A 72,089-nucleotide genomic window follows, 5' to 3' on the forward strand; every position below is an offset into this window, starting at 1 on the left:
CACAGGTGCATCATCTTCCCTTCTCAACACATGACCCACCCATCTTAACCTATTTCCCTTACCACTTCCACCACAGTTTCTTCCCGACCCAACCTTCCCATAAGCTCATTTGTGTTCTTTCTACGATACGGCAGATCTGGGGGGCGTTTCATGAAACAATTAGTCGGGGGTTTTCACCGACTAATATATCATGTTCACCGACGATTCTTTTGTCACCGACTATTTTCCAGGCCTGTGATTGGTCAAATTTAGTCAGCGCTGACTAAATTGTCAGTGAACATGATATTAGTCTGTGAAAACCACAGTCTAATTGTTTCATGAAACGCCCCCCCCCCCTGTTCTTCTCAAAATACCTTTTCCTATTGAGTTCACATTCCAAGTCTCTGAACCATATACCACCATAAAATATCAGTTTTTATTCTTTTCAGAATTGTTCTTCTTCTCCTATTGGCTATGTCAATCCAAAAAAAGGGGGTACGCCCCTTCTGTGCCCCCGTCAACGCCACTTGGAATGATATAGAAACCATACGTTTCATTCACATAAGCCTAACTACCAATTCATCAATCACTATATTTTATAACTCCCGTATACTTATATAAGTTTTCTGTGTCAGACATATTTACATCAGAATATTTTCATTTTCACCATCATCAACATCACCAGTTTTTTTAATCATCAACCCTGCCCCCCTCCCCACTCACTCCCTTTTCCTTGGGCTATCACGCTTTCAAGCAATAGCCCTTCTTCTTCTGCAATTTTCTTAATTGGTAAAGGCATATTGTGTTATCGGTTAATCATGTAATCATTTTTTGTATTATATTGCGTACACATTAAATACAAAATTGTTATATTTTGTTTATGTTATATTGCTCAAATGTAATTTTATTGTGTGTTACAGAAGAATATAAATTCAATTCAATTCAAAACTTGTCGTTAACTTTAGCAGTAATTATTCATCTTGCCGTGTAGTCCTAAGTAATCTCCATTGCGTGACAATTAGGTCTATATATGGGACTATAATACAAGCGACTTCTTACAATAATTCTGATTAATTTCCTTTCTCCGTTTTCCTCTTAATGAATAAAACATTTCCCGATCTAAACCTCTCTGCGTTTCATTCTAAATCATCTCAGGCCTATAAGCGTGCGGTTATCGGCTCTACTTTGTACTTATTCTTCTTGAGTTCTTGGATAGTGGTATGTATAGAGCAAGGCAATTCATAATGAATAGGTGATCATCACTACAATTAAGTGCCGCTTTAGACTGTAAAAGCATATTACCCTCTCAATAGAGCGAAATTACAGGAATCATGGTGTTAAATCATCCAAATAAGACGTTGCTTATACATTAATTGCTATGTTATTCAGTCGTAAGTAGAATGAAAAGTGAAACCCTATATTAAGTGGGTTACCTACTAACAAGGTTTCTTCGGTGATTTCTTTGAAGAAGGGATCAGAATGGAGTATTTCTGCAATTTGGGTCTATTTACAATGACAGCTACTGTCCATGTTGAATCTGTATTACCCTATAATTATTTTCATTTGTCGCATTTACTCACTAACATTTTTCCTCCATATAGAGCTGGAGGGGGGGGGGGGGGGCGGGGCATTTTGAAAGATTATAATCGGAATTATATTTGGTCCCTCGCTTCTGAAAATCTGTCCCTGAAAGTTGTGAAAATGAACGAGATCGTCCAGTTATGTCAAATTTCCTAAAACGCCTCGCAATTAAATCTTCCAATTTTCACACTCTTTATAACATTCTACTCCCCTCCCAAAGTTGTTCAGTCTCTTTCTATCCTTGTAAAGTGCCTTGATATGTAGCACACAGAAGCAAGACGGATCAGGATTAGCAATTATATAAAATTAAGGAATTACTCTTAAGTTGAGATCTATATAATCATTCGTAATTATTAATTGGACATATCTCCTTTCGGCTTATCCAATTAAATGAACCTTATAAACTTTTGTCCCTTTTCGTCATGTGACATGTTAAACCTATTCTTAATTATGTTCCCTATTCTGTATAGATCAATGTAGAGAAGGTTCATCCATCCATCCATCCAACCACCATAATATATATCTACCTATCAACTCATTTATTCATTGACTATCATTTTCTCTCACTGAGTATCTATCGGTCAATCAATCTATCTCTTAATCTATATAGATTATCAATCACTCAATCTATCAATGAACCTACCTATCCCATCAGTCTATTTATCTATATATCTTTCTATTTATTATCTATCTAAGTATATGCATGTATAACAGTTTGCATACATGGTCTTTACATATATCTATCTATCTATCTATCTATCTACCTATCTATCTATCTATCTTTCATTCTATCTATTCATTTACCGATATGTTTATGTAGCTATCTATCCGCAATTTCCTATCTGTTAGTAGAATTACACGTAATTATATTGAATTTTTATCTACAGCATTTCTATCAATAAAGAATTAAAAAATGTGCATACACTGATGCCCACTTTCCCCTTTTGTTTTGTTTTATGTATAGTTCGCACTTTTAAACTTCTTTTCATTAAATGATTGTGAAATTATTTCTTGAGAGATGAAGTTTATATCTCCTCACTGAAGTATATAAATCAATAGATTGCTCAATAAAGTTCTATGGAGATCAAATTGTATGTTATATCTATCTTCCAACAATAAGTTCATGAATAGAGGTTACACAAAATATTTGAACTTGATAGGCAACATTAATTGTCTAATTATTTGTCATGTATGTTTGTCTTCATTTCCATTCTGCTTCGCTGTAGAGCTTTTTTTTAAATTCCTTGGTCATGTTGGTGGCACTCGTCAGAATAGCCACTGCCCCTCTTTCAGTCTCTCATATTTTTTTCGCAATTATTCAACATCAGTCTCAGCCATCGTTTTCTGGACGAAATATCTTCGATGAATACTTTTATTCAAACACATAATCACAGATTGGACCAGGTCGATTTGATATAAATAGACGCTTAAAAACGGACTTATCTTACCTTATAATTGAGTTTGTCACTGCATCCTTACTTTTTTTTTGCTTCAAAGCCCCTTGAGTAGTCAGAAGCATTAATTGAAATTTTCTTATCACAGAAGATCACAGTTAATTCGAACCTCTATTCAAATTTATTGATGTCTACCCATTCGTAATGATTGCCAATTTGATCAACATTGTGTAGTCTTCTAAATTTTAAAGGTAGCAATTTGTCGACGGTAAGCTGTGATCATTAAAGAATGTCATTGTATATGTCACAGACCATTATGGTGGTCATTCATTTTCACCTCTTTAATCGCCTTCTCCTCTCACCCTCTTTCTCCTTCTCCATCTCACTGCATCTCTCTTCTCTTCTTTTCTACCTCGTCTCCTCCGTCTTCTTCTATTTTACTTTTCTTCTTCAACTTCTTCTTCTTCCCCTTCTTTTCCTTATTTTGACTTCTTCCTTGTCCTTCTTTTCCTTCTTCTTCTTTTTCTCCTTCTTCTTCATCTTCTTTTTTCTTTTTTCGTCTTATTCTTTGTGATTTATATCGCCTAACATTCACCCCTTCTTCCTTCTCTCTACATTCGTTTTATTTCCCTCAACCCCTCTCTCTCTCTCTCTCGATCTCTTCCTTCCTCTCTCTATTTATTCCTCTCTTTCTCCTCCCTTCTACAAATCCCTCTCTTTCCCCATCACCTTTCGTTCAATAACGTCTTTCTCTGTATCCTTACAAAATTAAAACAATAACAACATCGGCAACACAAAAAAATCAACAAAACAGAAAACAAAATATTTGTAATTGTCTTTACTTTTATTGGTTGCTTGTCAATATTTGTATCTCATATTAACTTCTTCTTCACATCAATATATCCATGCCCGATTCCGCGTCTCAAAAACTGGGACAACTCTGTCATCCCCCACCCCCGCAACTTCTCCAAAAAGTAAATTAAAATATGGAAAATATTTCAGAGAATACCCAAAAGTAGAAAATAGATAAAAGATGAACTTCTCTCGGCGTCAAGGGAGGAAAATGGGGATTGCAGATGTTGCTAAATACCAACCTCACCCCCAATAATGTCCGTCGATCCTGTCGGGTATGACATAATGCTACTGATATATCAACAAAGGAAACAACTACAGCAGAATAGACCAGTTAGACCAAAAACATAAAGAGGTCCCACTTTGTACATTTTGAAATAGTCACTCCTACAGCGATGGACGTGCTACATTAATAGCCTTTGTCCCCCCCCCCCCCCCCTCGCAAAGAATACTTCCACCTGTGCATAAATGTGCATAACTGTACATAAGTGAATAATGATTACACAACTTTCATGAGCACGTATCCAGTATTTTGTCTCCGTGTATTTCACAATTTGGTTTGCAATGAACTTTTTCTGCTCATGCTCAGACTGCAAATATGAACTGGCTTATTATAACAAAATCATAATATATCTGGAAATCATTTTAATCAATTGGAACAGGCAACCTCGAGAACCTTTTCTTGTTCATCATTAATTTCATCGAATAATAGCTCACTTAAAAGTTGAGATGATGCAAGTCCATTGCCGACTGTTGATTAAGAGAGATCAAAGGATTACTGACACACCCAAGGTTGAAAAGAGCAGGAAATAAAGCATTCTCCATTAACATTAATACAGGAAAGTTCTAATTAATATAGTAATTCAAACAACATTTTTCTGGAGAGAGAGAGAGAGAGAGAGAGAGAGAGAGAGAGAGGGGGGGGGGGTATAGTAGGATCGATACAAATTCTAGATTCAATTCAATGACATATTTTTGGTTATGAATGGTGCTATGTTTGTCTAAGTGTATTATTATTGTTGATTTCGACAGTATACGTAATGGCTCACTGAGTCAGTGGTAGAACAGTGGTCTCGTAACTGGAATGTCCCGGATTCGAAACCTAGTCGATGCACTATTGCCCTATGGTAAGGTACTGATCCTCGTTTCCAAGTCCTTCGGAGAGGACTGGTTGCAATTATAGGCATACCTACAAGCACACATTTGCTTTCTTTAGCAGTCAGGTAAAACAAACAAACAAACAAATAGACGGATTGTATTCCTTAAAAGAATGTATTATTCATCTAATTCTTTAACAACAGGTTTTTATAACTATACCTTTATCATCAAACTAAGGCTGCAAATTAAAGATTTGTTCTTCTTTTTCTTTTAAAATATATTGAGACTCTAGAAGGACTTGAATCGGAATCCTTACATTGACAAATTGAAAATAAAATGACAAAAAGTAGATAAGCATTCATTCATTTTGTCCTAATTTCCGCGACTGTTTTCTTAGACTTTTATTAAAATGAACAGCCCTTTGAAATCGCGGTCTAATCATTATTTCATCGAAACAAATATCATTGACTTTGGGTGCAAATACGTGACAAAAATAATCGAACGGACGTAAACGAACGAAGGGGATCGTGACGCACTCTGTATAGCATGTTAGACTCCTCTCTGGCTAACGTTTAGATCACATCATCGGAAACAAAAGGAGTCTTGTGTACTCCTAAACAATGGATTCTTAATACAAATAGTAAACCAGAAGCAAAGATAAACAACAATAACAAGAAAGTGATCTGAAGTAGTTTGTAATAGAAAGGAATAATCGTTTCCTAAAACACTCCAGTAGCAGACACCATACTACAAAGAGAAACGATAAAAACCGCAATTTGTGCTTTTGTTCATGAACAAAGCGATAAACACACAATGAAGAGTTTGCACACAAAGGAGAGAGCGACTAGTTGCTCTGACATTTGGGCTCGTTACACGCCCAAAGTTGACTCACCTGCGGTTTCGCATTTTTAATTGTTCCGTTTATTGATGATTTCTCCACGGGTGGAAGGGAGTATTGGCTTTAAAGGAGTCGAAAGTGGTTTGGGGTTTTTAAAGATAAAGTCGAGCACTGGTCATGCAATAAGATTATAAAATGAACTTGTCTGGAAGCTTTTTGTCATGGATTGTTAGGTATTGTGATGTATCGGATTCCCCAAATTTGTAAGAAATTTGAATCACTCTAATTGATAACCCCCCCCCCCCAAAAAAAAAACAACAACAACAAAACAACAACATGCATTTCTCACAAAACGGGTATATAGGACCTGTATAGGACTACACATGCATTTGATCACTGTTTGGGCCCATCACTTCCACTATTTCATGTCATAATATTTTGAATATCAGAGGATTTGAAGAGAAATTCTTTTTCAAGTGGATACTCCAATCACAACTTTCTTCTAAATTGACATAAATAGAATGAGAAAACCATAGAATCATTAATTTTGTTCGTCTTTACCAGCACCCGATTTTCTCTTTAAAAGCCAAGAATAGAATGGGACCCTTTCTGCCACCGTTGACTGAACAATGAATTGGTGCTAGAAAGTCGTTTCGCTAATGATCCCCCTATTGTTGCGGTACGTTAATGGTTACCGAGGGAAAACTCTGGAACGGAGATTCAAGAGAAAAAAAGGGGAATGCTAATCTTGTTTCTTTTATTTAAATGGAATCGGATTTGTTGAAAAGGAGCCCTAATGGTTTGTCAAAACAGCAGGGGTAAAGTTTTTGTTTGCTTCCTACCAGTTTTCTGTTAACGCCCACTGATTTGTTGTTTTGTTATTGTTCTCTATGTTGGCAAACAGTAAAGCAATGACTCGTTATATTATTGATTATATTGGAGGGGTTTTTTTTGGGGGGGGGTTGGGCTAGTTGGGGGTGGATGAACCTTTGCATTATAAATCCACCTAGATATAAAACGATTCTTATACATTCGATTCATTTTAATGAAAAAGAAATCCACAATTACTGAATTAAAAATTCATCATTTATTAGTGCTAATAATCGTTATACCATTTCAAAATGAGAAGAAATATACATGAATTATTGAAAAGATCGGTCTTTGAAATGTTATTGGTCTCTACTATTGGTCCATAAACATATCAATGAAAAATAAGATATATCATACGACGCTATAAATTTATTTTATATTTGCATCACCACTGCTGCTATTATTAAAAGTAATCAATATTTAGAGACTGTTGAATCGAGGCAATTACGGGGGGAGGGGGGGGGGGGGCAGTCTTTGGTGAAATTGGACCCATATGCGAGAGCATCAATCTAAATATATGCCAGAATTTTCGTGTACACTACACTAATTGAGGGAATTCAAATGATGAATATTACTATGGCATATAGATTTAAGGGATTTTGGATGAATTGATCGGAACATCAATTTAGGGGAAATACCGGAAATGTCTGATATTGATTTTTATACATATGGGAAACGATTCATTTAAAAATCACGACTCATGTAACTTCATGATAACAAAGATATTCTTGTCTTAATTGAGTCGTGATTTTTAAATCAACTGTTGGTTAAGAAACGCCGTTTAATAATGGCTATAACATTTGCGATTAATCGCAGTATTAGATTTCGATCACAGCACAGGAAATAAAAATAGATGAAGACTATTAGAAGGCAAAGAGCTCTCAAAAACCATGTAAACTTCGATATACGGACTTGGCCCGTAAACAGATGGAAAGACATCAAGGCAAAATCATTTTTTTATTAAATTTATCTTCCCTCTCCTTCATTTCTTCTGTCCGCCGCGTTATTCAAATATGATATTTTAATTCCGAGATTAAATAAATTAGAATCTGAGAAAATAATTATGGACGATGGGGTCGACAAAACTCATTAATATAATGTGATTGCACATTGCTTTTAGCCTGAGTAAAACATGTACGAATGAAATTTAAATAAACGAAACTTGTGTTGAAATTGAGCACATAACATTTCTAAATACAGAAAATACATATCAAATTACGTGGAACCCCCCCCCTTCCTCATTTTCGAAAAACCAGACGCGAAACTAGGTATCTGCTTTACTTGGTCTAATGTGGTATTATAAAAACAGTAACTGAAGTCTAGATCAAATAGAATCTGAATGTGAAATCGAATGGTCAAATGCACTTGTGCAAACAAAGAATTTTTTTATATTTTTTTATACTGTATACTCCCAATGACATTTGGAAATTGCCCCCCCCCCTAAAGAGACTCTATCAGCGTAACATACATTAGTTAAAGGCCTCAAATGTCAACGATTCACAGCTTTATAATTATCCTTCAGCCGATCCATGTCAAACTTTGTTATGGTTTGTTTGCTGATTTACCTTAATCGCAAATTTAAAATAGAATAAAAAATAAAAGAACGAGAAAGAAACAATTTTTTTTGGAAGAGTGTTCATTGATGCACTTGAGAATATCGTCTCGGTCATGGAGTGCATGGATATACATGGCTAGTGGGAACGTGTCACGTCACTGTTCTTACTTTTGTGGGGTTCACACTATTTTGGTCCGAAATATATTCGTTGGTCTAAACTCAAATGGATTGATATTAATGGGCTAAGTCTTGCTCTGTCATCAAAAGAATTCACTAAGTACCGACATGGTACCAACCGGAAAAGATTTACCGATTTTTGTTTCCTTCCCCATGACTTCATTCTTTCTCCTTCTTTCTCTCTCTCTCTCTCTCTCTCTCTCTCTCTCTCTCTTTACTCTTCCAACGTCTTTCTTTTTTGTTTGACTTCCCCCTCCACTCGAGAAAAAAAAAACTCTTGAAGTGTGTTTAAGAGAAAAGTGGGGGCCATTGTTCCCGAATTTCATTCTACTCGGGTTGTTTCCGATCCCCAGAATAATTTTCTCGTGATTACGAAATTTTCCACTCTATTTCACTTAGCCTTTGAGTGGGCTCCAAGCCGACGGCGGCAAGACCCTTTTCTGCGTTAAACACGGGTATCTGAGCGAGGAATAAAGAGGAGGAGTGGTAGGGTGTAAGGAGTGTGGATGGTGGGCGGGGTTTAGAAGTTTTTCTTGTTCAAAACTTAAAATATCCGAGTTGTATACCATTTCTTTATTTACAATGATTTATTCTGTGATCTTTAGACAGGGTAGTCTCTTCAGTACATGAAAACTGCTTTGCAAGAGAGCACTGTATTACATAATACATTAAAAAACAGTAAACAAATTAAAGGTAAAGACCAGTTATGGTCATGCGATTGCATTGTGAAAGAAACGTTGTGGAATCGATCAGAAAAGGTTGATCATCTAGCATTTAGCATCTGCAAGGATCTGGAATCATCAAAATGATAGGAAATTTGGCCCATTCTTCGTAAAGTTACAAGCACTATACACAGAAAGATGTATATGGGACTACCCTATATCTCTCACAGTCCATGAGAGAAACAAATTTACCAAATATATGAATTAGTAGGCGGTTTCCCAGCAATTTTTTTATCATCATGTATTAGTCAAAACATATTCTTTCACATGATTGGTAATGAGAGCTTCCATTTCATTTTTTGAAATTGGGGCGTTTCCAATACTGGTCTTTACCTTTAATAGATGGTAAAATATTACGATATATGATAAAACAAAACAAGAGCAAACATGTAGACTGATAATGGAAACGTGTCTTAGACTTTTGAACTACAAAATTCGGCTAAAAATATACTCTTATTAATATAGATAAAATACCTCAACACGTCAATATTTCATCAACAGTTTTCATTCCCCTTCCCTCCTCCATTGGTATTTCAGCATATCATGCATGGACCCCTAGACCCCACCCTCCCCCAGCCATGAAATTATGTCATACGCTGATGAACTGTAGTGGTATGATATAGAATTTTAAAAAGAAAAGGGGGAAAAAAGAAAGAGGCATTCAACCATTTATAGGGCATTGCAACGGGTGCCCCCCACTCTTCTTCTTATTCTCCTTCAGGATAATCTGCCTCCTTCACTGCTGAAGATTATTGCAGATATATAAGTGAATTTGTGTGACGACATAGGGATGCACAGGTGTGCACTCCCCCGCCGATTAAACCAACAGTCACCCCTCCCCCCCCCCCCCCAAAAAAAAAATCATTGACAAAGACGGTGAATTCTCGCTACCCTAAATAGGTACGAAAATCTCGAAATTCGCGAGACGAGGTAATTTTCACTCTCTCGGGTCGTCACTACAACTTCCGGTATAGAGTCCCATCCCGCTGGCGCTAGCGCCTGTGTTCGCTGTGCAGAGTTTTCACGCACGCTAAAATCGATGCCAATCAGTGTAATTTGTACAGATTATAATATGCAATGGAAAGCTTCGGGCAGAATTAGTGACTTTAGCACAAAAGGCCGTTAAACTCTACCGTGAAAGAGAGGGTTGTGATCACGAACGCCTGCACAGGAAGCTGTAATGTCGAAAAGCTATCCCATAATGCAATGCGCGTTTTCAGGATTTTCCCCGGATGCGTTATTTTTTTATGCGGCACAGATTGGGGCATGGCGCGTGTTGAGCCTATGGGAAGTACGTTCTTTCCCTTCTGAATAATGTCTGCACATACGTGAGACTAGTCATGTTCGCTAGCGCATTAGCGCTGCGAAGAAGTTTGAATATCCATCGCGAACTATGTGTTTAGATAACATTCCTCTTCGTTTAAGTTAGTTAAGTTTTATTGACTAATTATTGTGATATTCTCCTTATTGACGTGCTTCCTCCTCTTCAGATTTCCAATTTCATTTTAATTGTTGATGTAATGATTTTCTATACGGTAGTGGATTACACGTAACACTATTAAAAACAGACCTCTACTACTTATACTGTCTAGTACGCACACGACCACTATTAGTCTGTAAATCAAGACCCCTTTTTTAAAAAAGCCCCAATCTGTGCCGCATAAAAAAATAACGCTCCCCGGATCTCGGCAGAATCGCTATTTGGGGTAGCGAGAATTAACTTGGCACGGCCCGGTACTCGATAGATGGCGCTAGACCCAAACATTTGAATATAAAATTGCACAACTTTGTTGTGAGTGCAGAAAGTGAAGATAGGTTTAGTGTAGTCGTCCTGTCTTGAGAGCAAATTTGGCGAAGTTGGTAAGAAATATGTTGTTTATTAATTCTCTCTATTCAGCTTCATTAACATTATCTTATCATCCCAACTTTCTTTTTGTTTTGAATAGGAGAATACCTGAAAGTTGTGTTATTTTTGTGTTTATGTTTTCATCCTCAGTCCCACATGTCAACATATTTGTACAGTATCGTTTCCTATACAATCTTGATCTTGCAGTTGCATGATGAGCGATGATCGACTGAAGGACTTGGTGATAATATTGAAATAGATTTAATTGTCATCCATTCCATAGGCATACCCGCAATTGCACTACTACTACACTAGTAAAGTCTTGTAAAGCATAGCCATAGTGGTCAATAACTCCAGGAAGCTCCGACGCCAATGCCGAAGGCCACTTCGGCATCGGCGTCGCTTCCTGGAGTTAAGTGGTCAACACACATAGCTGCATTACTATCCTGGCTGTTTATTAAAAGCTGTGCTATTCATTCTCAACATTTCAAACACCCAAATCTGTACTTTAGTGACAATTGATGACACCTAAATAGCAGTAAAATACAATTTTTTAAACTTACTGATGTACGTTGGAAAGAATAATTAAAAAATTCAAATTGTAAGTCTAGATCTACTGTCAAACTTGCCGATCAGCCACACCGTCATGATTGTGTGCATTTGAGTATTTAGTGATTAGAGTAAAAATGCATGCACAGGGAGTGTCTGTAAATTCAGAAAGCTCCCTGCACGCACCAAAGTACACTAAACTAATCGGCTAATCGCTATTGTCGTAAAGGCAGCATCAAATTCGCATAAACGATATTTCAGTAATTTTGTGCATTGGAACAAATCAGAGAGTTGACTGCCACTGCATCACAGTGACATTACCTATTTGGCCAATTAGAGATTCCCTTCTGTATAGTGATAACAACTTTTAAAAATTCAAACTTTCTTATTATTTGTCCGATTTCAATCAAACCACACCGATCTGGTCCTCTAATTTTCTCTGAAAGTTTAAGGTAGGATTTTCCTTTCAAGTGTCCAGATACTCAACCCTCCTATCTCATCATCTTAACTGCTGCTGTTGATGTTGAATAGGAATCCTAATGAGCTGAATATTTGAATCTATATATCAGTTAATATCCACTTATCGGGGTCTATGAAAAAATATGCAAAAGTCAATTGGGTAATTGTAATTTTGCCAATTAATAAGAAAATGCTATTGTCCAAATCTTTTAAACGAAACCCGTTCCTTTGTATCGTCAGGAATGTTTAGTTTATAAGTCTGCAGAAATGCATTACCTCATTGTCCTTATGAATCTATTGCAGATCTATATACTTTTTAAAGAGTAAAGCATAACTTCTGCTTTAAGTTTAAAAATATTGATTGTAGATGCCCCTGTTTTGAAGAGCTTGGATCGTTATTGTGTGAAGTAAAGACATGCATGATTTTGAAGACTTAAATGATATCACTGCCGAGTCTCCTGAACACTAGAGTGGGGAGATTTAATCGTTCAGGTCTGACTGAAAAAGATGTCATCTTTATGTTGATAAACAATGTTGATTAAATGCTGCTTGTAAGTGTCGGCTTGCATGGTGATGTAGATATACAGTAGGTTTGTTTTTAATCTCTCACATGGTGCACCCGCAAACCTACTGTAAATGTTGATTAAGTCCAAAAAAATAAATAAATAGGACAAGCCATTGGTTAATGTCTGCGGAAAGCTTGCTGCATTCACGAAAGTTAAAAGAGACATCTTCTCAAACACCAACGATAAGTGTTAATTCTGCTTAATTTCAGTTTGCTCTGACTTCATTTTCCCTAACATAAAGATAATACAGTCGTCAGAATACAGGCCCCCTAGACACTTTGGAGAAGGCTGTCTAGATTACATTTCAAACTGTCAATTATTAATTGTACACAGATTAAAGGCTTGAACAAATGCAGTCTAAAGACAACAGTAGCGATCAAAGGTCAATGATACAATGTCATTTGTTAAGGTTGATTTAGTTTTGCCATCAAGTACCAATTAAACCTAAATCAGTTCATAAAGTTGCATGCAATTAGATAATAGGAGTTGGAAGAGCATCATTGAACTTTGCCTTGTATCTGATCTAAGATCTACTGCTATGAAGCAAAAATAACCTCACTTTTCAAAGATCTGGACAAGAAACTGGGAATAAATTTTACTTGGTCAAACTGAAGCCTCAGTAAAGCAAGGTATTATTGGAGCACTTTGAGCTTTTAGCTTTGAGAGAGAGAGAGAGAAGGGGGCCGTTGGGGGGGGGGGGGGGGCAGAGAGTATCAAAGCTCTACACAGAGCTTGTAAAAGATTGCACCTGTTCTTCAATTTGAAGCACTATATCTTCACTAATACCTGCTCAGCAAAGTCATGTGCATCTTTCAAATGAAAGCTTAGAATGTTGAGGAAAGGAATCTTATGAAATGAAAAAAATTGATTGTTGGTGGGTTTTTTTTTAATACTGTCCACAGGTGATACCCAAGGCACTTGGGAACTTAAATGCAAACTTGCAAAGCACTACTATTCATTCACCTGACTGTAGACAAGTTTCCATGAAGCACTTACTTCCTACCAGGTACCCTTGTACCACACCCGGGTCGAGAGTGGCAAACATCCATGTACATTAATGATTGATTATGTATTACCCGTATATTCTTGCAGAACTCCACTAATAGCAGACAGCCATGGTGGTCAGCATCGGAGTCGTATCGGTCATCGTCACCCTCTCGGCCATCCTGACATACTTCCTGGCCAAGATCCTGCGTGTCTTCCATCTCATCAGCAAGTTTGACGGACCACCTGCCCTCCCGATTGTCGGCAACGCCCATTTATTCCATCAAGATGCAAGAGGTGGGTGTGAGATTTAAAAAAAATTAGATTATTCGCCCCCTATTTCTAAAAATCTTTTTACCAATGGCTTTATGCTTGTCATACCATGACAAAGCAGGAAAACAAATTAAAAAATGTATTTTTGAACAAACATTGAATACAAAGAAATACATTAGAAATTAATAAATCAATAGAAAATATAAGGAATAACCTGGCTCTTCCAATTTTTTTGGAGGATTATTATCCCAAATGGTCTAAAGAATATATGAAGTGAAAACTAATGATTAGATATGAAGAATATATGATTTATGGGTAAAAATGTGAATTTTATTACCTTATTTGCATAATTTACCATAAATATGCAAATAAGTGATCGGCCGTTCAATGGCTGAGATCATTGGGGGGGGGGGGGTCCCTTAGAAGCCCCCCCCCCGGGCGATGCAGTTTCAAAATAGCCCGGGCTAGATAGGGTTAAACTTATCTAGAATATTTCTACTTTCTACACATTAGACTGTCCATGAGCTCATTGCAGTTTGATGGGACAAGTTAGCTTTATAGGTTGTATGTGTACCCATATGTGTACTAGCATTTGACCACTTACAGTATAGCAATAAGGGAGTTTACAGATAGCACATGGTACAAATGACCCCAAATATCCACAGATCTTTTTCACATGGAGAAGTTCCACTTTGAGCATCTTAGAATAATAACTGCCAAAGTCCTAGATGTGCTTCATGAATACCTTTTGTTTGCCCTCTTGAAAAGAATACATGCACTTGCATTTCTTAGAATGTACCGCTGGTGCATAAAGTAATAATGTTACATAACTTCCATGAGCGCATATCCAGTATTCATCTCTGTGGGTTTTACCTTTTTGGTACAAACGACCTTTATCTGCTCATGCTCAGACTGAAACCGTAAACTGGTTTATTGGCAAAAAAGGGCTGTGGTTCTTTTCTTTGTCCTTTTCCTGAGACAGAGTTCTTCAAGCAACTGGTAGGATGGACTCAAGAGTTCCAGTCCCAGGGCATGTTCCGTATCTGGCTGGGGCCTGTACCTATCGTTATTTTATGCAAGGCAGAGTTTGTAGAGGTACAACTATCATGCTCGCACATCAAGAAGTTGCCAAGCTTGCGCGTCATTTTTCAAGCATATCAACCATTCATTAGAGCCTCACTGCCAGGAGTCACTGCACTAGTTTGGCCAGGAGGGATTAGACTTCCATGCAAGGTCACTGACAGGTGGTTATCTCATCCTCAATTAACATAAGAAAAAGAGGATCATGGGGGACCACTGGTCACAGATTAGGCATTTTTTGCTAAATAGAGGGCGCAAGTAGCTACAAGTAATGCAGTGGGGCTTAAACCTCATCTAGTGAAAGAAGTGACATTTAATTAAAAATTCATCTAGCAAAAAAAAAAGAAATAATTTTTTTATTCTGTGTATTTGTGAGCTTGTTAATCCTGCTAGCCTTCAAACGCCAGGCGTGTAAATATATAATCACTGCTAGCATTCAGTTTTTTTAAACTTGCCAATTTGTTTGAAAAAAACAGAGTTCTTCAAGCAGCAGGAGGAATGGATGAAGAAATATGAATCCAAAGGCATAATGCGATTGTGGCTCGGACCCATGCCATTGCTTGGAGTATACAAGGCCCAGCACATGGAGGTAGTACTATGTTACTCACACCACATGAAATCATCAACCTCGTGTTCCTCGTGTTCAGACTACCAAAATTCATTGTATAGCAATACGATAAGAATGAGCAGAAACATTTAACGAAACGCAGGTTTGAGCATCGTTTCGAACAAAACCCTGTTAGAGATTCAGGGTCCCGCTCTAATCTTTGCGTTGTTATTATATGAAAAACGTAAAACTTGGCGTGGCTTATCATGAACTTGCCCTAATAACTGGCCAGCTGTTGTGTCAATCGACCTCTCCAAATTTAACTTATACAACGTTTCTTTCTACGATGTTGTTTTGTAGTCCGTACGCTATTCTTTCTATATGATGATTCGTTATACAACGTTTTATTTAAATTTCATGTAGTCTGAACATGATATTAAACCCCTGCAGCACGCAGTAACCCATTTTGTCTTTGAATTGTTGCATGAAGATCATTTCTTTCAATTTTTTAGCTGGTATCGAGAGTGTATTTGGTAACTTTTGGCAAAGTACATAAAGTAGCAATAGCCAAAGTTTTGTCTTTTTGTATATGTGTTTTTTGTTTGTGTGTTTTGTTTTCGTTGATTATTTTTCTTCCCAGTTTTGTTTGCATTTTCCCCCTGTTTTGTTTGCATAAAGTTGCTTAAAGATGTTATTTTTTGAAGATCCACAATTCGTGAAAATTTCATGCCGCGAAAGAAGCCATCAGCTCCATTTTGCGAAAGTTTGCGGTTTGACAGTACGCTTTTGTGCATTTCTCTGTTCATGTTTCAGAATTTTTCATGCAGATAGAGGACTGGGTGAATGAGTACAGAGCAAAGTCCAACGGTAGAATGAGATTATGGCTTGGCCCGGTTCCTGTCTTTTTTACCTTTAACTGTCGAGATTTTGAGGTGAGGGGGTTTCTCTAAAAAAATTAACCAGCAAAAATAGCCAACTATTAAAAATTATTAACACTTAAACTCATTATAATACTTGTAGTACTTGGCGAGGATGATGATGGTTATAATGCTAATACTACTTCTAATGATGATAATAGTAATAATGATGATGATGATGATGCTTCTACTACCACTACCCTTACCACCACCTCCACCACCCACCACCACCACCACCACCACCACCACCACCACCACCACCACCACCACCACTACTACAGTACTACCACTACTACCACCACCACCACTACCACTATCACTACCACCACTACTACTACTACCACTACTACCACTACTACTACCACTACCACTACCACTATCACTATTCACTACCACCACTACTTCTACTACTACTACTACTACTACTACTACTACTACTACCACCGCCACCACTAATACTACTACTACTACTACTTCTATTAATAATAATAATAATAATAGTAGTAGTAGTACTAATGACGATGATGTTGGTGCTGCTAGCTTTGTATAGTGCTCATATCCATCATACTGTGAAGCTCATGGCGCTTGGACATTATTATTCCAGTTATAGCCAAGCTATGCTATTAAATATTCAACTGACTGTCAAATGTAACATACATAATTGGTGTACATACTACGTATGTGCATATTTATCTGTTTGTATGAATGTATGTATGTCACTATATATATTTATTCATTTATTCACTAAGCTTATCCACAACTTTACATACCGTATGATGGGGTAAACTGCAACGGTTTCTTGTAATGGCATTGGTATATAGTAGGCCTACTTCACATTGCTGTATCATATTTTATATGAGTCTGCAAACCATGCATGACAATGCTTTTTGCACACTGCCACACAAGTAGAAACAATTATGTTATATCTGGTGCGTACGCACCAGATATCCCCCCCCCCCCCCAACTGAGCGAAGTATCGGTCACGATTTTCACATTTGCGGGGGCCCAAAAAAAATTAGTTCTCTCCTTACCCCCCCACTGAACGAATTATCGGTTGGTGCGATTTTCAAATATTTGGAGGGCAAAAAGAATAATAAATTGTTGCTCACTACCCCCCCCCCCCCCACCCCCCCCCCCCTCCACTGAGCAAAATATAGGTCAGCACAATTTCCAAATTTTCAAACACCTTCCTTGAAAAAAATCCTGCGTACGCCACTAGTTTTATGTATATTGTAATGTATCATGTTTAAAAACAGTTGAATGCAATATCTGATAATTCTATATCAAAGAGAAACAACAACAAAATTAATGAATCAAAGAGAGCCAACAAAGAATTAAAAATAATTACAATTTAGAATAAAAAAGATCTTAAGTTATTACGGATGTAAAGCTTACATATATTGAAGTGTAGTTAAATATAAAAAGCTTGCTTCATGGTCAAGAAAATAAAAGCCTGTGACAAAATGTTCCCCCTTATATCTGGTAGGTTGTTATGAGTAGCAGCAGGCATATCAAGAAAGGTTATGTCTATACCTTTTTACATCCCTGGCTTGGCCGTGGTTTACTGACAAGGTAGGTTGATTTTTATGCTTTAATCATAGTCATAATAAACTCCTGACTTCAACCCTTGGCTTAACACTTTACATAACCCTAACCCTAAACCAAACTTAAAACCCTATTGCAGCCCTAACTACTATCCTATATTTTTGATTAAGTAAAGCCAAGAGATATGTGACATTGTTTTTGCAGACACATGTATGCATTAAAAGGGTTTATAAGAACAGTAAATTATACAGAAAAAATAAAAATGTCCACAAATTGAGTTACAAGGTTTTGTCACCCCATCAATGATAAGAATGTCATTGCAAAATGTAATCAGTATCATTAGTTTGTCATTCACATCTTAAAGCCATTGAGTCTTTAAAAGGTAGAGAAATTAGGAGGTACAGTGAACGATAATGAGGCTGCAGGCACAGAGGAGCATTACTATGTCCCTTTGCAAGCATAGACTGACATCTTGTTGAGGATGGGGGGGGGGGGGGGGGGGGGGTGTTGTGTTTAGGGGAACAGGTGCAAAAAGTATACAGGGTAGTTCTTTTAAAAGCCTTTTTTAGGTGGACATAGACACTTTATGATATCAACATTTTTCTTTTAATTTGTTTTTTCTTGTCAGTACGGGACAAAAATGGTTTCACCGCCGGAAGCTGCTCACCCCAACCTTCCATTTCTCCATCCTCCAAAACTTCATGGACGTCTTCAACGAGCAGAGCTTCATCATGGCAAAGAAGATGGAGAAGTTTGCCGACCAATCAGAGCCTTTCAACATCTTCCCACAAATCACCTACTGCGTTCTTGATATCATTTGTGGTAAGGTCTTTTTGTTACGGCACATTCACACTTGACACAGTAAAAGATATAGATTTAAGCCTCATTTAAAAAAAATTGATTACATAAAATTAAACTGTGATAAGTTTCACATTTTTGCATCTTCTAACACAGAGCTCAGTGAATACGTGTAGGACAAGGACCTTTGTAACATTTAAGAAAAAACTGTCATTAAAAAAAATGTGCTATTGAATTGCAAGTGGCTATGAAAAAAGGGAAGCTTTGCACAACAAAGGTCTTATATATGCTCACCTACTTGTATCTCTTATTAGTGTATGTTATGAGATACAGTAATGTTCAGGATACTTCACTTCTTCTGTCCCAGCGATTTACTGTGGAAGTTTACCTTGGCGGTTTATGACCACAGCTTATGTGTACAACGTTTTGAAGAGAATGCTTTTCATGTGAGCAGAATCTTTTTCTCTGTGAAATTTACACAGGAGAATTTATGCTAAATCTAACATTTGGAAGTTATACATGTTGTAATAACAGATTGAGTGCCTCTAAAAAGACATTGCATACCCATATTAATTGCTATGTAAATCCAGAATATGACTATTAGTAGTAATAACAATGTGTTTTTTGGTAAAGTGCATATGTCCTTCTCATTATTATCATCCCGTTATGGCAGCTATACTAGTATGTAGTTTTTGATTTTCATTAGTGTTTGTAGATATCATTTTCAAAGATGCTATGGATAAAGATTAGTTTGTATATTCTCAGCTGCTAGGGTTTGATAAGAAAAACAAGTAAAAGATAATTTTGTTTTGTTTTGTTTAAACCTTAAAGTTAATATTAATCCAGAAGTGTAGACTTTGAAATCTCTTGAATTAGATCACATCCAAACTTTTATACCGGTAGTATGTACTATCTACTTATCAATTATTGATTTAGGCCGTATGCACCAAGTAACCAACTGATACAAAAAAGACAGAGGTACAAGCTTGTTGAATTTGTCTAGGATTCATTCAAGTCTGTTTACATCTATCAGAAGTAGATGATATAATCGGCGGAAAAACTAGCTAAACATTCGTAAATGTTGACTGTTCCCTAGACTGTTTATAGAATTTAAATCAGCTCTACAAATTTAGTTGGACATGTTTAATTAAAAGGATATGCTGCTGAAAGTTGCATTCACTTTAACATCAAACCTATTCTTTTTTATCTGATAAAATAGACCTTTATTTCATTGAATTTGATAAAAACATGTATGATACAATTGGATATAAACTCACATTTAGATTTTGTGCTATTTTGTATATTTATTTCATAAAGTCACATTGAAATTGTGTGTATGTATGTGTGTGTGTGTGTGTATGTGTCTATTTCCATATTAACAAAGTTGCCATGGATAGTGAAAATGATTCCCATGGATAATAAACCAATATCCAGAAAGTTTGGCAAACTTTTGTCCTAAGTTCTTATATCTGATTAATTTTTGTCTTTCAGATACTGCGATGGGGAAGTCTATAAACGCTCAGGGAGAGGGGGATAATGAATATGTTACAGCTGTAATAAGGTATGAAAATTAAAGCTGATGTGACCAAGATTTGTTCCTAAAATTGTATTTCTATCTCTGTATGACTGTTTGTCACTGTCTGTTTTCTTCTGTTTTCCTCTTTATTCTCTGTCAAAACATTTTCTCACGGATTGGGCCCATCGTTACCATCTTGTTTTAAACCTATTTTGGGGGCCCCCAGGATCCGCCCCTGTTTTGTCCAGGGCTTGACACTAATGGCTCCCATATTCACTGTTGAACCCCTCCCCTCCCCCCATATTAAACATTTGGCATCGAGTTGCTGTACATAGCACATCTATGTTGTGGATGATAAGAATGTCTTTCAGTTGCTACTTTGTAATTTCCATTTTCTTTTGTCTCTTTTGCTTCACCATCAAAGCATGACCAACTTGGTGCAGGAGAGAATGAAGAAGCCCTGGTTCTGGCCTGACCTGCTCTATGATAACATCCAATCGGGTAAAAAGCATGCCAACAACCTTAGAGTACTGCATGATATGACAACTAAGGTGAGAATACGGATGATAAACCTTCAAAGAATTGTCTGGGTTTCAGGAGTTGTTCGTTGTTAGACTATGGGACCAGGTTATTATGCTTTTTAGTTAATATTGTTTAGAATTACCTTGAATTTTGTTGTTGGTGGTAAACATGTTGGAAATATTAAGGAATTTATTGAACCTGTGTGTACAATTATATAATCGATGGAACCTTTACCAGTTAGGTTGCTTTTCTTTCGATTGCGACATATAAATGACAATGTACCAATTAGAGAATAGCCCAAGTCCTTTCGATACAGAAAAAATAATTTTATATAGAGCAGATTAGGGAGATATTCATCAATCTTTGACGAGTGTTGAAAAAGCTGACTTTTATGTTTTGGACTTATGTATATTCCAAAATATTAACAAAAATAAAATCTTTTTGTACCCCTCTCCTGTGTTTTCCTGATTTACATGTAAGTTTTTAAAAGAATAAAAACATCTGGCACTACTATCCTTCTCTTCTCCTGTATTTCTTGTAAATTTGTAAGTGAATTAAAATTATCTTGCTCTTTCTTGCCCCGTTTCTGTCTAGATCATCAAACAAAGATTACAGGAGCCTCCCAGAGCCCTGGATGGGAGCGAAAAAGATGAGGTTGCCGGTAAACGGAGGAGGATCGCATTCCTTGATCTCCTTCTCCAGATGCACAGGGAAGACCCAAGCTTTACACTAGAGGACATCAGAGAGGAGGTGGATACTTTCATGTTTGAGGTAATGGCTAGCAGTAGTTTGGCCAGGAGGGATTAGACCTCCCTGCGTGGTCACTGGCAGGTGGTAATTTCATCAAATCAGCTCTCAAGAAAAAGGGGATCATGGGGGATCAACGGGTATTGCTTAGGCATTGTTGGCTATATAGAGGGCGCAAGTAGCTACAAGTAGTGCAGTCCTGCTTTAATGAAATATTGATGATGATGAGGAGAATTATAGACATGTGAATGTAGAGAATCTCCTTTGAAGAAAAGGATGGTTGCTCCTGCTTTTTTTCTAATTGTTGGCTGGCGATGATTCTGGTTTTGATGATGATGTTCATGATCATGCTACGGCTGATGGTACGGATGACGGAAATGATGATGACGACATGAACAATGGTGGGGATTTTTGTGGTGACGATGGTTGTGAACATGTTACTGTAACGGATTCTTATTAGTTAAAGGGGAAGTCCACCCTGAAATTATGTTAGTTTTAATAGGAGTAGAAAAATGAGAGAAACAAGTCAGTGAAAGTTTGAGCAAATTCCGATTAAAAATAAGGAAGTTAGGATTTTTGAAGTTGTGATCAATCAAACACAAATTGGCAACTCTATGACGTATCATGCGAGCTCAACTTCCATTTGCTCAGTACTAAAAAAATCTAAAATTTTCATTTTCCCTCAAGAAAAATTTCAACCATACATGCACCCTAAATATAATAATTGCAAATATGTTTCTATACTCCCCCTGCAAGGAACAAATATATATTCCGTCATCAATAACGAAGAAAACATGATTTTATGGAATATTATGCACAAAGCAAATGAAGGAGAGCTCGTATAATAAGTCACAGAGTTGCCAATTTGTATTTGATTGATCACAACTTCAATAATTCATAACTTTCTTATTTTCATTCAGAATTTGCTCAAACTTTCACTCACCTGATTTTCTTATTATTCTGCCTCTATCGAAACAAACTTATTTTGGGGGTGGACTTTCCCTTTAAGAAGTTTAGAACTCTTGCTGTTGCTCTCTTTGTGTTGATAGTGGGAAGATGTTGCTCTGATAAGGATGATAAGTAGGGGGATGATGATGACGATGTTGGTGCTGGTGATGATGGTAATGGTAATACAGTCAAACCTGCTTTAGTGACCACCTGTCTACAAAGACCACCTGTCTAAAAAGGCCACATTTTTTGTTTCCCTTGAAAATGGTTCCTCATTGAAACATGTACTAAAGGAAACTGTACATAAAGACCACCTGCCTATAAGACCACTTTTCCTGTCTCCCTCGGGTGGTCTTTATATACAGGTTTGACTGTACATGTGATAAGTACCATCATCTGTGAACCTCTAGGTAACAGAAAAAACAACAAATTTCTGAATGATTTTCTGCTAGGGCCATGATACGACAGCTGCAGCGGCATCATGGACGATCCTGATGATTGGCCGCCATCCTGAGGTCCAGACCCGCCTCCATGAAGAGCTGGATGAAGTCTTTGGTAAGTCCTACCCAGGATCTAATGGCTCCCTCTGTAGGTTCTGCTATAGTATATGTTAACAAGGTTTGATGTCTTTGATGATGATTCTCATATATTACTTCTGTTATTTATAATTTCTTTTAGGGATAATAATAATAATAATAATATTTAATTTTTATATAGCAATAAGTACAATTTATATGCATATATTCAATAACAGACGTTAAAATGAAACCTCTTCAATTTAAATCATAATGTGGTGGGAAAAAAAATTAACAGAGGCCAATGGCCTATCAAGGTTGATGAATTACTAGAATCAAATCACCCAACCTTCTGATTGTATATGTACAACGATTTACTCATAGCTGAAACTAAAAAAAACACAATTTTATTTAAAGAGTGGGTGATGTTTTAAAATTTATCATTGTGGTATATCATGATGCTTTTTGTGCCACATTTGCAAAACCGATCAGCTTATATCAAATCTTTTCTTATTTTTCCCCCTGCAGGTGACAGCGATAGACCCATTACTGCTGATGATCTTCAGAAACTCCAGTACCTGAACTGTGTCTTCAAGGAAACCCTGAGGCTCTGTCCCTCGGTGCCCATGATAGGCAGGGATCTCGAGGAAGACTGTGTCATAGGTAGGTTCATTCACTCCAGTACCTGAACTGTGTCTTCAAGGAAACCCTGAGGCTCTGTCCCTCGGTGCCCATGATAGGCAGGGATCTCGAGGAAGACTGTGTCATAGGTAGGTTCTTTCACTCCAGTACCTGAACTGTGTCTTCAAGGAAACCCTGAGGCTCTGTCCCTCGGTGCCCATGATAGGCTGGGATCTAGAAGAGGACTGTGTCATAGGTAGGTTCTTTCACTCCAGTACCTGAACTGTGTCTTCAAGGAAACCCTGAGGCTCTGTCCCTCGGTGCCAATGATAGACAGGGATCTAGAAGAGGACTGTGTCATAGGTAGGTTCTTTCAAAAGGCCTGTTTTCATCAGCTCGAGATTGCCAAATAGCCCGCTACTTCTGATTTGGGAAATAATCCCTAAGTTACAAATCGCGTATTCATCAGCTCAAGACTTGACCTCGAAACTTGAAACTCGAGCTCAACAAATTAGCTTGAGATACTTTGCTCAGCGTTTGCGCATAGTGAGAGTCTTCGGGTTGGTGAAGACATACCGGACAAATAGCAGGATATTTTTCAAACTAGCCCAAGATATCTTGGGATGATTATCTCGACCATATTTCCTGCTAATTGCAACTTCGTGCTGATGAAGACTCAAATTAATTGGATATTTGGCAGCGATCGGGATATTTCAAATAGCGGGATATTTGGCAATCTCGAGCTGATGAAGCAGGCCTAAGAATCTTGCTACTTCCTAGCACCTGTGGTGCTAATGTTATGTCTGCAGGACTTCAGAAGAAAAAAATACCATGGGCAAATTCCCCCAAACACTACCTTTCCAGTGGTAATAAATATGTTATCATACTTATAAACTTTTGACCCGCAAACTTTCGACCAACCAACTTTCTTTGGTCCTCCTAAATTCAGCAACGACCTATTTACTCATTTAGACCAAGGTAACGAAAAACCTTTGAGGAGCCTAGGTACTCCTCTTATCTTCTACATACCGTATGTATTTAAATGACTAGATTGCCAATCTGTATATGCATCTTCAACAGTTACCTAAGTCGTCTTGTTTTATATCAGTAGGGGGGGGGGGGGGGGGGGGGGGAGGGATTGGTGGCAGGAAGATTGTTGAATTCCTTGCGTACTTGAGTATTCTTCTAATCAACTTAAAGAAATCTTCGATTTTTGATACTGATTGATTCCCTGAAACTTCCTTAAATTTAAGGAGCTTGAAGCACAGCCACCCCCAAAAAGCATGTCATACATGCTTTCTAGATATTTTAAATAATTTTTTTCTTCTTCTTTTAATGAAGTAGCTGTTTGTGGTCCTTGTGGCTGTTAGCTTTGTGCTAAACAAGTTATCCAATAAAGTCTACTACAACTGCTGCTACTCCTTGTTTTGCCGGTGTTGTCATTGAGTCCGACCTTGAGGTCGTACTTTTGTTGCTATAATGGGCATGGCACCATGTCCAAAACCTATCAAATATCTTGCAGTGGACTTATGACTTAGAACAGCTGGCCTCAATTACATCACTGATTTAACTGTTGATTAGGCAGTTGAAGTTCATGGGTCACATTACACGTATAGAAGGCCTAGAGAATCTTGCTTTGACAGGGAAAAATGTGGGAAGGAGGAGTATAAAGGGGAAAAAGGAGGATACTTTGGATGGACAGTCTGCAGAAATTATTGGAAGAGAGAGGAGTGAAAGAACTGGAAGTGGTGCTAATAGAGAAGGCTAGGAGCCAAGGGTTGTGGAACAGCATGATCGCCAAAGTCAAATGATATGGCACTTAGAGAGAGAGAGAGAGAGATTTTCACCTACTGTGGAGTCTTAGCTTTCTTCATACATGTAGCTTACAAGAGAGTACCTACTTTGTTAAACAAACAAACAAAAACATTTCTTTTTCTTCCTTTGCTTATTCACAGATGGTAAAGTGGTGCCAAAAGGCACTCTGGTTGTCCTGGGTATCTACGCCCTTCATCGCGATCCAGAGCAGTTCCCTGACCCGGAGAAGTTTGACCCTGATCGGTTCCTGCTGGAGAACTCGACCAAGAGACACCCCTACGCATACGTTCCATTCTCGGCGGGTCCTAGGAATTGTATTGGTATGTGTGAAAGATTTTATAGAATATAGGAGTGTGTAGAGATGGGAGCTGGGGGGGGGGGGGGGGGGCAGCAGAATATCATTTCAGGACCTGATGACTTTAATAGTATGTGGAAGAGCTAATGTATATTATGCAGGGAAAGGGCATTAGATTGTCCAATCCCAGCATACAGAATGCGATAAGTTCCTAAGAATCCTATTGATTTATTAATATCAATGTTGGATGTCACTTGTTTTTATCCAGCTTGAAAATATGATGAGCATTCCTTGTATAGTGGTATAGATTTAATTGACTGCTATGATGAGAGGCATCACTGTTTGTATAGGATAAGGGGATGTTACATCCTGCTATGACCCCAAGGAGGCCGAGGGGTCATAGCAGGATGTAACGTCCCTGAGAGCCAGAATAGAAACAGCTATGCTTTGAATATTAAAGCAGTCCATATATCTTTTTGTATACCGAATTCACAAAATATCTACAAATAATTCTTACCTTATTCTCCTCTTGAATAAAGATTGGTTAAAACATCACAGAAAATCTGAGACACTGTCTGTTAATCTTCACTGGAAAGTGGCATGAATGTTACGATCATTCTGGAATTGCACATTTACTGCACTGTATGGTATCCGCGCTCGCACAAATTAACTTTTTTCACGTAAACCAATGCCGATTTGAGCAAAATTTAACTGTGCAGCCTGTTACCCGGGGAAACGGGCATCTTTCTCATTAAGTATCGACTATTAGGCGGCATGGCTAAAATCATGACTCCCGATTAAGCATACTCTTACCTTGTACTGTCTATTCAAGTTCACATTATACTAAAATAAGTATTGTGATTTCTTTATTTGTACTTAAAGCCCCACTGCATTACTTGTAGCTACTTGCGCCCTCTATATAACAAACAATGCCTAATCGCACTGCATTACTTGTAGCTACTTGCGCCCTCTATATAACAAACAATGCCTAATCGGTGACCATTGGTCCCCCATGATCCTCTTTTTCTTATGTTATTTGAGAGCTGATTTGATGAGATAACCACCTGTCCAGTGACCTGGCAGGGTGGTCTAATCCCTCCTTTACACTAGTACAGATGGCCTTTAATGACCTCTCACCTTTCGACCCCACAGGTCAAAAGTTCGCCATGATGGAGGATAAGGTTATTCTAGCCAACCTGATGAGGAAGTTCTCCGTCGAAGCGATCCAGACCATGGAAGAGACGAACCCTCTCGGTGAACTCATCATGAGACCTAGGGATGGAATCTACGTCAAGCTCAGCAGAAGAAAATAGAGGGCGCTATAGGAATATCTAATTATGTTTTTAATTTTGCCGTCACAATATTTTCAATGGGAGTGTCACATTCATGTGTCCTCTGGTCTTAAGACTTGAATATGTAAACTAAGTCAATCATGGTTGAAAGATAGAGGGCGCTATAGGTATATCTCATCCAAAGAGGACATTATAAATAATTTTTTTATTTTGCCGCCATAATATTTTGAATGGGAGTGTCACATTCATGTGCCCTCTGGTCGTAAGACTCGAAGATGTAAACTAAGTCAATCAGGGTTGAGAAATAGAGGGCGCTATAGGTATATCTCGTCCAAAAATTTGCCATCCGAAAATTTTGATTAAGAGTATCTCACACACCTGCCCTCTTGTAATGAGAGCTAGAAATGGAATCCAGGGACCCCGTTTCACAAAGCCTTTTTTCAATGACAAATGACAAAGATCATTGACAAATTTGCTGATAACCAATCAGAAGCAAGGATTTCAGTAGCTTATAACAAAATATGTCATTTGTCACTGATGACAAGTTTTGTGAATCGCCCCCGTGGTCATGGCTCAGCTGAAGAAAATAGAGGGCACTTTTGAAATAACCCATAAAAAATGATCATTACTTTTTTTTTATTGGGTCCCTTAAATTTTGTAAAGAGAATATTACACTCATCAAAGGAAGCCCTCATGAGGAATATAAATAGATTCTACATCATGCTCAGCTGAGAAAGTAGAGGGCGCTATTGGAATAAAAAATGACATCAGCAATATTTTTCTAATTCGCCATAAAATTAGGATGCGAGCATCATGCCCCACACCCCCTTGAGTGGTACCCTTGCTAAACGCGTTACATCATTAAATTAAAGAAATTAGAAGTATTTTATTATAGATTGGAATTATTCTATTAAAGAGATCGGAAGTGTGAAGTGCCAGACCTGTATTATTATTCTAATAATGGCGATGATATTGTCACAAGTCAGCGTTAGAGACACAAGGAAAACTTGTTGAAATTGTTTAGATTTCTTAGCAGTTATACTCGATGATTGAGGAAAGTTGTAAATCCCCGAATCAAAAAGCCTGCTTTAGATAAAGAGGTGTAATATATTTCAAACTTGTTTGATGAAAATAGATCAGAGGATCAGATATTAATGCTGCAGAGGTGTATACACTTAGATACTTATTCTACTATCAGTTATACTACTTATTTCGAATCCTTATTGGTATTAATATGGTTTCGATAAATTTTACTAATAGTTCATAGATTAAAACGTTGCAAAACTTTTGGGATATGTACGACCGGAGTAATAGTTTATCTGTGAAGCGCTTAAAGACATCATAGATGTATTAAGCACTATGTAAAAGCGGATTATTATTATTATTATTATTATTATTATGTAGGTCTTTTAGTATTCAATATTCTCAGGGTGTTTTGCAAATGTGATGAGAACTTTGAGGGGTTTGGGACAAGGAGACGTCCTGTATGTACAATTATTTTTACCAAAGAATGAGTTGTCTCCCAAAGTATGTGTAAAAGAAACCAAAAAAATATATAACAGTATATATAGACCAAAGAGAGTTGATTGCCATTGGCAATGTATTTTATCCTAGAATATCTAGGAAAGGTTCATAGAACAGTAGGAAATCTTGCTATGTAATTTGTGTACTTATCATAGAGGTTTCATAGTCGAGTGGTTTAAGCATTTGACTTGAAATGCAAAGGTTGGGGGTTCTATCCTTGACATGACACTAATGTCCTTTGGCAAGGCATTAATCCACATTTGCCACTCCATACCCATGAGAGAGAAATGGGGACCTGGTAGGATGACGAAAAGCCTTCGTGTTAGTTATTGCTATATTGGGCAATTTCTACTAGTCATTACTTTTAAAATGTTATAAGATTATTTGGTATTTGTGGGATTAATCTATTTTGGTCATCATGTTCCCTTTAATAATCGAATTGTTACATTCTTGTCTTTCCGTCAGTCGGTTAGCTGAATGATGACACCAGAAGACAGATTGAGAATCACAATCAAGGATCTTCTATTTCTCTGCTCAATTTCGTCAAAGAGTAATCGATATCAGAAAATAAATTGCTCGATTTGTCAGGTAAACTTGTATGTTATAGTAGTTTGTTTGATTATGTGTCCATGTCAATATGGTCTGAGTGCCGATTGGTCAAAAAGAATGAGGAAAATGTTTATGAAAACTGCTGAGAAAAATATAAAAAAATGTGGACTTTCACAAAGCATAACAGCCTAAATCAACCGCATAAACCATTTAAGACCTCTTTGAAGGTTACTACAATGCGTCAGTGAGTAAACTAGTTCCTTATATCTCAATTGAATCGTTGTGTTCAGATAACAGCTCTAGAAATTATAACACTTATTTACGTCCGAATGGAATGAGAAAAAAAGAAACAACAATTGTGAAAAATGAAAGGGCGAAATTAGAAATTGAAGGTTGTAATCTATTACAGGATATTGGGTCATTCCTTGTCAAATTAACTTTGTAATTTTAAATTCTATCCCCTTTATCTAAAAGCTGAAAAGCCTAACTTTACCCCCAATTAGCCAAGAACATACAGATACAAAGCAAAACAAGCCAGTCTTGTGACTTCATTTAATATGATGTTCCCTCGATAAAGCGTTGTGGAATTGGAAATAGCATGTGCAATGTTATAAATAATTTCTAGTATTATTAGCTTTATTGTGGTCGACGCATGCGTGCGTTTGCGTGCGTGTGTATAGGAGATTTTTTATTGAGGGGGAAATGGTGCACGGCTACAGATCGAAAGTAAAACTTCAATTGATGTTTCAGCTTTTTGCTAAGGGGGGGGGGGTTTGACCAAAATAATGACGATGCGGAGCATCGTCCACGAGCCGCGAAGCGGCGAGCCGATTTTTTTTGGGGTGTTTATTTGAACCCCGTAAATGATGTTTTCCTGGCATCTATATATTAACACAATGGAGACCATAAAAAGCAGTGCATGATAACGTCTTTTTAAATCAAGTAACAATTTAATACACAGTTATATCCAGAGTTATCATGTGTTTGGTTAAGTTACCAGATGAGTTGAATATCTTCTCACAATATTTGCACTTGAAAGGGTTTCTCTCCAGCGTGCGTTCTTTTTTCTTTCTTTTTTCTTTCTTTTTTTTGTTTTTTGTTTTTGGGGTGCCACCCAACCCCCCTAAACCCCCCCCCCGTAGATCCGCGCCTGAAAGCTATCGTACTCATTCGACTTCTTCACAAATTTAAAGGTAAAGACCAGTAATGGTCATGCGATTGCATTGTGAAAGAAACGTTGTGGAATCGATCAGAAAAGGTTGATCATCTAGCATCTAGCATCTGCAAGGTTCTGGAATCATCAAAATGATAAGAAATTTGGCCCATTCTTCGTAAAGTTACAAGCACTATACACAGAAAGATGTATATGGGACTACCCTATCTCTCTCACCAGACCATGAGAGAAATAAATTTACCAAATATATGAATTAGTAGGCGGTTTCCCGGCAAATTTTTTATCATCATGTATTAGTCAAAACATATTCTTTCACATGATTGGTAATGAGAGCTTCCATTTCATTTTTTGAAATTGGGGCGTTGCCAATACTGGTCTTTACCTTTAATCTGAAACATTAAAGGAAGATTAATATATTTTGTAATGGCAGTTCCGTAACTGATGAGACAATGATTTGAATTGTCGAACTTTTTGTTCCCAACAAATTAACAACATCAAGAGTGGGGCGGTTAATATTATTATCATAATAAAATATTGCCTCACCTCGGGAGCAGAAGAGCCTGGATAAATAATGATTTTAGGAGTCAGGCTTGAAAAGCGCAATTCGGAAAGTTCTATGTGATTTGATTGATGATATTGTAGCATAACTAGTCCAGTAATTTAGTGAGACGTAGAGGGCGTTTTAGTTAATTGTGAAATATATATGTGGACATCGTGAGATGTCAGTAAGTTTGGTGTTGACCTGTCGTTGCGACAGGTTGATCCGTTACCAGGAACGAGTAAAGTTACTTGAACTGCAGATATACTGTGCCAGTGTTGTTTCTTTAGTCCTGTCAGACATTCAGTGATTGCGGGAGTGAGTAAAAGGAGAGCTAGTCCACGTTATTTCTTACACGATATACTTTTGTGAGAGCCCACTGAGAGTTGAATGATTGTCGAGAGCGTGGACCGGGTTTTGAGAGACTGCAAGGCAGAACGCTACCCCGGCAGAGCACGGTTACGCCACAATATGATAATAGGTTTCATCCCTATCATTAGGGACTTTTAGATTCGCACGAAGACAATGGGGATTGCCACGATCGACGTCCTTGTAATGCACTGCCTTGAATGGACGTCACAGTATCAGTCCACGCAAATCTAAAAGTCCCTATTGTCTATATTCCGACGCCCGTCTATTGGCAGCCAAATGTTATGTGTATCCAATTGTATCAGTTAGTTTATAAAACTTAGTTCTTCTAAGTGCATGTTTATACAGTCGAGGTGGATAGCCATTGTCATGGACGGCGCTCCAGGGTGGGGGGGGGGGGGGGGGGGGGGGGGGGGTGGGCAGGGGCCAATATTCATGTGCCCCCAAAGTGATCCTTTTACATAGGACAAGTGCCCCCTTTCATTTGTAAGAACTGCCCCTTTCCCTTATTATAAGTGCCCCTTTTTCTTTTGATAAGTGCACCCCTCATTTTTTAAAAGATCCCCTACACTTTCTCATAAATGTCCCTTTTCACACCCGATAAATGCCCCTATCAGAATATGATAAGTGCCCCTTTTCCTTTGCAGTGAGTGTCCCTTTTCCATTCTCATAAGGACACTTTTTCATCTCTGGTAAGTGCCCCTTTTCAGTACCCCTTACCACCTATGAGAAGTGCCCCCTTCACCTCTGATAATTGCCCCTTTTCAAATCTGACAGGTACGTAGTTTACTTTGACAAGTGCCTCTTTTCCTTTGTAATAATTGCCCCCTTCCCCTTCTGATAAGTGCTCTTTTTCTTTTTTGATGAGTGCCCGGCCTGTTCACCTCTGATAAGTGCCCCTTTATTTTGATCCCTTTACCTTTCTAAAAAATGTCACTTTACTTTTGATAAGTGTCTATTTTCCTGCACATAAATGCTCCCTTTTCACCCCAATAATTGCCATTATCAAAATCTGACAGGTGCCCCTTTTCCTTTATAATAAATGCCCCTTTTCCATTCTCATGAATGTCCTTTTTTTTATCTCTGGTAAGTGCCTCTTTTCAGGTGCGTGAAACTTCCCTTTTATTTTTTCCCATTTTTACTTTGACTCCGATTCGCACCCTTTTCCTTGTTGATAAGAGCACCTTTCCTATTGATAAGCCCCCTTTCCCTTTGAAATAAAAACCTCTTCACTATCTCTTAAATGCAACTTTTCAACTCTGATAAGTACTCCTTTTATTTTGACACGTGCCCCTTTTCCTTTCTAGTAAGTACAATCTTTCCTTTGGATAAGCGCCCCTTTACCTTTTTTTAATTTTTTTTATATGAGCCCCTATTGCCCCTTCCCCTTTTCAAATAACCCCTTTTACATCTGATAAATGCCCATATTAAAATCTTATAGATGCCCTTTTTTCACCAACAGATGCCACATTCTCACAATTTTTCACCCCACCCTGTTGGGTGTCCCTTTTCAGGTGCAACAAGTGTCCAATTTTCACCTCTGGTAATTGCCCTTTTTACTTTTACACGTACACCCTTTCTTTTGTTAATAACTGTCCTTTTCCCTTATGATAAATGCCTACTTTTCTTTTCCACATTACATGCACTCCTATATCAAAGCGACTTAGAGCCCCCTTTTCATTGATTTTCCTAGAGCTCGCTCGCTACGGTCGCTTGCATTAATAGTTGTTATAACCATGTTGCTTGTAAAAGTACCTTCCAGTCTTTCTTCATTAGATTGTCTTAAAACTCATCATGTTTTTTTTGCCCTCTTTATAAGATGTAATTTTTCACACAACGACCTCACAAATCTTACAACTTTTGCTCACTTGCTTCGCTCGCACAAAAATTAATATATGCAGTTCATCAAACCAAACTGAACAGTATGTTGCTTAAACAGTATCTTGTACCACGTTTTAAAAGAGAAAACAAATATTGATGTCATCCTTGTAATGGTAGTATATACTGTCCAATATGTCAACATATTGTGAATGTTCTCTTTGAGGTGTCCCTTTAGGTGCCTCCTCTTTCTCAGAAAGTGTCCTTTTTTGTTGGTGCCCCCCTCACTTTGGAAGACGCTCCGAAGGCTATGGCCATTGTTCACATTTACACTTGTGCGTTTTATTAATTTATTTATCCATTTCCTTTTCTCTTGCTTTATTTCTTTCCTTCTTTCCTTATTTATATGTATATTGATTGATTTCTTGTTTCATTCATTTATTTATTCGTTTATTCAGTATTCTTTAAACAGCTTAAACTATAGTTTTCATTTAAATATTTATACGTAGACATTATCAAATTCTAGCAACGATAAGTTTTAAATGTAAACCATATCCAATAAAAGAAAGTATTCCAACACCATGTTTATTCCCCGCTAGTTTGAATAGAAATGAATTTGTGAGATTTCTCAGTTTCTTATGTCAGTTCGGAAGAACGTCACCTGAAAGGGATTGCTTCTAAATCTAATATGCCATATTATTCGAAATTTAAACAAGAAATTGCTGAAAACTTTAGACCAAACATTTGTATGTAGTCCATATACCCATTTTTGTGTGCAGACAAATCTTCAGCATGATTGAGTCAATTTCTGTTTATTTTGATCCTTTCCAAACTGCACAGTACCCCCACAGTACACATCAGTTCTTATGTACGACATAATATATAACAACTACTATTCACACAACCACCACCACCACCACTGTGACCGTCACCATCACCTCGATCATCACTATCACCATCACCTTCAACAAAACCACCACCACCTCCACTACAACCACCGCCAACTCTCTTTCTTTTGTTGCAGTCCTTTTTACGTGGCAACTGCCCGCAACGGACAAGCAGGAAGAAAGTCATATCGTAAATTACACAAATAAAACTAAATAAAGCACGTGTTTCTGATCATGACTGCTCGAATTTATTGTCAACAATGCAATATCATTTCATCAACAGAAATAAGGTGAGTTTTGTTTTGAACAAGAGCATCCTTCCTTACTGTTTTTTAACCAAATGAAATTTCATGTATCTAACGAATGATGTTTTTTTCCTCATATCTGTCATGAATGACTCATGTTTTGACTTCAAAGCGCACGCCTTTATTAAATCATTATTTAAGGTGTTTTGCAATAACTTGTGATTTTTAAGCATGGTACTCCCTTCCTCCGCTTTAATGAGTAAAACTGAGAGTGTAAATATAACTGAAGCAGTTTATCTTCCATAATAATTATGATGCCTTGCAAATTTTGAAATATTTTTTTCATGCTGATATATTGTTACGGACTTAAAAGAAGGACGATAAAAAACAAAATATATATATTGAATTAGTTCGAACTTAACCGAAAAAATCTTAAACGAAAGAAAGAAAAAAAAACACATTTATAATTCATCCATTCCAACTATAGCTTGATACTATAATATTATAATCTTTTATCAGTGTTCATTCGTTGTGATCTTTCCCCAGTATTGATGCTTTGGATGATCGTGTGTGAGAGAGAGAGAGAGAGAGAGAGAGAGCGGCAAACCTTTTCTTCTTCCATCAGCTTAACCCCCTGGAAAAATAAACGGTATATTCAAATAAATGAAGAACAAAAAAAATCAACGAAAACGTTTGAAACACGAACAAATAGTAGGCGGATACATGCACTTGTATCGCACTTATATTCATTACCCCCCCCGGCGCTTCTATATTATATATAATGATCAGGGGCGGATCTAGCTTTTTGCCAAGGGGGGGGGGGGGGTTGACCCAGTGGCGGATCCAGGATTTTCCAAAAATCGCGCCGTTTTAGTGTGTTACTTTTTTCTTCTCCCCCTTTTATTTTTTTTCTTCCCCCCTTTTTTTCTTTTTTCCCACTTGGCCGCCAAAGGGGGGGGGGGGGGGGGGTTTAAACCGCCGAAACCTCCCTTGATCCGCCACTGATAATAACCCAGTCATAGCCCAGCGGCTAAACTATGTCAGATACCCGATAGTAACGCCTAGGTAGAGAATGGCAAATGTAGATTCATGTCTTGGTTGAAAATGGGACCATCAACGTCTTGATAAAAAGTAAGCGTATGACATGATCATAAACGCATTGGGGGACCCTCGACCTTTCGAAAATTTGTTTGAAAAAACCCCTTAAATTTCTGATTAGTTAACGTCCTTCCAAATCAATTTGCAAATTAATGTGTATGTGTGTGTGTGTGTGTGTGTGGGGGGGGGGGCTAGGTTTATACTGGGTACGAATGGAAAGTCTATATTAACTAAAAGAAGAAATAACATCAGAAAATCTTCAATTAACGCAAAAAATCAGAATAATATTTAAATGTACAACTTACTTTTGCACAAGTTCTCAGAACATCCACCGTGGAAGCCGCTTGGGCATCTGCTACATGGTGTCCCTTTTTTGTATGGCCACATCTTTGGGTAATTACCTCTAAAATATAATTTTGTAGAAGAAGCAGAGATATGGATATTTACTTTTTAAAGAAAATCCGTTATTTTTTAATTTGATTATTTTGCGCTGTTATCTAATTGCATCTATGCATGGTAGCTCTTGAATCATCTTAAAGATACTATGTCCCTTTTGCAGCCAACATCAAATTCTGTAGAACTTTGCAGGAATTATGAATATATCACGTATGTCCTATCTGTGACATTTAAACTTAATTAAGCAGTGTCCTAGTATTCAAATTATGCAAGGAAACCCGTTTACCTTCTAGACTATAAAAAAACCCAAAGCAAATGCAATAAATTATCAATAATTCATTGCATTTAACCCCGGTCCCCAACATAAACTAAATCCTCTGTACGGCCATGCATTATGGCTCAAGGCATGGGCACGCAGAAGATTTTTTTTTCTGTTGGGGACCGGGGGAAATTCAATGAATTATTGATAATTATTGCATTTTATTTTTTATTTTTTATTTGTGGGAACTGCCCCCTACTCTAGCCCCCGCTGCGTACAGTCATGGTTCAGTGACAATGCAATGGCCTCGTAACTGTGAGGCCCCAGGATCAAAACCGTGTCGATGTGCTATATTTGTGCCCTTTTCTGGGGCATTAATCCTCATTACTGTCATTTATGACTTACGGGCGTAGGTCCCCTAGTTGATAAGCATAGTAGCATACATATGCATTAGCAGTCACGCAAATTAACCACTGGCAAATTATTATTCATTAAAATCTGAGAATGTATACTATTATCTAGATCTATTAGGAATAAATCATTGTCAAACAATTCCATAAATTGGGGTAAAAAAAAAATATTCCAACTATATGAGCGACAGTGTAGTATTATATTTCAAATGCAGTTGTAATTTAACCTTTTTATTTTCGGGGCTTGCAAATGGGAAATAGTACCTTTCAGAAGGTATCTACTAGCAATATAACTTGACTGTTCCATTTTTGGATCTGGAGAAGTTGTTTGAAACATACATAGTTTGGGCCCTTTCGGGCCCTCCCCTTGGATTCCCATGGGGGCCATGTTTACCATTATAATAACTTTGGATCCCTTACCCCCTAAGGACGATTCCTGCCAAGTTTGGTTAAAATATGACCATGCGTTTTCAAAAAGAAGATGGAATTGTAAAAGGTTTACGGACGACGGGGCGGAGACGGGCGGCGATAGCTCACCTTGAGCTAATCAAAATAATGATTATGATAGTGTTTGGGTCCAAAATAGAGTAGGAAGGAGCAACAGAAGTGAAAATTTTATTTGTTTTTGAGGCTTGAAAGATGTAGTCTGTAATGCATTGCTTTGATGAACAAGCCGGGGGAGGGAGGAGCCCCCCCCCCCCCGCCTCCCCTCGACAATAATTGGGCAAAAAGTCACACTTTTGGGCCGAAAGGTACATACAAGTTAAAGAAAGAAGTAAGCAGCACTGAAATAACGACTGCAGAAAATCCTTCGTTATTCTTTTCCTATAAGCCTATTATTCAACCTGTAGCATGCTTTTATTTTCATATCTTTTACCTCTGACAGTTTTACCTCTGACATTTCTACACCGAGCATTTAACTCAGTGTATATCTGTATACTATTGCCCGAGGTGAACTTGAAACTGTGTGCGTTGCACCGAGCAACAGTTCAAAGGAGTTAATAGGATGAAAATAAATAATTAAATTATAATTGTATTACATGTATATAATGTGTAATGGCAACAACTATATCTTACGTGGGGCCATAGTTGCAGACAAAATAATCAAATCGTTGCCAATCACATCTCTTCAGAGCGCATCCGACGTACCGAGTATGAGCCCACACGATCTAAATATATGGATTAGAGAGGTGGGGGGGGGGGGGGGGAGAAAATCGAAGAGAGGAATAGAGAAATAGAGAAAGAGAGAGAGACAGCGAGAGAGAGAGAGAGAGAGAGAGAGAGAGAAAAGAACATAAGAAGAGAGAATAGAGAAAGAGAGAAATAGAGAAATAGAGAGAGAGAGAGAGAGAAGAATATAGGAAGAGAGAAGAGAGGAAGAGAGAAAAGAACATAAGAAGAGAGAAAGAGAGAAATAGAGAGAGAGAGACAGCGAGAGAGAGAGAGAGATAAGAATATAAGAAGAGAGAAGAGATGAAGAGAGAAATAGAGAGGGAGAGAGAGAGAGAGACAGACAGACAGACAGAGGAGAAAGACAGAGAGAGAAAAGAATATAAGAAGAGAGAAGAGAGGAAAATAGAAATAGAGAGAGAGAGAGAGAGAGAGACAGCAAGAGAGAGAGAGAGAGAGAGAGAGGGAGAGAAGAATATAAGAAGAGAGAAGAGAGGAAGAGAGAAATAGAGAGAGAGAGAGAGAGAGACAGAGGGAGAGAAAAAGAAATACAGATGAATAGAATAATACACAGTAACATAATTATAAAGAAGCAGGTACATAAAGAGCATAAAAGACAATGGAAAGAACAGAAGAGACAACAACAAATATTAAAATGAACTTTCTGCTGTTACTGTCAAATGATCCATAATACTTCCTTTCGCATGATTTTATATTAACTGCTTTGAGGGGCACGATTGAAATTATTGCCCGATGTGATCGCGAACTAGTCTGTGTCCTGGGGCACGAAAGTCACTATTTGTTATATAGACCACATTCCGCGCATATATTTTCAAAAGGAACATTATATAAAAATATTCCGTAAAAAAAGTATTAATTATTGTTGGGAAATTTACCAAAATTGTTCACACATACCGAGGAAAACCGCGACGGTTCATTTAAGTTGTGTTAAAAACTTGTTAAAGGTGATCTGTAGCGATTTTGATTTCTGCCACCTTGCCGCCATTTTGTTAATTTCTAATATTGACCATATTTCCGTCAGTCATACATTGATATTTCTTATTGATATGCATGAACTTGATATCATGGGTGAAGTTTTGGTAACACCCATGTCCGTGCGCACGTCATGGCGTACGCGTAAGTCAATAATAAACAAATTGGTCAAATTGCTTAGTGGACCACGTTTCAGTGTTTCTGACCTTTTTGAACATTTCACAATTTTGCGCGCGCGGACGCATCCGCGTGTGTTTTCGCGTCTGCCGTCACTTGTTTTGTGTTGCTGATACTATTCTTAACAATATGAAATCACTTTTTTAGCCATTATTGACCTACATTTATCTAAAAAACGTTAGTTAACCCTCAAAATTGGTGATCGCGTGCAAATGCAAAAAAAAAAAACCCCAAAAGTGGTCAAAAAGTACATATTTTGAATCCGTATAACCCTTCTGAAGGGCTAGTGGCCCCCAATTTTTCGTTCATGTCCTGATAGGGTATGAATCGAAGGTTCTATTTCATGTATCAAGTTTGCTTTCAGAATGCTCTGATGTCAACATAGTGCCATTTAAATGAAAATTAATGATTTTGTTTTGATTAGGTAATATGTGCCGTTGTTGTTTTAAATTTATCTCGTCCATCCCTAATCTGATGTCTCCCACATTTAATTATTTTGTAGCTTAGAACTTACCCTACGAATGTACTACGATAACATGTTTGATCAGAAGACGGGATCGTGGTCAAAATTTCGATTTTAGGTGAAGACTGAAAAACCTGCCATTATGGTTTCTACTTGTACGTGTTATGTAAAAGGAGGGTTGGATTTTTTTCAATGTCCAAATATTTCATTGACTATGTGTTATTAGATCATCGGCCGCGTAGTGTAGCAAATCTCCTAATGAGATTGTACATAGGCGTTGAATTTAAATGTGCATCCAAGGATATGTATGAGTGTGTTAATGCTGATATACTTGTCTTTAGTGTTCAGATACATATATCGCAGGTAAATTGTTATTCAACAGTATAACGAATTGATTAGTTTTGCAAGTGCATAAGTGTGTATACTACTTCAATATTTTCTAAACACTTTTGAAGGTATAGAATCGGTAGAAGAATAGGATTATGTTTATGATATGAATGAACGTCTCATGAAATCGCAGTGCGTGTGTGTCTGTGTATGCGTGTGTGTGTGTGTGTGTGTGCGTGTGTGTGGATACCATTTCACAACTAGGGTGTGAACAAGCCTGTAGTCACTTGCTTGGACTTACTGTAGCGAAGTTTAAACACGGTATACCAAGTGGTTTATAAATGTGAACAAGACCTTCGTTCTAAGAGAGGGAATGTGTGACAACTCTGATTGGCAAGCAAAGTGGGAGAGATTCTCTCTCCTCCCCCTGTGATAGTAGTCTCAGTAGGCCAGAGCTTGTATTCATATTTTATTGATGCAAGAATATATTGACTGAACATTCTCGTGTACAACCATGAATTGCATCCTTTTCAATACGATTCAATTCGCTGCCGATATTCAGAATCTAAATATGGTAGATCCAACTTCAAAAAAACAACCGCATCCATCACTCCAGCCAGCTTGCAAAGAGAATCACCCATTCGTCAACGACTGTGTGTTTTTAGTGGGGGGGGGGGGGGGGGGGGTATGTTATTGATGATTTCGATTTTCATTTTATTTTCCTTTGTTATCTCAACAAATAATTTCGAATACATTAATTGCACAATTGAGTATAAAAGATACAAAATTGAGTAAAATTGAAATGATAAGACTTAATACAATTATACTAATAAATGAAAATAATAGCTTATATTTGATACTTTTATGAAATCACAGGAGGTCCTTCTTTCACAATGAATTCTTATTACATTTCCTTGAGTATAGACAAAGCTTACTTCTGAAAAAAACTAGATCATAGAAACATATAGTCGTTAAAAAAAGAAAAGAACCTAAATCGTAACAGAAATGACAATTTTTAAAGAGGAATAAAATTAGACGAGAGATGTATGGTTCCCCTGCCCTCCTTCTAACTTTTTCTCACAAACTCTCCTTATCCACCCCCTCTTCAAAAAAATTATCAAAACAAATATTATACCTTACACAGATCAACACACACATTATAAATTGAACAAATTGTTCAGCAACACGCTGATGGAAAAAACTTTATAAAATCACCATTAACATGACATCAGAACACGTGGTTAGTTCATGTTTTAAATTCAAAATTGTAATCATCGTCAACGATATCATTCTGACATCTCCCTTTTTAATTTTCTTTTCTGTGTATTTACTACAGCTAGATTTTAAATTGTTTGATAGATTAAGTAGATATCGAAGCCTGCCGTTTGTAACCGACAAGCCACCACTCATGTTAAATTGAACGAATCAATCAATGTCCAAGAATTGATTTATTATCGCTCTATAAAAACCATGTCACATTTTAACATAATTGCATTCGTATCCTTCTCGAATGAACATTTGATAAAATGTTCATTTTGTTGTAATCAAAGCCCAAGGTTATATTCATATTTTCATTTTGCAAGAAAGAGAGAGAGAGAGAATAAATTACTTGACAATAATTATTGTCGTGTAAAAACATGACCTTCATCCTTTTCAACATGATTCAATTCGCTGTCAATATTCAGAATCTAAATATGGTAAATCCACTTAATACACAAACGCTGTTTGAAACCGCATCCATCGTTCCAATCATAGACCATATGTCCATACAAAATAAAATATACCATGCAATAAGAGGCTTCAGTTGAAATTATAAATTCTCTGTGACCGGCTTAGCGCTAGTTTCAAGGGACCAGTCACCGAAGATCCCTCACTTTACAGGTGCCTCGAAAAGAGTGCGTGGCACATTTGATTTATATCCTTCATCAAGAAATGAAAACCTAAAAATACAAACTATAGAGAAATACATCAGAAATCAAGTATCAATTCACACCTTTGTCCATATTACACATACACAAACTCACACACATACACATACACACATAAACGCACACTGTGCTTGCAAAGAGAGTTGCCCATTCCTCAGTGGCTGTCACGGTGTTTTTTTATTAGGGGAGGGGGGGGGAGGATTTTGTTGATATTATTGTTGATTTGGAATGTTATTTTGTTCTTTTTCTCTCAACAAAGAAAATCGAAGACATTAATTGGACAACTAAGATACAAAATAGAGTAAAATTAAAATGATAACACTTAATACAATTATACTAATAAATACAAATAATCTCTTAAATTTGATAATTTTATAAATGCACATGAAGTCCTACTTCCACAATGATTTTTTTAAGATGTTTCCTTTGGTATAGACAAAGCATACGTCTGTTATTGTGAGAAAAAATAGATCATACAAACATATAGTCGTAAAAAAAAAGAACCTAAATCGGAACAGACATGACAATAACAAATAACAAATAACAACCCCTTAAAAAAAATATAAAAAATAGTTAACCTTACACAGATCCACACATACCTTATCAATCGAATAATAATTCAACAACACGCTTGTGAATAAAAGTTTATAAAATCGCAATAAATATGACCTCAGAACACGATGTTAGGTAATTGTTTTACCTAAACATGTAATCGTCGTCAATGATATCATGCTGGCAACTCCCTTTTTCACTTTCTAATCTGTGTATTTATTACAGATACATTTTGTATTGTTTGATAAATTGAGTAGAGACAGTATACCGTTTTATAAATTGAATTTGAGACAGTATTCCGTTTTCACACCTGATTTTTTTTTTTTTTTTTTTTTTGGGGGGGGGGGGGGGGGGGGGGCTAAGAGGGGTTTTCACACCTGATTTTCGAAAGTGAGTTAGCTCCGCAAGTTCCCGGGCTAAGCTGGCCCTGCTCCCGAGAATGGTTAACGCAGGAATTGCGGCGCTAGCGGCGCTTTACCCCCCCCCCCAATTGCTAGCTGTTAACCCTGGGGTAATTTACCAGGTGTGAAAACAAATTTCTTAGCCCGGGCTATCCTTAGCCCGGTTCTTAGCCCGGGCTAAGGATAGCCCGGGTTATCTGAACCAGGTGTGAAATTTCCCGTGGCCTGACTTAGGGGCAATCGGGTATGACTACGGACGACGCGAACGCAACATTAACGAGGCTGAAGCGTGGGGAGAACGCTTGCGCGCGCTGACCGTTAATCAAGTCCATTCGTTTACGTGCAGCTGTCCACAAGAAGTCGTTGATGGCGTTAACAAGTATTTGCCATATGCTACACCCCCTTTGATCGCTAGTTGGAATACGCCGAGTCAATTATTTTTTGCTACACTGCCTAGCGGTCAGTAGTGAATTTTATACCAGCAGTTTTTTACCAATCAGAGAATCGTGGTATGCGGTATATCATAATATAGAAAAATTACTCTTTAATGCATGTTGAGGCGCCCATGAATTTACAAAATCTTTTCAGTGCACTACATGCGACGACAGAGTTAAAGGAAAAAGTCAAACTGCAAGTCATTATCTTGATAAGAAAAGGCTATCTATTAGATTCGTAGTTATTATTATTTTAACACATTTCACCCCCCCCCCACGCGAAATCCTAGTTCGGCCCCTAAATTATGTAAATCTAAGGACACTCTTTTAAAAATAATATTAGAGATTTGCATTTTTCATACCTGTGTATAATGGCCACACTCTTTGCCCGGTTCACATGTGCGGTCGGCATAATTGTAGAGGTCCTTTTCGCTGTTCCACCAATCTACGAAAGTGAGGACAGAAAAGAATCCTATTGTTCCTTCCGCAATATTCTGGCCAACCCAACGCCATTGGCTTGTTCTGCGATCCCCATATCCGTTGTGCTTGTAGATGCATTGGTCGGCCCAGTCCTGGGCATCCTTCGCTAATTCGTCGTTCCATTGCTGGTGGATTGAAAACGAATATTATATTACTATTTGTTTTTCTTCCCCTTCCACAGGGTTCTTTATTTTCAAAACAAATTCCATCATATACAAATAATTAAAGAAATAATTTCCATACATAATGACTTGACACAGATAATAATCATCTATGTTATGTTCTTCATTATGATTCTGTTTAACTCTTATCATGCCACAGGGCTAATCCCCATTGTGCCAAGCCCCAAATCCCCCCGTGCCAGGTTCTTTTGGAGATAATCTGATCAACGCGATGGTTCTATGAATGGCGAGTGCAAACACATACATTTATTTATTTATTATTTATTTATTTCACATATTTATACAGGGTATCTCATTCAGATTAAAAACTGGTCTTCCATAAGGCCCTGTCTCAATAAAAATACACATTTATACAAATTATCAAAACAAAATCATACATATAACAGTAGGAAGAAAAAGACAACAAATTGAATACACAAAGCATATTGAAATCAAAGCACAATGATAAACAAGTAAAACTAACAATATGAAATAATTTACGATAAAAAAACAAAAACCTGATCTTTCATGTTGCCTTGCTTTGTAAAAATGCAAATAGCTATGCAAAATGTTTACATATTTAATAAAGTGAGAGAAAAAATAGAGTATAAAATCAAATACGACGACAAATATATATAGTAAAGGTGAGACCATATTAAAGGTAAATAATGATACAATATAAGAAGTTAAAATGACCTTTGTATTAAAAAAAAAACAGGAAGTGAGACACCGCTCATATTATATTGTAAAAAGGCAAGAAAGGTCAGATTTTACAATGTTCAGCAAGATACAGGATTTATGATAAAAATGACAGAGAACCTATAATTCTCCCAGATCCAATTTAGTGGATACAAATTTAAAACGAGTTTAAGAAAATTTAAAAACATGTTACTTCTTTGATATCATCCGTTTAAATACATTGAGAGTTAAACAAAGTCGGGCTTCTACTGTAAGTTTGTTCCACACTTTAACGCCATAATTCACGAAAGTGTTAGCATAAAATTCAGTATTGCACTTAAAAGGTTTTAACAGATTCTTATTACTATTTCGAGTTGTGCGTTGCATAACATCATCTAATAATACAAATTTATCCGACATAGCTGGAGGTGCTAAATTATTAATACATTTAAAAACCAGACAACAAGTGGCCTTATCGAACAATTCATTAAGAGTCGGCCATTTTAGGCCATCCAAGACCTGTCGCGACGGAATGTGCCAAGACTGTCTAGAAATAATATAAGCTGCTCTTTTATGAAGTTTATTTAGCATATCGACATTGTATTTAAATCGACTAGACCATACAGTGCAGCAATAAAGAGCATGCGGTAATACATAGCCCCAGTACAATTGTTTTAGTTGATATTGCGTTAAAGATTCACGGAGCCTGCGTACAATTCCCAGTTTCTGTTTGATTAAGAGGGAGATATTTTCAACATGTTTACTAAACGTGAGATTTACGTCAATAGTAACACCTAGACATTTATAGGCTGAGACACACTCCAGTCGCTTACCGTTTACATCTACCTTTAAGGTCGCATCATCAAAAGTACTAATCCTTTGGTGTGAACCCACCAACATGACTTTAGTCTTGTCTGTGTTTAAAATCACTTTGTTCATCAATGTCCATTCATGGAGTTTACACATTGTGTGATTCAGTTTATTTTGAATCTCTTGGATAGATGTTCCACTTACAGACAGTGTTGCATCGTCTGCATACATATACACACTACATGAACTTAGATACTGGGGTAGATCATTAATCAGAATAATAAATAGAAGTGGCCCTAATACCGAGCCTTGAGGCACGCCTGACCGAACATCCCTCTCAACCGAGGATTTATCTTGGATGGTAACAAATTGCTTTCGATTTACTAAATAGGAGTGGAACCAACGTATGCTCTGTTCAGAACAACCATATTGAGTAAGTTTATGTAGCAGAATTGAGTGATTTACCGTCTCGAAAGCTTTTCTAAAATCAATAAAAGCAAGACCATTAACATTTCCTTTATCTACATTGCTGGCCCAATGATCGATCATGCATAACAATGCCGTTTCACAAGAATGTCCAGGTCGAAACCCGAATTGGTTTCATCACAGTCCAATGAGCATGAACGATAACTGCTATTACGAATGCTGCATTGCACGCACATGGCACTCAATAGGTAGCTCTCTCGCATGTACGAAGCAGCATAGCGATAGCGTGCATGCAGCCTTATGGCAGGCTATGAGTTAAAACAATTGGGACCCTGGCCACAAGCACTTCGCCTTTCATGATATCCTACCATTTCATATTCTGATTTTATTGCTGTTATTTTACCTAGTATGTACTTGTGATTTAAAATGGTAAATAACTGAAACTGTATCGAATTAAATCTTGCGATGCTTAGGTCACATCAACATGTTATGCTGTCATCAAATTTCCATTTAAATCCCGGGGCGGCGTAGTGTCTTTAAAAGTAGGGGGGGGGGGGCACCAACAAAAAGGGGCACTTTCTGGAGAAAAAAGGGGCACCTACAAGGGAAACCTTTAAAGCGAAAATATATAATTGTTATGCATTGGTAGGTCCTTATACCCATTCATTGTGATTAAATCTTTTTAGATTTGTGAGCGGTTCGCATTTAAAAAAAATACATTATATAAAGAGGACAAAATAATATTAATCATGAAAGACTATAAAGATCTTTGATAAGTAACAAAATCATAATAACATAAAATGCCAGCAAGCGCAGCGAGCGAGCTTTTGGTAAGTTGAAGAAAAGGTTGCTCGTAGTTCCTATATATTTGGAGCACATTTTATGGTGAAAGGAAAAGGGGGCACATATCCAAAGTTAAAAGGACAACAATTAGAAGAAAAAAAGGAGCACGTGACAAAGTAAAAATCGGAATTATCAGAGGTGAAAATGTGGCACTACTCGCACCTGATAAGGGGCACTGACCAAAAATTATAAAAGCTTAAAAGGGGTTATTATCAGAAGAAAAACGGCACGTATTAAAAAGGATAGAGGAACGTGTCAAAAAAGGGCACTTATTAGTGATGAAAAGGGGCACTTATTCCAAAGTTTAAGGGGGCACCTCTTAAAATTTTGATAAGGGCACTCACCAGAGATGAAAAGAGGCACATAAAAAACTGTCAAAATAAGAGGGATGCATCTCAGATTTTAAAAGAGGCAATCATAACAGGTGAAGAAGCACTTATCGGAGGTGGTAAAGGCATTACTTGTACCTGAAAAGGGGCAATCACCCGAGTTAAAAATGGGCACCTGTCAAAAGGAAAGGGACCCCTTTGATATTTTAGTAGAGGCATTTATCAGACGTGTGAAAAGGGGCATTTATGAGAAAGGGAAGCGGTCTCACTTATCAAACAAGAAAAGAGGCAGTTATCAGAAGAAAAAAGGGCAATAATGAGAGGCGAGAAGGTATTTTTGTTAAAAGTGGGACCCATAGTGTTTAGGGATTTTTGCATGTAAAAAGTTACCTATTAGAGCGGCTCACCCCTGTTTGTCTTTATATTTGAGTACCCCCCCCCTGGGGGGGGGGGGGAGAGTATTCAGTGTGATATACATTTACAACAGTTTAAAAACGTTAGCCTACAAAGTTTTCTTTTCTTTTGTCTCGTCGAATTTGATTTAGATATTCCAACTAAGTGACGAAGTGAAAATCATTATCCGATATTTGCATTTATCAACTTCTAATCGTAATGTGATCCTACCACTGAGCACTAGATTAAAATAAACAAACCCTTTTTTTTGTAGGATTCAATAACATTTCACTTCACGTCAACCACCTGCAAATAACGACTTAAAAATAAATCATTTGTGTTATCTGAAATATAGCATATGCAGGTATCGTCAGCATTCTTTAAAATGGTACTGAACTTTATGGCATCTGAAATATTTTCAGTAAGGGTCCTAAAATGTTCCCCTGTTTAGATTCCCGCAGGTACCTGTATTGTACTCCTAAATTTACAGTTATCGATAATAATGATTGTTTTCTTTGAGATTTAAAGTCATGAAATTATTGCTAATTTGATTCGCCAGAACCAAATAAAAAAAAGTCATCAGTAAAAACAAGAAACAAGAAAAAGAAGAGGCTGTGAACAAGTAAACTGCAAGTCTTACGAAGGGAAAAAAAACTTACGAGTTCACCCATGTTGGAGGCCGAAGGAGACACCTCACCACGATCCTTGTTGTGTAGGGCCAGCATTGCTGCTTTCTCGTCCTCTGTCAGTCCCTGAGCAAATATATCTAACTTGGGACGACCCCGATCTGGTGCTCCAGACGGCATCCCGTCCAACATGCCCTCAGGCTCGTCGGCTAAACCTAGCGAGACTAGGACTAGAAGCAGGAGACATGACGCACGAATCATCTCAACAAATATAGATTAATCTTGCTATTTCAGACTTTAGATGACAAGTTAAGACGATGAGTGTGTGTTTGTACGACGACTTCTCTTGAATGACATAACCCAAGAACTTTCTGTCGAATATTTTGTTTTTGTTGTCGATGTTCACAGGATGGATATGGTTGATGGTTGTGGTTTGATGACAGATGGTCGGGCTTATATATTAAATATGCAATAACATGGGCGTCAATCTAGGGGGGACAGGTGGGAAACGTCCCCCACGATTTTTCCTAGGTGGGGGGGGGGGGGGGGGGTTCATATCAAATGCCCCCATGTTTTGTCAAAAAAGAAGGGGGACATACAGGAACAACGATTTTGTGTACATTGCCAAGGAGATGAGAGTTAAATTCTCGTTAAAAAACAAAAAGATTTAACTTTTCAATGGATTTTCAGGATTGATCTAAGTTTGGATGATATAGGGCCAACTGCGTTGAAACGGGTTGAGCATTAAAATATTGGCATAATGCGCTATACATGCCTGCATCATGCATGGTGGTCTGGCCGCGCTCATCCACACTACACTTAAAGATTTTGAATGTGGCCATTTCATTTCATTTCATTTATTTTATTTTCCACATTAAAAAAGAAAGAAAAATATACAAGGTAAAAAAAATGTACATCGATCACTGCTGCATATAAATCAGTTTTGAAGTGAGTTTGGTAATAGTCCCTTTTCTGTAAAATAAACCAAAAATTATACTAAATTAGATCAAATTTGACATGATTATAATGCATTTTAATACTAATTCTGTAATCACCTTACAATGGTACACACACTGGTATACGTATATCCGAGATGGAAGATACCAAATACATTATATTTCTCCACATAATTCATTAAAACTATAAATGTACAGATATTGTAGTTTATTCTAACGTATTATCATTATCATGATCATTTGAATATATGTGATACCAAAGCAAGCATTATCATGCATTACAATTTGCTCATTGAAATTTAGATTTTAAAACTTTACTTAACAAGCTTTTTGTGTGTGTGTGTGTGGAGAAAAAAGTCCACATGGACACCTGCTTATGCTAAAAAGGAATACAAATTCCATCACCTGGTTAAATAATTTCTCCAAACATGTAGAAATAGTACAGGCGATTATAAAAACAAACACATAACACCTGAAATTCAGAAGAGTTGAACCACCACCTGAAACTATTGAGGACGGGTGCATATGGTTAGGTACACTTAAAGCCACTCTCTTTTTGTAGTGTCTATATAGCTTCAGTTATTTTTTTTATCCACATATTGAGTAGGCTGATGTTTACAAGCTTCATATGTAATGTTTTTGTAATACATCCATACACAATGATCTCGAAATTGAAGTGGCCTATATTACAGCATGCTACTAGCTGCACTCTCATAACTTTAAATCCAGATTTAAAAAAAGGAATATAAACTCTCCCGTATCTCCTATGTGTCATGAAATTTAACGAACATGTACGATTTTCAGTATCATTTAGTTTGTGTCCAATCTATTATAAAACCCAAGGATTCAAACTCTATAGAACTAAATTTACTCATTAAATCATCACTAAACATCTAGTATAACAATAATATAAATATAAATGTAAAACACATGTAGGTGAATAATCCGACATTATACATTTGTTTTTCAAGATATCTGGGCAATTATACATGTAATTCATAAGTTGTAATAAACACTTGAATGTAACTGAGATGAAAGATACACAACATATTGGAAGGTTTCCTTATATTAAGTCATTAATCTAATTTATCAATATAAATCGAGCAGTTAACTGCAGTATAGTTGTTTACTTTTTATTTGCCTTGATTTTTACCTTCCTCTTCTCCTTTTACCCTGCACTTTGCCAATATCCTACTCTATATCGTTTGCTCTTACAATGTGTCCAAAGAAGCCAAGTCTCTGTTTCCAAGGAACAGTTAAATTCATGGCATTATTGTGAACTCAATATGTATGCTTCTTTTGTTGGCAGCCAGGGCATTAGGACATACATGTGGAAGTAGAGCAAATGATATTTTAATTTTGTGGAGCTGATTATTGCTTTTATAGAAAGCACACGCAATTTTCTTTTAAAGAAATAGTGTGAGGATACTTAATTACTGTAAAATTGTATATCTTTAAAAGCATATTTTGTCAAGATTTAGAAATGTTTGAGAATTTTTGTTTTTTTGTTGAGACTTGATAATTTTTATCTTCTGATTTTTCACATTATTCTGTATTTCTTTTAAAGCCGAAATTCCTTCCTCTCTCTCTCTCTCTATCTATATCTCTCTCTCCTTCCCCCCTCTCTCTATAACTCCTTCTCTGTCTCTCTCTACCCCTCTCTCTCCGTCGCTTTCTGTCTCTGTCTCTTTCTATCTACCCCTCTCACTCCCTCTTTCTCTCTAACATTATCCGCTTGTCTTCTTTTTACAGTTAAGTCGCCCTTTTTAGAAGAAAAAAAAAGTTTCGCGGCACCCCAATCACAAATTAATCCCAGCTTATTACTTGTGATCGTTCTGAAACTCGTCAAGTACCATGTGGTCACTGATTTGGATGTGAAAAGGTGGCACAAAATTCGATCCGCCAGAGAGTCAATCTTTGAGTTCTTGTTGCATCCTGGCAAATTGTGTAAATTTTCTCTCATGCAAGAAGGCAGCAAGGAGGTATGTAGCTGTCATTTTATTTATGATATCTTAGAAAAGACTGAGCGATGGAATTGAAAGGTTTTATTTCTTACGATGTGCATGTACATGTTCCATAGCAATTCAGTTTATGCAATGTACATGTACCGTGTATTGTACATATAAAATTCGTATACAGTTGTATCAACGTATGCATTTTGATATTTCTTATCTAGGTCAAACTGTACAAACAGATGCATTACACACAGTGTTTGCTTAATTGGTTTATTATAAAGAGAAAGAAAGACAAATGATTCATTGATATACAGCATAATTGCATTTATTGATATACATTCCATTTGGTTCATTTTGTACAAATAAGAAAGTTTTATGTTTCATTGCATGTACTACTGTATTTGAACAATCTATTTAGGATCCTTTCAATTTGCTTCTTTGTTTATACTATAGTTTTTACGGAGCAGTGATAATGGAGCAATGATAATGGAGCAATGAAAATATGTAAAATGCTACTGAAAGTTATAGAGTAACTGAAGCAACTTCCCTTAAGAACCAACAAATCTTTGAACTTAACACTTTTTTGACGCATGCTACGGTAGGTCTAACATAAATCTGACAAAACTAAACAATTTTACTTTTGATCCTTCATATACACATATCTGATTTCTCATATTGTTACGTCAATCTCAAAGAAAGGAAAAATATAAACAAGATGAAATACAATAATGAACAAAAAGATAACAACCAAGTATGCTTGAAATTATTCTTTCCTATATACATGTATATCTTACTTCACATAAAGTGAATAGTCATTGTACTGTTCAATACATGTACCTACTATGGCATTGAGCCTCATGCTATCACAAGAAAGTACATATAGATAAACAAATTAATCAGGAAATACTAAATGGGTCTATTCATAGTCTAGCTAAGTATGGTATGAGGAGGAAGTACGATCGTGATGAAAAAAAAACACATTTTTTAAAATTCAGATTCTGAGCAGGCTAGTGTAAATGACCAAGAGTGCCAACGTTACTCTAAGTGTGGTACCAAGCAAGGTATCAATTATACAAGTTAAGGACAGGTACACAATAGAACATTCTTCATAATACGGTCATTACAAAAACCAATTTAAAATGAGAATACAAATATCAGCAAGCACAATGTATAAGCCTTTTATAGTAAGAACGAAAGGTACATGTATATACAAAGAAAACAATTAATATGTAAATTACTAATGTAAGTATGTAAGTACTACAGAGTGAGTCAAAAAAAAATTACACCTAGACAATTGCTAATTATTTAAAAAATCATCTGTGAACAGTAAATTATTATACATCTTATGAAAGAGTGTTTTATCCCAAATCATTTGGTACCATTTTTGTGTGGTATGTGTTCACGCTTGGATGAACACGAGGCATTGTTTGCGAGAGTGCAAAATTCGACTTGCGCCAAAGTTGCTTATGTGATGTTTGAATAAAACAATTTGGGTTGGGGTATTAATTCGGTCTTTGCAGATCCAAATAACATCCCTAACAAAATTAATCATGCCACACATATAAAATATCGAATATCAAATATCAACGAACATTTGTGCGCGTGTGTGTGGGTGGTGTGACTTTGCCCTTTGCAAAAAGCATATGCAATGCATTTCATTTGATACATCTAATTCATTCTCTCACTCCATTAATCCCAACACAATACATACTGTACGCATCTCTTTGGCTCTAGTCGATTTTTGCACTCTCGCACGCAATGCCTCGTGTTCATCCAAGTGTGAACACATACAACACAAAAATGATACCAAATGATTTGGAATAAACACTCTTTCATGAGATGTATAATAATTTACTGTTCATAGATGAATTTTAAAATAATTAGCAATTTTCTAGGTGTAAACTTTTTTTTGACCCACACGGTATATTGGGGTTGGAACTCCAAAATCTGGTTATGCCATAGAACAAAGTGAAGGAGGTGTCTAGTCATTATATGATAGAAATATGAGTATAAGGAGTATAAAAAGACAATTAACTTATACATTTAAATTTGTTCATGCAATATCAATAACCACCGATTCAAGAATGAATGCAAGGGTATAATCTAAGTAAAATCTTCATCATTTCCTTGGTCATACGAAAAGAAAAGATATAGTATACGTTCGTGATCGGCCATTCATATTTTATGAAAAAACAATAAACAGTGGGTCCCAGAAAAATCGAAACCGGATTAATAGCAGAGGTTTTCTATTATATATAATGAATAAGCAGTTATGGTACGCTCTGCTTCTTTTCTTTGATTTGATGTACAACTTATTATTCATAGTTCAACGTCTGAGTGAATTAAAACCATTGACAGTGGTGCTACTAACATTTCATTTGCATGCACAAATTGCAACTTTGAGTGAGTTTCTAAAGTAGTATACATAATAGTTTTGAAGAAAAAAAAAACAGAAAAACATTGCAACAAATTTATAATTTTCTCTTTCACATTACACCTTATGCGTGGAAAATGAATAGTGTATGCATGCCAGAGGACGAGTGAAATTAAGTCATGCTTGATTTATGCCAAAATAAGTGGATGATTTACACCCGTAACTAGGATTTAAGTGTGTGAGGGGGTAGGGGGGGGGGGAGGCTTGCGGGCGGGGGTATCTTCCAAGGGCAGCCGGGCGTCTGGGTGTCATAAAAGTTTACTATTCATTCCATAAGTTGTGAATCTGTCTGGTTGCAAGGAACATCGACTAAAGGGGTACAACAGGGGACGCCCGATGTCTTTGTCACAAAACTCATTTGATTTTTAGGGGCGGACTGGGACTGAAAAAAATAGTTTTTGTAAGTTTGAAGCGAAAAGTTAACTCAATATATTAGATGCATATATCAATCGCCCCTCAGGCCACAAATCGACTAGACCTTGATCAGGCCAAAAAGAAAGGGCGATTCGTGGCGAAAATTCTCCTAACTCCCCATGCCAAAATGCCCTGGATGTTTCCTTAGGATACATGTTACTTTCTTTTTCTAACACAAATTGGTAGATGTTGTCAGTGGGAACCCCTTTTAAAAAGTAATTGCACACGCGTCGATTGAGAGAGAGAAAGAGAAAAGAGTGTTGGGCCAGGGATGAGGGTTTGACATCGAGTCAACTATTAACAAAAATCTTCAAAAATTAAATGACTGATTTCTTTTCCCTTTCTTTTACTAAATATTCTATGGTCAGGAAATTCAAATCCTATGGATTTGTTGTTATGAATAACTATGCAACTTTATAATTTGCATAATTACAGTCTTTATCTTTTGTTTAAAACAACAAACAAAACAATTGTATACATCATTCTACGCCATTGTTGATTCGAATCTTAAACATTCATCCAACATCCGCAAGACCCCAACCCGAACCCCCGCAGTACCGACTTCATGATTCTTTTTTGCATTCAATGGTCATGTCCTCCTATGGTTCTCTAGTTGTATCTGTTTTTGGAAGAAGGCACTCAGTGACCTGTCCGAGACATCTGTAAATGGATGCAGAGGATGAAAAGTTAATCCATTGGACGTCGTAACGATTTAAATACACTGTGGTCATAATGGTGGAATAATTGTTTTTACCCCAATTTATTGAATCATTTTGACAATGATTTATTCCTAATAGATCTAGATAATAGTATACATTCTCAGATTTTATTGAATGACAATTGGAGAATGTTTGTTTTGCGTGACTGCTAAAGCATGTGTGTGCTACTATGCTAATAAACTAGGGGACCTACGTCCTTAAGTCATAACTGACAGTAATGGGGATCAATGCCTCATAAAAGGGCACTAATATAGCACATCGACACGGCTTTTATCCTGGGGGGCTCACAGTAACGAAGCAATTGCTTAGCCAATGAATCATGACTGTACGCAGCGGGCGCTAGGGTACATCGACGCCCCCACAAAAACAACAAATCAAAGCAATTGCAATAAATTTTCAATAATTCATTGCATTTTACCTCGACCCCCAACATAAAAAAAATCCTCTATGTGGGCCTGCCTTGAACCGTAATGCATGAACATACAGAGGAATTTTTTCTGTTGGGGATTTGGAGAAAATGCAATGAATCATTGATTATTTATTGTATTTTCTTTGTTTATTTTTTTGTGTGGGGGCGTCGAAGTACCCTAGCGCCCGCTGCGTACAGTCATGGCAATGGCCTCGTTACTCTGAGCCCCCAGGATCAAAACCATGTCGATGTGCTATATAAATGCCCTTTTATGAGGCATTAATCCCCATTACTGTCAGTTATGACTTAATGACGTAGGTCCCCTAGTTGATTAGCATAGTAGCACACACATGCTTTAGAAGTCACGCAAAACAAACACTCCCCAATTGGCATTCAATAAAATCTGAGAATGTATACTATTATTTAGATCTATTAGGAATAAATCATTGTCAAAATCATTCAATAAATTTGGGGTAAAAATAATTATTCCACCATTATGACCAACAGTGTAGTAACGGATCCAAGACTTTATTAAAGGGGAGGGGAGGGGGGGGGGGGGCACGTGCCTCTCGTCTGCTAATTTTTCTAACGTGTATGGGATTTGGCGAGCGCCTCTTGCGCCCCTCCTGATCAGCTTCTGTTAGATGTTAGGCTATAGATGATATCGCTTTACATAATTTATTGTAGACCCATGATTTATACACCATTGAATATTTGAAGAATATGAAATTTCGCCTTTTTATTTCTACAAATAATTTAGTATGCCTGTATGAACCACATTGTGGAATCTGAATTTTAAGTTACAGGACTATCAAAAATGAAATAATGATGCGGTCATATTTAAACAATTAAGACATTAACTTTTTGGCCATTATTTCTTGAACTTGAGTCTAAAAACATTTGTCAAAGGGGTCGACAAACTCATAGGCAAATAAATAGTAACGAATATGGTACATCATTCGCTATATTCACCATTAAATTAAGGTTTGATCTTTAATTGACGTCTTGGGACCTTGTGACTGAGCTTGTGACTGGTAATGTCAATAACTGGTATGAAAAATGGATTCTGCACAACCCAATACCACACAATCATTTTACACCATTATCTATATTAGGCCAAATATAAGTCCCAGATGTAACACTTTCTAATGTAAATTCGTCCAGTTTACGAATTAGAATTTTTTTTATTTGACATTTCAGAACCTGAACTTGACCTTGAATGGGGTGGATTCACAATTAAAAGCACCCTCACAGGCAATCTGCGATAGACCCATTTATCGGCTCACGGGTTGACATCTTTCAACCAGTGCAGCGCAATTAAATGCTAGCTACCAATCGAAATGACCAAAGTGGTCCAAACCGTATAAATTCATTAAATGGGTTTTATTGTTTTGACATTAGCGTACATTTTCAACTTGAATTTATATATCAAATCCCATCCATTAATTGATTCTGATTGAGAATTGATTGGATCATTCTGACCACTGTTCTAGCATGAGGGCACTTTTTAACATAAAATTGGCCCATTAAATCTCCCTTGCTGGTAATGACGATTGGAAATATTACCCACGACCAAGAGTGACCACAATGGTCAGTATTGGACTAAAGGTGCCCGAAATGACCCAAATGTCGTGAGTAGGGTCAATCATTCAAACCATCCCCACCAAAAATCCCAGTTAAATCACCTCCTCTCCTAGGGTATATAACAAATGATATTTTTGTCGACTTTTTCCCATAATGCATCACATGAAATCGACTAAACAATGGGTATCGTTATATGGCGCTGTAGATTGTGAATCCACCTCAGAACCCCTCCAGATATCATGCATCCATATGAAAATTTGGTTCAAAAAGTAATATGGCTATATACCAACGGTCATTTGTGCAAATGATGAAAAGGTACGCTTAAATAGTTCCTAAACCACATATGATCACAAATTAAAAAACAATCAACTGAAAAGACTTTTCTCGATTCGTGAAATATCATGTCGACTGAAATTCGATATGGTCCTTACTGCTTACCAACTTTGTTTAGTCTTCGTTTCGATCCTCAGCGATGAAGACATTCACGGTGTAATCTGGGTCATCTACAAAGGATAAACAAAATTGATATAATACACAAACGTTACTTCAAATTTAAAGGAACTTTGTCAGGATGACAAAGCTATGAAGTAGTTTAATAACACAATTCTGTAATTATTTACATTTAAAATGAAAGGACCAGGATCAATCTGATTTTTCATTTAGTACTAAAGGAAAATAAGAAACACCTGTCATGCTTGTTGTATACCTGTTATAATGGCGAAGGTAATTTCTTAAATACCTCCTCCCCCCAAAAAATAGAAATAAAAATAAATAAAATAAAATTAAATAAAAATAAAAACAATTAACAAATTTAAAACAAATAATAATAATAAATATATAAATAAATAGATTTAATCTATTTTGTAGGATTTATATTTTCCTGGTCCTGGTTATGTTAAAGAGGCATGTTCCCCGTATTCCAGAGGGCGTTCAAAATACGTACCCGCTGGCGGACGGTGCTAGCTACCTATTGACACCAACAGAATACGGCTCTTACGCAGATGGCATGTTCCGAATGCCCGGACAATACCGATTATCGCATACATGTGCCGAAGTAATGCCAATCGCAGTTCGGCTCTAAGATTCGGCTGCTGTTTCCGCCCACTTTCGTGACGTCGCGATCGTCAGCGATCAGCTGGCTTGGCGAAGGCAGGCCAGGCCGCCGCGCGTACTTTGATTGACAGCTGTATGCAAATTAGAAGTCGATCTTCGGAACCAAGATGGCGATGACTAGAACAGCGATAACTACACTGGCGGGAACGTGCCACTTTAACATCCATCAGTCTATTCGATAAAAAAAGAACTTCCTCAATTCCCAGTCAGACCATGAAGCTTTAGTCATGCTAGTATGCCCATGGGAATTCTCCAAATAGTCTATTGTTTTCGAGCAGACTTGATTCCAGGCAGCGAAGTAGATCTGCTTTAACTCCAAACCGCATTTTCCTCCAGTTAACAAAACTGGCGGGGCTGTCTGGTTTTCATGAGAGAAAAAATTGTCCATATCTCCATCCCTTGGCTGACACGAGATGTACATCCTCAAAACGAGACCACAGTCACTCTTAAGTGCTGTAAGCTGTGCCTTCTGTTTTAACATAACCTTCGCCGGCTGCCGACTGAAAAATGGCAACTTGTTCGTATGAAGTGTCAGAGGTAAAAATGTCAGAGGTAAAAATGTCAGAGGTAAAAATGTCAGAGGAAAAAATGTCAGAGGAAAAAATGTCAGAGGTAAAAATGTCAGAGGTAAAAATGTCAGAGGTAAAAATGTCAGAGGTAAAAATGTCAGAGGTAAAAATGTCAGAGGTAAAAATTTTATTAATTTCAGCGCCGCTTTATTTTCTTCTGTCTGTAACTTTTATTTATCTTCCTGCCCGAAATTAGGACCTTTTGCCCAATTATTGCCGAGGGGAGACAGGTGGGGGGGGGGGGGTGCATCCTTCGTAGTGACCCGGCTGCCTCCCCCTCATATGCCTTTGTCTAAGCAAGTGATACTGGTACACTGAGCAAACTTCTGGGAAAAAGGAATGTCTAAAATCGAGTAGTTTGGCCATGAATAATTATAGGGTGAGTTGTGGCTCGATGGTGTAATCATTAAATAAAAAGAAAAGACATCACAGCCCCCTCCCCCCAAAAAGAAGATAAGATATCACACTGTGAGTCCTCCGCCCCCACTTCACCTGAAGATTGATGGACATTTTAAAATGTGGCAATGACTACTATAAAATGTAATTTCCTACCAATGCATATTTCCAACAATTTCAATTTTTGTGGGCTTGATACTTTGATACCTTGATACAAAGCAGAAAGCCGCCCATGTATCAAATGATAACCGCACCATCACATTCCAGAGAAGCGCGCGCTTTGCAAAGAGTTGATCGTCGATCACTATTGCGGTATAAATAGTCTGGGAGAACATCAATAAGCAGATTGATACTCTGATACAAAGCAGAAAGCCGCCAATGTTACATCAAATACTAACCGCACCATCACATTCCAGTGCGCGCTCTGCAGAGGTCTGTTTAAGCTACATCGTTCTATAACTATTTGCTGTGAGAGATCAAACACTGAAATTGACAAATATTTATTCATGAGTAGCATATCAGAAACATAGTTTTACTGTACACATTTATAGCATCATGATCAAGGGAGTCAATCCGAATTAGAGCATGGGGGGAGGGGGGGGGGGGGGGTGGACACACAATTACATGTCACATTTACAGTTACTTTCATACCACGTTATGTTGCTACACACACACTCTCTCTCTCTAGTTATTCCGTTTCACGGCATGTACTTTCATTGGTGACCGGTTCATTCATTGCCTTTTTTTTTTTTTTTTATCTTTGACGTTTCATTACATTTTTAGAGAAAGAAGACGATTTGTTGTATACCGTTCTCGACTCTTAATCCTTGTTTGAATTCAGTTACCCCCCCACCCTCCCGCGCGGAAGCTTTGACGTTACATTAAATTATTAAGAACTTCTTTTCTGACAAAGCATGGGGGTACATTTCACCACCTGAAAATTCGTGTGGGGGGGGGGGGGGACCTGTCCCCCCGTCCCCCCCCAGGATTGACGCCCCTGATCATGATACTGCTTGCATACATGATAATATTGTTTGAAGGATATTTGATGCAGGATTTCTACAAGGTGTGCTGGCATACACTGTATACGACAGTTTCCAGCAGGTACATATTCGTACAAGTCTACACATTAAACAAAATGCATCATGAATTTGGCAGAACAAAAACAGTTGAAATTGAGGTACTTATACTGTATTTCTCCCACGTTTCTTAATCACAAACATTATTTTTTTTAAAATATAAAGTTACGCAGTGTTATGGTCGAAACTCGAAAGCACATGACAAAATACCTGGGTAGATATGTCTCAACGTTTACCACTTGTAGGCCTACTATCTGACATTCTTCAAGCGAAGCTTTAATATTGTTTGTTAAACTTTTGTAATAAAGTATTGATGAGAGGGACAAAGCATCCGTGTCTTTTTATTAATGTTTTCTTGTCATAACAGTCTTTGCTGGGATGGACATGAAGATGGGTCTAATTACTTAATTTGTGGAATTTCTGTGCGATCTTTATAACTGATTCCCTGTTGTAACTCATTCAATCTTAATATTCTATGTTCTTAGGCCTACTTCCTCAAAACCAAATAAACATTAAAACATCAACCAATTTAAAATATCGAAAAATGATAGAAATTAATATATGCAAACCATTACAAAATATAAGTTTCAAATTTATTTTCCACATTTTATTATCCTCAGGACATGTACGAAGTACACTACACAGTCATTTATAAAATATAATAGACTAGCCCAGTAGCTTACATCTTGACATTTTGTGTGATAAAGTGCCGAGATATTATGATGGCACCAATTTTTCCCCCTACATTTTTTTTGTACCTGACATTTTTTTGGTATCTCTGACATTTTGACCTCTGACATTTTTTCCTCTGACATATTTACCTCCGACATTTTTTCCTCTGACATTTTTACCTCTGACATTTTTACCTCTGACATTTTTACCTCTGACATTTTTACCTCTGACATTTTTACCTCTGACATTTTTACCTCTGACATTTTTACCTCTGACATTTTTTCCTCTGACATTTTTTCCTCTGACATTTTTTCCTCTGACATTTTTACCTCTGACATTTTTACCTGGCACCGTCGTACACTGCTCTAGCCTTTCTGTCACAAACTTTGTGTACTGCTCAATCCTTCTCCCCGTTTCAGCCAATCGGGTGCCCATGATATGTCGCTTGTGCCAATGACTAGTAGGTCTTGACTTTGTTCTAGAAATTGATTCCCCATCTCTTTCAGTACTGTCAGAAGTTCCCATCCCTCAAGAATGCTAACTGCACTCCAGGTTGCTGGTCATGGTGATGTTGTCTAGTGTTAGCAGAACCGTTATTTTGCTTTATTCAAACTCTGTACTGATCCTTTAAATTACTTAGAACCGAATTAGACACAAAGTAACTTAATAAAGAACATCTTACCAGTATTATTGAGCAGTAATGGATAGGGGCAGTTTTCCTGACTTGAATTGAGGTTTTTACCGTATACTGCCTAGCTGCCCACTGACCATGCTATGCATATGGTCAGTTACAAGTTTGGTGCTATAATTAGTGTAATAAACTAACTGATAGGGATTACGATGGAGACTATGCAGGGGAACCACTCCTAAAGAAATTTGAGAACATAGGGGGACAAATAAATGGGAAAACTCTTTGTAAACATTCAAAACTTGCTATTTTTAGTCAATTTTGACCTTGACCTTGACGTAATGCAAAGCCCTAAGTTCTGGCGTACTCAAAAGTATTACCAAATGAATTGGCATCCCCAAGTTTGGTGGAAATGACACATTAAACGTTTTTCTGGACTATTAGGTTCAAAAGTTAAGCGTGTTTGTACATAATTAGACCATGCGGACTGGCGACCATTTTGGATTTGACCTCTCAGGGTCATCAGAGGTCAAATCTGACTTCCCTCCACATCTGAAAATAAATCTTATGGTCTAAACTAACTATGCTAGAAGTTTCATGCTTTTCTCAAAAAGTGCACAATTTTCATTACATGGGAGCTTATCCGCTATACTACAAAGAGTGACAGAGAATAAAAGAATAGTGCCAAAACTGCGTTGGATTAGTACCGAGTATACCTTCACGGGATCAATTAACGCAGGTAATAACGCAATCGAAGTGACACCTCGTGTGCACCTAGTGTTAGTATTATACCGTACAAAAGGTGAATAGAACATGAACATTGAATTGAGGACGCATGCAGTTATTGACTCCTCAAGCTGGATTAACCGCAGGTAATAAAGCCCTACAAAATTGACACCTAATACGTTAGGCGCGGGTATAAAACAGATGATTGTTAAAATGCGATGACATTTTGATTTTGTCAATATTTCTTTTTATTAGCAGAGCAGATATGACTGTTCATTTTTATGCATTCCTGACAAGATTATTTTTCATAGTTGAGAGTGGACGGAGGAAGACAGAGTGCGCCTTTAACTGTTCTCCTTTACTGCGTCGACCGTCGAGTATTTGACTATTACTGCAATCGTTGGCCATTATGCTGTTTAATACTGCTACACCTAGATTATTTAGTGGAAAGGTATGGAAATCTTAGTTTGGGCCGACCCTTACACCCATTGCAAAACCAACAACCCTTTTGATGAAATTCATGTGCATAGAACAAAAAAATGTTTCTGGTGAAAAAATATTATAGACCTAGAAGAATCGTTCCAATACTATTTCCGTTGCAGTATAACTCCTGTAGGCTCAATAAGTAGTCACATATTCTTTCTTCGTTATGGACTAATTAAATGAAAAACCGATTTGTCATACTCACATGTATCATGGACCACACTGTCTAAAAATATGGCATGGAAAGAGTTTGATCCGGCAGCTATAGGTTCGTAATACCTTGAACAAAAAGAGGACACTAATCGATTACAACATCAATTTTTTGTTATCGTCATGATCGGATAGGTCTAAAAATAACAGTTCCAGCAATAATCGAGACAATATGTGAATTACTAGGATTTCTATTAAAACTTCACACGTATAGGCATTAATATTACATTATCTTGACAAGTAGTTTACAATAGGTTACATGATTTCTTATTGAAGAAAAATTGTTGAAAACAACCCAATATGGGTTTAGGAAAAACCATATTTTCGCACATAACGCACGCGGATTGGATAAATTCCGTCTTTCGCATGTTTTGGATTCCTAATTCTTTCCATCAATTCCTTTTAATTTGAGTCATTTTTTACTCACGAAATCGGAATACACGCGCGCAAAATATGTTAAAATCATACCGATGCTAAATCAAGTTGGCCTAAACTATTTATCTCATTCGCGACAATTGACCACATTGTGTGGTTTGCCGTGTTCACAAGAAAATGAGAACGTCTGTTGACCTCAAAGTTCGTCAGACTCTGCAGAAAAATATTGTAGATATATTGACTGCTATGAGGAGCTTGGCTGTTTCTATAGGTCCAAGGGGACGTTGCATCCTGCCTTGACCCCGAGACGCGCCGCGGTGTCCCCGGGAGCCAGTATAGAAACAGCCATGTCTCAAATATTAAAGCAGTCCATAAATCTTTTATAAACCGAATTCACAAAAAAAAAAAGAATTCTTACCTTATTCTTTTCTTGAGTAAAGATTGGTTAAAAACACACAGAAAATCTGTGACACTGTCCGTTAATCGTCGGTAGAAAGTTGCCTGAATGTAAAGATCATTCGGGAAACGCACACACTAAGCGACCAAATCGCAAACACACTATGGTATCCGCGCTCGCACAAACTGTTTCCAAGTGAACCTATGGGGATCTGAGCAAAATTTAACTATTCCGCCCGTTGGGCATATTTAAAGAAAAAGTATCGACCGTTAAGCGGGCATGGCTAAGATCACGACTAATTAGATGGCTAGATTTTTAAAAAGAGGTCTACAATAACCAATAACAGCACTCTCTACTTTGTCGTGTAAAAAACCTATCCAAAGTTATGAAACCAAAAAGGACGAGCCTACATGAATTTTCATAGAAGCTGTTGTTGCCCGCCAATTCTGCCCAGCAACAAGGGCATGTTCGCTCGCGTTCGTGAAAATGATTTCAGCTATCGCGATGCACGCCTTCCCACCGGAGTCTGTGTATTGCAGTTAGATTGCGCGGGTTCCGCCCCCTCCCACTTCGGGAACGGAGGGACAGCATTCATGTTCCTAAAATCTCCGATAATGGGGTACTTTTCACGCAACAAAATTCGGCTCGTAATACACAAAATATCGGCCCGTATTAACTTTACACACCGGACTTAGGGGGTGCTTTTAAATAAAAGGGAGTGAACATGCATACGCGTACCCTAAATAACACTAGGCTGTTTCGCAACTGGCGACGCGACCTTCTACAACGCTTATCTTAGCGGGGGGTCTCATACAGAGGAAACATTTCGTCGTAGCGTCCAAACCTACGACGGTATTCAGCCGTATTAGCGTCGGGAGTCGAGCTAGTACGGGGTGGCGAGCTCATTTAAATACCCCGTAGTCAGCACTTGCGTCGCCGTGCGAAAAGTCCCTTATGAGTTTGTGTGTGTCTGTGTGTGTGTGTGGGGGGGGGGGGGGGGTCGGGTACCGACATCAAACCCGTCCTATTTTCTCTTATATATATATTTTGTGTGTGTGTGTATTTCTGTTCGCTGTCTCTATGTTCTTTCACTTTATTGCGGAAACATTGTTATTTTTGTCATCTTGGAAGACATATATTGTGTGTTATATTTGTTTCCAGTAAATTATGGTAAGTTTTGTTCGAAGTGAGCCAGTTTATCGCACACAGCTTTATTCGCTGTGTACAGTGTGAGTTTACACCTAGAAAATTGCTAATTATTTTTAAAATCCTCTATGAACAGTAAATTATTATACATCTTATAAAAGAATATTTTATCCTAAATCATTTGGTATCATTTTGTGTGGTATGTGATCACGCTTGGATGAATAGGAGGCATTGTTTGCAAGAGTGCAAAAAATAACAGGGGTCTAGGTCATGTTTGCTCTACGGCTAAGATACGGCGGCGACGGTGGCCTTAGGGCGCATTCCTATCTTTTCAGGCTGTTCGGGTTGCCAAGGGATTAAAACTTTTTTTGTTCTAGGTTCGCCGTAGCAATTATTCATATATACACACCGTAGACCATGCCGTTGAGCGATCCCGCGGCGACCATACGTTGGGCGTACGGTGGCATTGCGGTTGCCTTGGGTCTACCTTGGTATTTGTCAAAAACCTACGGCCGCAGTAAGGATGCCCTAAGGCGACTGTGTGTCATCACGTCAAAACCCGTACGGCAGCCGCAGGTTTTTGGTCACCACAAATTCAAAATACGCCGTGCGGCTACTAAACATATGTGAATGCTACCGTATGTGACCGTAGGAATGCTGCGGCGGCCCTATAATTGATGTAAGCCGTATATATATTTAGTCTATAAAGGATGTTGTCAATATATGATTTGTTCTTTGAACATATACTAATATTTTTACCAATATATTTTGGCAATCTATAACATCTCCTCCATTGTCGACGAATATCTTATCATGTTCATTACTCAACACACTGTTAATCGGTGTTTATTTACGTCGGTGAAGGGCAATTTGTTTACCAATTGCAATAAGAACAACCCGAGGCAAGAATCATTCATTTGAATGAATATGCGATACCCGGTCAGGTGAGCATATTTTGATACCTCATATGTGACACTGGCAGCTCACACGTTTTTTTTTTTTTTTTTTAAATCTCTTTCTTTCTTTTTCTCTTAAACACTTTTCCAAAAAAGTGAGGGATGAGGGGCTCGAGCGCCATTCTACAGGCCTTCTAAATAAGCATATTTTTGACGGACTGTAAATTAAGGGATTTTCTAACTTTCCAATAAACGCATAGAAAAGTATAGTTTACTCCCAAAATGGAGAAAAAAATCCCAGAAAATCATGTCATTTCAGCAACATTTGTAAATCACTGGACGAGGTATCGAATTAGTAAAAAAACATGTTAGATTTGTTTTTGTTTGCCCCCACTATCAGTACGTCATTGTTCAGGGGCTCATGTCTTCTCACCCTTATAAAAAAAAAAAACACGTTTTCCCATCCTCTCACAATATTTTCACGATATGCGCGCATCGCTGTCGTCAAATCCTCCATTGATAAATATAGGGGCATGCGGAATGTTTAGGAAATTTAAGGTCTGTTTACTCTCCTTTTCTTTGAATGGAATATTAATTTTAATTCAGGTTTTATTATTTTTTATTTTCTATATGGTTAAAATATACAAACCTTTTTTTTTTTTTTTTTTTTACTCCTTTACTGTTTCTCATCGTAGTTTTCTTCACTGCTACATATCCAGCGATTGGCGACAATTTGTGCCGGTGTCGACAATTTGTGCCGCCAGCTTTTGTTTTCCCAGCACAAATTGTCGACAGGGAGGCAAAAATTGAACTCAGCAAAACCGACACAAATTGTTGCCGTCGACTGCTTTAGCGATTCACGATTGTGACTTACCATCCAATCTGTTTTGAGCATTCGCTGCACACTGTAATTGTGTGCGTCGTATCCTCGAAGTAAGAGCCTAATTGAGATGCCTTGTGAAAAAGATCATACAAAATAGAAAATGCGTGTGCATATTAAACAAGCATCACCAATCAAAGAGAGAATAGAAATTGAATAAACGCTAGCAAAAACTAGATCCACATAATAATAAAATAAATTAATCAATAGACATAGTTTGATAAAAATACCATCTTCTGCGGGATTTATTTTGGGGAGTCAAAATATGTCGAGGAATCACTTTCTTTGGAGTGGAAATGTGTGTGTTGTGTGTGTGTGTGTGTGCGCGCGCGTACGGGTGTGTATGTGCGTGTGTGCGTGCGTGTGCATGCGTGTGTGTGTGTGAAAGACACGTTGATAATCCTTAGAATAGAGGAATCAACTTACAAAGGAGTAATTTAAGCTTTACTTTCACTTTGATTTGGGTTCAACTCCAAAAGACGTAGTCCATATTGAAGACAAAGACAGAAAATTAAATGGGCTCGAAAAGTTACGTTCGCAATAGATTAACACGTGAAAACATGTCTCCTTCTCCTTAAAATGTCATGTCTTATTTCATCTTTTCAAAGTTTGACTTAATGTGCACTAGAGGAAGCATGGAGAGTTCGGAAAAACACATTTTACGACTTTACTGCAGACGCGATCTCTACATCCCGATTTATGATTTGATAGCAATCTACCGGTATGCCATGTATATGAGACCTGTTCTTGAATATGCGTCACATGTTCGGTCTTATCTGTCGCTTACTCGGCTGCTCGACAATCCGATGACATTTAAAAGGTCAAGAAACGAGTGTGCCGGATTGCTCTCGGCGGATACGATTCCTACCATGGAGCTTTGGTCTAGAAACGTGTACGTTAATCCCGGCAGCAGTAAATACCTCATGTATATATACACCAATAGTTGCCCGTACGCTCTTACTCGGACCAACTTGCCACGAGAAAATTAACACGACCTTCCAACGACCAGCGCAACTTACGCAGAGATAGATATTCCCGGGTGTAAGTGAGAGCAGAGCCATCTATACACAGAGTTTGGCCAATCCCAGACTACTGTCATTCAGTATGGTGTACCACAAGGATCAGTGCTTGGTCCTCTGCTATTTTTAATTTATATCAACGATGTTATCAATTTGTCAATTTTATTTACATACTCACTATTTGCAGATGATACTAGTTTGATGTTATCCCATACAAATATTTTTACTTTAATGGCAATTGCAAATGATGAAATTAAAAAATTGTTTGCATGGTTTTGCTGTAATAAGTTGTTGCTAAATATTCAAAAGACAAACTGTGTTATTTTCAGATCCAGGGGTAAACGAATAGACCAGTTCACGGTTAACACATTACTGCAATGACCCCGAATATCCACAGATCTTCAAAACATGAAGAGGTCCTACTTTGTACATTTTGAAATAATCACACTTCTACAGCGATGGAGGTGCTACATAAATAGCCTTTGTTTCCCTTTTTCAAAGAATACTTCCACCTGTGTATCATGGAGTGCATAAATGAATGATGATTACATAACTTTCATGAGCACGTATCCAGTATTTCGTCTCCGTGTATTTCACAATTTGTTCTGCAATGACCTTTATCTGCTCAAGCTCAGACTGCAACCGTGAACTGGCTTATTCAAAACAATGTTGATCTTCTGGAGGTAGGAGGTCATAGAGTAGTTCGAAGTGAGCATGTTAAATTCCTAGGTGTTATTATAGATGAGTATTTGTCTTGGAAACCCCATTTGGATGCTGTAGGCATAAAGATTTCGCGAAGTGTTGGTGTCATATGTAGGTTAAGGTTTATCCTACCTAAGAATGTTTTGTTAATTTTATATAACAGTATTGTTCTCCCTTACCTTACGTATTGCAATGTTGCATGGGGTAACACTTTGAAGACTTATGTTGATAAACTTAAAATATTGCAAAAGAAAGTTATTCGGCTTGTTAGCAATTCTAACTTCAGACAGCCTAGTAAGCCATTATTCCTTGAGATGAAATTGGGGGGGGGGGGGGGGTTAAGGGTGTTCATGATGTTGTCAGTGATTCAGCTTTTTTCCTTCTAAATGTTTTAAATTCATATAACCTTGTGATCAGTTATTGTTAATACATGCTTTTTTCCTTGTAAATATGTTTTTAAGTTACACAACGTTGCCATTTCCTTGTAATAATTTGTGTACATTACCATGTTTTTTGTTGTTGTAAATGAACTTCTTGATCTCGGTTGGCGGACTCTGGGACCTGCTTGTTTTGGGGGCTCTGCGCGCGTGATACTGTATCGTATCCATGATCGATCGTATCCTACCATCTTTCATGTTTTGAATTGCGCAGATCCTTGAAAACGTTGGTCTCTTTGCCAATCCGCTGGGATTGAGATGTTCATCCTCCACAGGGGCCCCACTCACAAGCATTGCTTTTTGGGGTCTCAATTTGGATCATGTTTGTTCGTCATGATTACTATGCCATGTGTTTTTTAATAAACTGAAACTGAACTGAACTGAACTGAACCCGGTTCGAGTTGGACACAATACGCCATCTTGTGACCCAGTGAATCCAAATTTGCCAAAATCTGTGCATAGATGGCTCGTGAAAGGTCACATATACTCCCATGGGTAAGTTGAGAGCATCCACACGGTCAGCTTACGCTACCCTCTAGTCGTGTTAGCAAGTTATACTCCGGGATTTTTCTAGGAGTAAATATGTCTGGGCAAAGGTAGCTACACACACGGTCATCGTTCAGACGGTCAGTACTCCTACCTTTACACCTACCTCGCCATATTTACCCAGACTAGCTCTTAACACGACCTTTACCTTAGGGTAACTTGCCTCGATCCGTCTGAACAATACTATTATCAATCTGCTATTCCATCCATTGTTCGCTTAATAAAAACAAATCCGTCGCTCCTTAATCGAATGCATGCTTCATCAAATATATTATGGAAAACTTGTTCTGATAGGACTGCAGGTCGATTTTATTTATTTTATTATTTCATTAAATTGGTCATTTTTGCAGATACTGTGTAGTTTGAATAAGTGTAATGATGTATTGATTAAGCTATTTTATTGATCAAAATGTTATTTACCTAATGCTACACTGGTCAAAATTGTGTACCGAATTTTATTACTGGTTTTTATAAACACATCAACTGTAAACTCTTTTTTGACTATCAAACATATTTCATTCTTCTTTCTTTCTTTTCCCCTATTTTCTGATGTGTTTTCTCATTTTTCAAATGATTCTTCTGTCTCTTTTTTCTTCTTCTTCTTTTCTATTCTTTTTACCATATCAATGTAATAACTGAATGTCTTTTTTCATAATTGCCTGCTTTACATTGTACATTTTGCATGCATGTATTTTAACATCTTGCCGTTTTATTTGTAAATTCAAGATATTTCAGCTTTTAACTGTGATCTTGAATTTTTACTACTAAACCTCGTCAATTAAATTAAATTCGATATAAAAGAGGCTAAGAAAAAGTCGAATTAGACCCCATTAAAGGTATTACAAAGTTTTGGTATGCGGTCATGAATTTGGTTCAAATTAACATATTGGAAGCATATGCGTTCTTACAATATTCATTTATCGTTGTCCCAGTTGAAATCGCGTCTAAAGTTTTAAAATTATAAATAATAAACTCTTTATGTTGTATAGCTCCCTCTCAAGGTCAAGATATCAATTTAGCTATGAAACAATGTTTCTTGACTAAATCTTGACCCCCGATCAGCTATTCCCGTTTGGAAATCATATATCACAACGACATATTCTGAGATTTTCATGGTCGCAGCTACCAATATAAATGTACTTTTAAATGCATTTAAATACGCATACATTTGCAGAAATACACATATGGATATGTGTACTGAGTTCTAAAAATTCTCTTTCGCTGTTAAGGTTGGAAATTAGTTATATCGTCAAAGAGATTATTATAATACCTATTTCGATTCACCAACAAAGTATCATGATCGACTGGATTTAGATACCCCTGAGATAATTCTTACCCTTTCGTACACTGTCACGTCAGCAGTAGTCATGGTGATCACTTCGTGTTTGGAATCTGCAAGAAGGAATTAAGCATAATTTTTTAACCATTATGAAGACTCGATTCAGGACTGAACAATAAGGCCGTAATAAGCTGTATATATATATTTTTTAAATATAAGTAGGGTAGGTGCAGGGAATTGGAGACCACTAAGCTTGAACCCATCACTGTCTGTCCGAGTTGGCTCCAATATTGCTATAGCGCCATTCGTGGCCTTTAACAACACTACTGCATATATCCAATTTATTTCGAAGACTACAATGTGCTCTTTCTCCGAGAAAATTGGCAAAATTGACCAAGGTAACCAATTTTGATCGTAAAATTTTGCTTTGATATAAAAACACAATTTTCACTGAATGTTGTGGTGTATGCAGATATTTAGGAATGGATCTTAACAAGGTTTTAAAATGAAGTTTATGAAGTGTGCCAACCATCACAGAAAACTTATGGACATTGAATGTTGTGAATGGGTGTTGCACAGCACATTATGAATGGTGTCTGATCAGAAATGTGTGCAGGCAATGGGGGACACCAGGTTCAAGATTTATTATTATTATTGTTATTATTCATTTATTGGTATATAATGATCGACCAGCAGCACAAGGCTGAAAGGGTCAATTTACAAAGGTACAGTGATATAAATTATATACATGTACAATCGTATTACGAAACATAGTAAATAAATCTGTAACATAATGACAATACAGCAGAATTATATTGCGTTCGTTTATGTACATTACGTGAAAGGATGTACTTGCAGAAGATATACAAGAGCAGGGGAAGGTATATGGCTCATGAAAGAGAGAGTGATAAAGCGAATGGAATAGAGAGAGAGAGAGGATGGGAGAAAAGGGGAAGGTACAAAGAGAGAAAGGAAGAGAGAGAGAGAGAGATAGAGAGAGAGAGAGAGCAGGGAATGGAATGATCATAATTAAATAAACATATTATTCCTAATTACATGTTAAGAGAGTCAGATTTCAGCGAGACAACCATAATCATCATACAAGTACATGCCCGGCCCCCCCACTCAGAGGTCGGAATGACCGCATGCGTGTTGCCAAAATGTCCGGTAAAGGGGTACTTTTCGTGCGACAAAGTCCGGCCCGAGAATTGTAAAAAAAGGGGTGTATTTGACTTTTCAACCGGAGATTTCTTTAAAAAGGGGGTGTTTTTCTTTTTTTCTCTGATCTCTTTGGACTCCTGAGAAATTATTCCGAATTTAGGGGGGTACATTGAGCATTTTTCCTGATTTAGGGGGGTCTCCAAGGCAGGAAAAGCCCGCGAAAAGCCCGCGAAAGGGGGGTTCGGAAATGTTGGCAGTCCTCAGATAGGGGGTGCTTTCAAAAAGAGGGTACGAGCATATGCGTACCCTAAATAACACTGAGTGGGGGGGGGGGCCGGGAGTACATGCTAGAAGAGAGAAAGGGAAGGTTAAAAGAAGAAAAAAAGGAGAGAAGTTTGAAGAGAGAGAAATAGGGAGAGAGAGAGATTGGGGTCGGTTGTTGTGAATGTCGAGTATGCCGAGGACAGTCAATGACCCGATACTGGTTGTTTAATTGTCCATGTGCAGAAATATTTTTGGCCACATTGTTTTAAAATCGTTTCAAAATTACAGAAAGTTCATTGGCTGCATATATCTCTTTCAAAAAGTGTTTGACCTAACCATAACAATCCCATTTTCATTCAAACTGTATTTAAAATTTCTTGATTTGTAACTGTCCCTTATTACCTGCACATGCAGGTAATGAGAGACCTTTGGTGCTGACGTCATTAATCATTGTTATCTTATTAAAGGAAACCGAACCCCAAGTAATAACTTTACTTATTCGTAGAGATTTATTATATTATTGCCCATAAATCTACAAGATTCTCCACCAAAGTGTATGATAGAGGTATAAAGCAAAAATAAAGTACAGTTTCTCAACACGACATGGGCATCGCCATTTTCTTGATAATGTGACGTACTATGCGAAGTCGTTTATCAAGTAAATGTATTCAAATTTATGGATGCTTCTTTCCCAGACGTGTGTGGTGATGAAGCATTTCATTCACCTGCTATTATCCTTTGTACTATAATTGCCAGAACGCAAATTGCATAACTAAGTTAGTGCTTTTCTGGGGTGAAGGTTTCTCATAAATGAAATGGATTTGTCAACTGCTATAGTGTAGTATTATACAATAATTTTGTTACAATTGTGCCCCTGTTATTTATTTTTCACCTAATATAATTTCTATCATCTCAGTTATTATTTTTGTTCATCGAATAGTAAAGGTTTCGTTATTGATTTAAACATTCTTTCCAATTAAAGCTTGGTTCCTGATACATGTACAACTTCAACAGGTACGTCATATATGCAAGAAAATGGCTGCGCCCATGTTATGCTGAAAGGCATCACATCATGCGAAGAATATCTTCATTTATAATATATCTTGTACATTTTCGTAAGGAATATTGTACATCAAAGGGCAGGAATACATCTCATTTTTCAGAATACCCACACTTATTCTTTGGGTTTAGGTTTCCTTTAATCAGTTACATCATGCCCACAATTTTGTTACCAAATAAAGAGAAGAAGTTACTGAAGAGAATACAAAACATTCTGTATGT

At 37.4% G+C, this 72,089-nt stretch overlaps 2 protein-coding genes across 2 annotated transcripts; one reads left to right on the plus strand and one right to left on the minus strand.

Moving 5' to 3' along the window:
* The first annotated feature begins 10,864 nt into the window (after positions 1-10,864).
* LOC762892 (cytochrome P450 4V2) lies at positions 10,865-27,395 on the plus strand. The gene is made up of 12 exons (XM_030979767.1): positions 10,865-10,926; positions 13,579-13,767; positions 15,300-15,412; positions 17,774-17,859; positions 18,461-18,654; positions 20,122-20,191; positions 20,571-20,697; positions 21,263-21,439; positions 22,816-22,918; positions 23,407-23,541; positions 25,455-25,634; positions 26,762-27,395. Exons 2-12 carry the CDS (start codon positions 13,602-13,604, stop codon positions 26,920-26,922), a joined length of 1,512 nt encoding a protein of 503 aa, XP_030835627.1. The 5' UTR covers positions 10,865-10,926; positions 13,579-13,601; the 3' UTR covers positions 26,923-27,395.
* Positions 27,396-42,969: 15,574 nt separating this feature from the next.
* Positions 42,970-47,620, minus strand: LOC115921581 (peptidase inhibitor 16-like). The gene is made up of 2 exons (XM_030979165.1): positions 47,393-47,620; positions 42,970-43,218 (listed from the first exon to the last, which is right to left on the minus strand). Exons 1-2 carry the CDS (start codon positions 47,618-47,620, stop codon positions 42,970-42,972), a joined length of 477 nt encoding a protein of 158 aa, XP_030835025.1.
* Between the last annotated feature and the right edge of the window lie 24,469 nt (positions 47,621-72,089).

The sequence above is a fragment of the Strongylocentrotus purpuratus genome, unplaced genomic scaffold (assembly GCF_000002235.5).
Source record: "Strongylocentrotus purpuratus isolate Spur 01 unplaced genomic scaffold, Spur_5.0 spur5_scaffold_10, whole genome shotgun sequence".
Lineage (NCBI taxonomy): Eukaryota > Metazoa > Echinodermata > Echinoidea > Camarodonta > Strongylocentrotidae > Strongylocentrotus > Strongylocentrotus purpuratus.

Coding starts and splice junctions, on each gene's coding strand:
- LOC115921581 (XM_030979165.1), bottom strand. CDS start 47,620: ATGATTCGTGCGTCATGTCTCCTGCTTCTAGTCCTAGTCTCGCTAGGT. Junction 43,219..47,392: donor CCTCCAACATGGGTGAACTC/GTAAGTTTTTTT, acceptor TCAATCCACCAG/CAATGGAACGACGAATTAGC.
- LOC762892 (XM_030979767.1), top strand. CDS start 13,602: ATGGTGGTCAGCATCGGAGTCGTATCGGTCATCGTCACCCTCTCGGCC. Junction 20,192..20,570: donor TATGTTACAGCTGTAATAAG/GTATGAAAATTA, acceptor TCACCATCAAAG/CATGACCAACTTGGTGCAGG. Junction 21,440..22,815: donor TGGATACTTTCATGTTTGAG/GTAATGGCTAGC, acceptor ATTTTCTGCTAG/GGCCATGATACGACAGCTGC.